Source organism: Rutilus rutilus (assembly GCF_951802725.1).
Source record: "Rutilus rutilus genome assembly, chromosome: 24".
NCBI classification, from domain to species: domain Eukaryota; kingdom Metazoa; phylum Chordata; class Actinopteri; order Cypriniformes; family Leuciscidae; genus Rutilus; species Rutilus rutilus.
In genome coordinates this window covers 26,483,053-26,555,141 of record NC_140228.1, presented here as the reverse complement: position 1 = coordinate 26,555,141, position 72,089 = coordinate 26,483,053, and the positions used below count along the sequence as shown (strand labels likewise).

The following is a 72,089-nucleotide window of genomic DNA, read 5'->3' as shown; positions in this document are numbered from 1 at the left end:
CTTGTTGAATCAATGCCACGTAGAATTAAGGCAGTTCTGAAGGTGAAAGGGGGTCAAACACAGTATTAGTATGGTGTTCCTAATAATCCTTTAGGTGAGTGTATATTTTAAACTTCAATACAAATGTGTAATTGTAAATGTGTACAAATATATTTCAATACACGACATAAAAGTTCCAGTAGAAATGACATTAAAGTATATTTTAGATCAGCATAAATGCTTGTCAGTGCATTTGGAAGTAAACTTTAACCATATTTCAAAGGCAATAGAAGTAATTATGCAACAACAAGATAAAATCTTATTTAAGTGAGTCTTATTTATGCTCATCTTTGCTCACTTGTTACAACTGACCGCACTACCGGGGCCGGATGTAACACATGCTGGGGTACGTTGTAACAAATAGACAAAAGAAGCAAAAACAAAGTCCAGACCATGCAATATGCTTCAAAAACAGGTTTATTGAAACAATCCAAAAGAACAATACGTAACAATGTTTCCCTTTCGTTGTCACTCCGAGTTACGTCAGATGACGACGAATGGGGTTTCGCTTAGAAATCCTATCATCTTCGAGTATTAAAACACGAGCCAATGGCAATGAAATGCCATGGGTCTGCGGAATTTGCATAGCGTAACTCCGCCCCACGCAGGGGGTATATAAGGAAGTGCGCGAGCAACATGCAGACTATGTTTTCGCTTCGGAGCCAAGTTCAGTACTTCACTCCACAAGCCTTTTGAGTGTCATCTCAAATCTCTTCGAGACGAGCGGCTCTTCAGTGTGTTGGTGTGACGGCGCTTCCAGCGAGATCGCATTTCCTGCTGCTGATTTGTGCAGTAATCTGCCGACAGTGAGTGTGTTTCTCCCTGGGTGCTTCAGCACTCTGCTGAGCTTTTCCACTCTCTAAAAAGAGCTGCACGCGGCACGTCTTTTTCAAGACGGTTCGCCCGTGTATTTTCTGGATGTGTGTGCGTCAGTCATCTGCCTAACGGTCGCGAGCGCTGTTTTGCGTGTTGGGCTTTATCACGCTTGGCAGCGCTCGTTGATGAGTCATGTTTTCATTGCGGGAACATGACCATCGCGATGTTTATAGATCGAGACTCAATGATCTCCATGTGAGTAGAGTCCCCTCTGCCACACCCCAATTTATCTCTTCCTCGTGAAGGGATACTTTGGCTGGTGGCCAGGGTGATCTGAGGGTTTGGTGTGGCACAACAACCGACGATTCAATTCCTCGGGCCACACCCCCCTCCACATCGCAGACCATGCACTCACAGCATCACAAGGCGGGCTTGATTCCTCTGGAAATGAAGTTTCGACTGCGTTGCCTCCCACGGGAGTGCCATCGTTGCCGGGACCGATCCAGAGCTGTCAGCCATGCTTTCCCGGGCAGCTGAAAGCATCGGCTGGAGTGGCCCCGCCCTCCCCCCGAGCGCTGTAAGCTTCTCCCGGACGTGCATCAGGACGCCTGCGCTGCGCGAGACTCCACGTGACTTTCGCGGCCCGCGGGTGTCCTCCGCCTTCGCTGCTTTCGATCGCACGGCGATCATGGTCTGTATGCTCCCTGTCACTATAGTGGCACGGTCATGCAGTGCTGTGTGTCGCCTGCGCCTTCGATGCAGTGCTGTCCCGGGAGTTCTGTCGAACCGGCCGCAGTGGAACGCTAGTCCTTCCCTGGCCAACCCTGACAGAACGCGGAAACTCTAACCACGCCCCCATCCTGGGACGCTATGCCTCCCATGCCAGGCCTGGTTGTTCCGCCACGCACACTACTGACCTCGCTCAGGCGACATCGGTACCTGCGTGATCCTGGGTCAGGTGATGCCCACTAATGTGGTCCAGACATGGGTTTAGCCAGGTTGATGTGGGGCGGTCTGAGAATGAATTTTCTCAAATTCCCCATGTCCCGGGCTGGGCTCTTTGGCGGTGTGGCTTCGACCACCTGAAGCAGACTCGGGTCCGGCACCGATGGTCATCCATCCGTGCGGCCTCCTCAGTCTGCTTCCCGCCAAGCCCCCCTCCATGCGGCTGCTCCCCTCGGGCCTGCAAAAAATGGACCTGAGCAGGAGGAAGCCGCAGGAGGGCGGCGCTGCCCGTCTCCGCCCCTTAGACTGCCACGGCAGCCTAAGCAGCACCTTGAGGCGGGCAGCCTGGTCGGTGGGCTGGTTGAAGACTGCGCCCAACAGTCTTCGATCAATCCAGAAGCGGACTGAGGCTTCTGCACTGACGGTCATCCGTCGGTGTGGTCTGCTTAGTCTGCTTTCCGCCGACGCCGCCTCCTTGCGACTCCTCCCCTCGAGCCTTCACTGGCCTGAGCACAAGGAGGTCGCTGGAGGCTGGCACCGCCTGTCTCTGCCCCTTAGCCGGCTAACACCTGGCTGAGCAGCACAAACCTGAGACAGGCAGCTTGGAGTTAGGGCTCAGTTCTTCAGGAGCTGGTAGCAGGACCACTCCTTCCCCCGCTGGAGGGTCGGGGCAGAATCTCTACAAAAGAACTGATGCTCTTTCTCTGAGCCCCAAGAGGCTATGGATGACAGCACGCGCCGCCCACGGGCCACGCTCTTCTCGTCCCCCTCTGTCGCCAGACCCCTGCCAGAGCACGCCCCCGTGGGACGCTGGTCCTCCCCCGGCCTCCTCTGGCAGGACGCGGTTATGACCGTGCCCCCGCACAGGGCCGCTATGCCACCCTCGCCTGGGCTGGTCATTCCGCCTCGCTGCACCCCCGACGGTACGTCTGTGGTTCGAATAACCCCGCTGGCGCAGTTTCTGGAGGCCTGGCTAGAGCTTTCCGGACTGTCCCGCCGGGTCGCGAGAACCATCAGGCTCGGCTCCGTGATTCAGTTCGCGCGGTCTCCTCCCCGCCTCAGGGGAATCCGCTCACTATGGCCGGTGGCAATGCCCCTGTCATGAGAGCGGAGGTCGCTACCCTACTGGCGAAGGGTGCGATCGAGACTGTCCCTCCAGCCGAAATGAAGTCTGGGTTTTACAGCCTCTACTTTATTGTACCAAAGAAATCCGGTGGGTTTCGACCAATCCTGGACCTGCGCGTCCTGAACCGCTCCCTTCAAAAAAGAGGATGCCGTTCAAGATGCTCACAGCCAAACGCATTTTCGAATGCGTGCGGCCGCAGGATTGGTTTGCAGCGATCGACCTGAAGGACGCCTACTCCCATGTCTCCATTTTTCCTCGACACAGACCGTTTCTACGGTTTGCTTTCGAGGGACAGGCATACAGTATGCGGTTTTCCCTTTCGGGCTAGCCCTGTCTCCTCACGTCTTCACGAAGGTCGTCGAGGCAGCCCTTGTTCCCCTACGTGAACACGGGGTTCGCATCCTGATTTATATCGACGACTGGCTGATCCTAGCTCACTCTCGAGACCAGGTTTGCGAACACAGGGACCTTGTGCTCCGGCACCTAGCTCGTCTGGGCCTTCGGGTCAACTGGGAGAAGAGCAAACTCTGCCCCGTGCAGAGGATCTCTTTTCTCGGTATGGAGATCGACTCGGTCGCCATGTGCGCGCAGCTTGCGAGCGCGCGTAGTCACTGCTGACTTGTCTTCGCCAATTCAAGGGCAAGAATGCGGTTCCACTGAAAATATTTCAGAGGCTCCTGGGGCATATGGCATCCGCAGCCGCAGTAACGCCGCTCGGATTGCTTCATATGAGACCGCTTCAGCTTTGGCTTCACGATCGAGTCCCGAGGTGGGCATGGCAACACGGCACGCTCCGAGTCCCAGTGACTCCGACCTGCCGTCAGACCTTCACCCCGTGGTCGAACCTCAATTTTCTACGGGCTAGAGTGCCCTTAGAACGAGCTTCCAGGCATGTTGTTGTCTCCACAGATGCCTCCACCACGGGCTGGGGTGCCATGTGCAATGGACATGCTGCTGCAGGTTCCTGGACAGGTCCTCAGCGCCTTTTGCATGTCAATTGCCTCGAGTTGCTGGCCGTACGCCTTGCCCTGCACCGCTTCCGAGCGTTGCTCAAGGGTCAACACGTACTAGTCCGATCAGACAATACCGCCACAGTAGCGTACATCAACCATCAAGGTGGTCTACGCTCCCGCCGTATGTCGCAACTCGCCCGCCACCTCCTCATATGGAGTCAGAAGCATTTGAGGTCGCTTCGAGCCATTTATATCCCGGGACACCTGAACCAGGCGGCCGACGAGCTGTCTCGAGTTCGGCCTCTCGCTGGAGAATGGCGACTCCATCCCCAGTCGGTCCAGCTGATTTGGGATCAGTTCGGAGACGCACAGGTAGATCTGTTTGCCTCCCACGACTCGTCCCACTGCGACCTGTTTTATTCCCTGTCCGAGGGCGCTCGGCACGGATGCACTGGCGCACAGCTGGCCGCGGGGCCTACGCAAGTATGCGTTTCCCCCAGTGAGCCTCCTTGCGCAGACTTTGCGCAAGATCAGGGAGGACGAGGAGCAGGTAATATTGGTTGCCCCGTATTGGCACAACCGCACCTGGTTCCCAGAACTAGTTCTCCTCGCGACAGCTCCTCCCTGGCCAATTCCTCTGAGGAAGGACCTGCTTTCTCAGGGACGGGGCACCCTTTGGCACGCTCGTCCCGATCTTTGGAACCTCCACGTGTGGCTCCTGGATGGGAGGAGGTAGGTTTGAGTACCCTACCACCAGCGGTGGTGGCTACCATCACTTCCGCTAGAGCATCGTCCACGAGACATGCCTATGCGTTGAAGTGGAACCTCTTCGTCAACTGGTGTTCTTCTAAACAGCAAGAACCCACGAAATTCCCGGTCAGTGTCGTGCTTTCCTTCCTGCAAGAAGGGTTGGAGCGAAGGCTGTCTCCCTCCACCCTGAAAGTGTATGTTGCCGCTATTGCCACACATCACGATGCAGTTGAAGGTAAGTCTCTGGGGAAGCACGACCTGATCATCAGGTTCCTGAGAGGAGCGAGGTGACTAAATCCTCCTCGCTCTCCTCTCGTTCCCTCTTGGGACCTCTCAGTGGTTCTAACTGCCCTGCAGAGTGCTCCCTTTGAGCCTCTGCAATCAGTGGAGCTTAAGTTCCTGTCTATGAAGACAGCGCTCCTGGTTGCATTGGCCTCCATCAAGAGGGTAGGGGACCTGCAGGCATTCTCGGTTGACGAAGCGTGCCTGGAATTCGGGCCGGCTATCTCTCACGTGATCCTGAGACCCCAGCCTGGATATGTGCCCAAGGTTCCCACCACACCCTTTCGCCAGGTGGTGAACCTGCAAGCGCTGCCCTTGGAGGAGGCAGACCCAGCCTTGGCACTGCTCTGTCCAGTACGCGCCCTCCGTGCTTACGTAGACAGAACGCAGTGTTTCAGGACCTCAGACCAGCTCTTGTCTGTCATGGTGGGAAGCTGAAGGGAAAGGCTCTCTCGAAGCAAAGGTTGTCTCACTGGATAGTGGACGCCATTGCTTTGGCTTACCAGCAGCAAGGTCGACCGTGCCCCCTTGTTGTGACGGCCCACTCCACCCGGAGTGTGGCATCCTCTTGGGTTCTAGTGCATGGCGCCTCGCTAACAGACATCTGCAGAGCTGCAGGCTGGGCGACACCTAATACTTCGTGAGATTCTACAATCTCCGAGTTGAGCCAGTTTCTTCTCATGTACTCGCTTCAACTAGCCGGTGCTAGATTCTGCTCAGGTGTCTTCGCTTGCTCGCCATTCCTCTCCACGGACGGGATACGTGCGATATTTCCTCAGGTGAGCCTCATAAGCCCTGAGTCTCCTCCAGCACTGTTGACGTCAACGCCAGAGTTATGCCACCGGCAGCTTCGCGCTTGGCTAGGTGCCTCCATGTGCATGGTTCCCCCTCCGGGCGACCCCCACATGTGTATTCCACTGTAAGCCTCTTTGAGCATGTGTCTTTCCCTTGGCAAGCCACCTTGCCACCCCTGGGGTTTAAATATTCCACCTGCGGCTGGACACCCCAGTGACTCCGTATGCAGCCCTTCGGCGTCATATGTGTTTTCCAAGTCCCCCCCTTCGGGTTGGGCATGATTGCATATTTCCACTGAGATATGCTTCCCAGTGTACCTTGGTATTCCTGTGTTAAGTAGGAGTCCTTCGTCCGTGCCAGTCTCACGACAGGGAGCTCAGACTTACGCAGGGCACTGGAAGACAGTCGAGAGGTGGCGTGATTACACTGGGAACCCCATTCGTCGTCATCCGACGTAACTCGGAGTGACAACGAAAGGGAACGTCTCGGTTACGTATGTAACCCTCGTTCCCTGAGTAGGGAACGGAGACGTTACGTCTCCCTGCCACTTCCGCTGTACCGCTGGAACGCCTGAGTTCAGTCTCGGCTCCTCAGCGAAGACATAGTCTGCATGTTGCTCGCGCACTTCCTTATATACCCCCTGCGTGGGGCGGAGTTACGCTATGCAAATTCCGCAGACCCATGGCATTTCATTGCCATTGGCTCGTGTTTTAATACTCGAAGATGATAGGATTTCTAAGCGAAACCCCATTCGTCGTCATCCGACGTAACGTCTCCGTTCCCTACTCAGGGAACGAGGGTTACATACGTAACCGAGACGCTCTCTTTCTGTGATTGACCACAGCTCAAATCCACTTACCGTTTGACTCAAGAATGTGTGCATGTGTGTGTAAATTAGTCTACAAGAACAAACGTCCTTATTTACGCTTAATAGATGACTAAATAGATGATAAAACTTGACTCCAGTGTACCTGCATATATGTAAAGAACATGTAGGTCTAACAAAAAAAAAAAAAACTGCTGTAAACGAATCTGTAATAATATAATATCTACAACATCAAAAAGCCTATCAAAATATGGGGACACTTTTGATGGGCAGCTTGAGCCCCAGTACTGATGAAAAGCTCGAAATGGTCCTGGGCAGATCTATTATGTCTATTATTACTCACATTTAAAAACAATCCACAGAATTATGCTCCTTTTTGGCAACAATCTGCACAGATGAAGGTGCATATAGTGTGGGCCTAATTATCATTCATCTGAGAATCCTAAGCATGAGTTAACCTTTGTATATCTTACTTCCTTTATTTCTATCAGTTTAGAAAAAGGAGTTATGCACAGAAACTAATGTGACAATGTCATTTTTGAAAAACTGTTTTACTGCCCCAACGGGTTTCAGGATTTACATTAATAGTTGCTCTTTCCTGAAACACTGACGGCACTGTTGTGCTTGGAAGATTGTTTAGCATTCCTATCCACTGCTGGGACCTTTAACTGAAACCACAGACGGTACATGTAAAAAAAAAACATGCAGGATACTATATTGCTAATTAAGGCCATTTAAACGGTATATATAAGTGTATTATATATATATATAAAAATAATAAAATAAACTTTCACTTTGCATGCATACAGTAAAGCATGAGGACTTGGGCCTGAATCAATGGTTCGCTATCATTATTGTTCGTATCACTGTGTGTGTGAATAAGTGCTGAGGAAGATCCAGAGCTGAAATATAATGGGCATTTGGTTTCCGATGCGCTGTAAGTGGTCAACCAATCACAACAGACTGGACCATCTGACCAATCAGGAGGAGGCTCTCGGAGAGGGGTTTAAAAAGACTGACTCCTTTATTGCACCATTTCAAACACTGAGAAAAGAGCTGATGTTGCAATATATTATGAGAAAATGACAGTGTTGCTTGGCTTTGGATGCATCTAAACCTGTTGTAGGAGACTCCAAAACAAAAGTAGGGGCATAATATAGGGGCACTTAAAATAAGATAATACAACTAAAAATCAAGATATATATATGTTTTATTTGAATTCAGTTCAAAATTTCTGGAATTCTAAAACTTATTTATTTGTTTTATTTTATTATTTTAATATGCACTATAAAAAGGTTGACTTAAGATAACCTATCACATTCAACTTAAGTTAATATGCTCCAATTATAGTCAACTTGAATACTTTTGTTCATCTAATGTGTAAAATGTAGTCTTGTGAACTTAAAAATTCTATGTCAAGGCAACTAAATATTGTTTCGCATTTAGCAATGCAAGGGGAATTCTGGTTCAAATCTAACTGACATTATTTGCCTTTTAAAACTAGAGTCAAAAATTTTACCCTGATAGGCAAATATTCCATACAAAAGTTGTAATGATGCACATATACCTCAAACATGTTGATGATCAACAAATGTAAATTCAGTAAAAATATGAACTCTGAACTACAGTATATGATAATAATAACAATGACAACAGCAGCAGCAGCATAAATTAAGCCATTAAATGCAAAGCAATGATAATGTTTTAATGTTTAATGTTTAGTTACCACATATTCTTTTACGCTGCAATGCATGCTGGGAACTGGAAACATAACATAATTTCAGATAACTCAATTTGGAAACATTTGGACAAGTTTTGGACAAATACTCGAAAATCGAATTAAGGTCAACCAAATGTTTAGAGGATTCTTGTTTAGTTCACTCGAGATAATAAATGGACTCCTACTTAATCATCTTTGTTCAGCTACTTTTTATATTTGTTAGAAGAACATTTTGCAAGTTCTATTTGTTTTTTTACAATGTGGACACTCCTTATTTTTATAAATGCCTTCTAATATGTTTGTGGTCATGGGGAGTCAACTTATATGAATGGTGAAAAACAGATCTGAAGGAAAGATTCCTTTATTTCTTATCTTCGATGCCTCTTCTAAATAATTGACTACTGATAACACGAGGGATAAAAGTCATCCTGACCAAGCACTCGTCTCGGCAGCTGAGGATCACTACAGTCAAGGTGTTAGTCAGATAACTATTTCAGGTCAGATCTGTCGAGAGTTGGAGCTTTCACCGATTAGTTTGTGCAAAAAGGCAGTTGCAAAGTTTTTCTGGGCGTTGCTAGGGTGTTGCTATGAAGGTGGTTGCTGATGTAAGTATGCTTGCAGTAATATCACACCCTCTCCTCAACAACCCCCAATGACATGTACTTTCCACATTCTAAATAAGGGAATAACTTACATTTTGCTGCCAAAATTGCATCACTGGTGTACCTGTAGATGAATGAATAGATATAATTTCAAGGAAAGGTGCTGTGCAGTGCATGTCGGGACAGGCTTTATTCTATATTCGTCCTCTGTGAAGAAGAGCCTGTTTTTCTCCACTGGATTTCAGTTTTCTTTTCCAATAATGCAGCTTCAGATCAGTGCATCGTCACAAAACATTTCCAGGCAAATAGTTACATACGTTTCAAGTAAATAATGGCGGTTCAATTAGGGTTTCCACGCTGTTTGACTGCTAAATTTCCTTGACTTTCCAGTCATTCATCAATAGTGGATTTAAAAATATACTGTATATTTTACTTATTTATTAACATGTTGCTCTTTTTTATTTCTATTTAATATAAAAAATTCCATTACTTTTCGGAGATCTGCTTGAATGGAGTTTTATGATTAGGCCTGGAAATAACACTTTTCACATTCCCTGTTTATATGGACCTAAAACAATTTGTGCAAGAGTTGATTGTGCAAAACAATGTTCATTGATAATTTTCGTGAAAAATGAATGCTTTTCACATCGCTTTGCATATGTTTCGCCACATGGTGCATGTTATATAAGAGGCCATTCAGTGCAATAGGAAAATGCGCTGTATCTGCATCTCCACCAACTGCTGTTCAGTTCCACTAAAGTGATTCTCTTGTGTCAGCATGAACTGTGAGAGCACTTTCACTTTCATTTCCCATGCACAACCTGCATGCCTTCCAACTTTCACCATAACACGTCACACGGTTGACATGATCGGGGAACCTTCGGTGCCGCGGGGAAATGAAATGACGTCTATCACAATAGAACAATGCATCTTATCCTTCAGTTAAAATAATGCTTTACAGTTACACCTGAGCGACTTTTCTCGTAATACGTCTCAGCTTCTCGTACTCGCTCTCCATTCTGTTTATTCAATCGTCGAATTGTGATCATTTGTATTAATTATGTGATTACTATCATAATAAGTGAATTAAGTTCAACTACACTTGATGGACCAAAACAATACATTTCATAAATGTGCATGCAACAGCCTAATTAATTTATGTGCATAGCTTTTCCACAAGAAGTTTGGATAATGTTTCTTGAGCTTTGGTAAAAATGTTGGTTACACTTTATTTTGATGTTCCCCTTTAGACATTCTGTTAATGCTTCACCTACATGTCAACTAACTCTCATTAGAGTATTAGTTAGGTATTAGTAGGCCGTTAGGTTCGGGTTAGTGGAATAAGTCGACATGTACATGCAAAGTTACTTATAGTCAGTAGAACGACTGTTGGTGAACAATGAAAATAAAGTGTTAGCAGATATTAAGTCTACTAATACTTCAATGAGAGTTAGTTTACTTGACATGTAGTTGCAACGTTACTTATTGTTAGCAGATAGTGGACCATCGAAATAAAGAGTTACCAAAATGTTAATAAAATAAATAAATACATATTTCATTTTTTTTTAAATAAATTAAATAATTAATAAATGAATAAAATAGTCAATTAAAATATTGTTTGGAAAATAAACAAATAGCAGATATCATATTTAAATGGTGAGAAAAGCAGTTGCAGCGATGCTGTAAAGCGCCGCCCACAGTATCAGTTAAACACCCCCACACTTTCCACTGACAGGAACTTCCTTGAGGAATCCCAGAATTTGGGCATCCAAAAAAAAAAAAGATGTCCTGTTTCATTTTTACCCTACCTGACAGGTGTGGTCAGTGTTTCTGGCCTGTTTCATTTTGACCTGGATTGACAGGTGTGGTACAGCAGGTGACATTGCTCACGGTATAAAAGGCACAGCAGAACAGTGTCACATCAGCATCTCACAGCATCTCAGCTCCTGATCAGCAGAACAACAACAGAAGGTGAGCATTTCCTGCAAACTTTTCATGTCAAGTACAAATTTTACATTCATTTTGCATGAGTGTCTAAATGATGAAGATTCTCGCTCTTTCAGAAAATATGGTCTGGATTCGAATCATCATCATTTGCACGTTCATATCTCTTCTGCAAGCCCATAAGGAGTGCGCACAACACATACATTGGCACCATCTCATTCAGTCTTTAAATTCAATGGTAAGTGTCCATAACTCTGATTTAAAGATGCATTTTCAATTAAACTTGCAACATGAACTGAACGCATATGCTTTGTGTTTTCAAAGGGCACTGCGATATCTCACGATTGTGCATTTGATTATGAAGAAGACAGCCTGTGTGATCCACGTCACCTGGTCAATATGGTTTGTGCATCTGCAGTCCTTCTGTATATGTCTGATTAAAGGTGTTTTATAGAAGTAAATTATAATAATACAACTCATATTTGCTATTCACAGGTGGATCATAATGCAGTCCTTCTGGTCGACATTGTCAAGAAAGCAGAAACAATGTACAGGGAGAATCCGAACCCAGGGGCGTTTATTGACACTCTCCGTCACACCCGTCATACCCTGAGCAATTGCGTAAGAAACACAGAATGTGGTGTTAGAAGTTATGATACAGTCGCATAGCTTATTGTCAACATGATAATCATGTTGTCTGCATTTCTTCTGTAGGTTCATCACTCTGGCAATGTTGAAAAGGAGCCTGTGACCACATGCTTCAACAAATTAGATGCTTTTCTTAAGAAAAAGGTAAGAGTATCTATCTATCTATCTATCTATCTATCTATCTATCTATCTATCTATCTATCTATCTATCTATCTATCTATCTATCTATCTATCTATCTATCTATCTATCTATCTATCTATCTATCTATCTATCTATCTATACCCGTCTAAATGTCTATATATTTCAATTTTTTTTCAGTCCCACTCACATTGTGCATGGGAAATCATTCATTCAAAACTGAGAGAGATTCTTCAGAGGCTGGAGAAACGCTCCGTCAGAAGGCGCCGTTAGAGACTTTATGCATGTCTTTTGATTGTATGCATACATTTTTTTTTAAAGTTATGAAAATGTACATAATATGCAAAACGTTTCAAACGTTTTTTTGGTGTGTGTGTGATAAGCTTGATTGATATAGGCCTATGTATTTTTTTACTATATTTTTAAAAATAAAATTATGTTATGAAATGCACATATTGTAATACACAAAATGTTTCAAATTCATGACATTTTGAGCCATGAACAGTTGCTGTGTGAAATTGTGTACTTTGTGTATTCTAGATTATTTATATATTTTACTGTTAAAATGTGTCTTCATAGCTAATGTACTGTATGTCTATGATATGATCTGTACTTGAACAAAAATAAAAAAGAATATGAATAAAATCTCTGTTTCATCCTTCTGTCATATATGGTGTTGGGATTGAATATATATATATATATATATATATATATATATATATATATATAGGCTATAAACAAACAAACAGAATGTATGTAAACTGTTTTAAACATAAATGGTCTCACAGACAAGGCTTAGATTGAGCCAGGATTAGGCCTTAGTTCAATTAAAACATTTAAGTAGCTTTTTTAATACATGTGCCTTAGAAAAAACATCCTGGTGTGCATTTTGAGACAAAACAATGGCAGTGCAAGTTATTTTCAGTTAAAACAGCTCAAACATTTTAGTTTGGGACTAACTTAAGCCTCGTCTGTGAAACCCGGTGGATAATGTGTTAGTAGGCCTATAATGGTACTATAATAAGTGCAACAAAAGGGGGGAAAAATGAATAAAACAATATATATATATATATATATATATTTTGCATATTAACAATATTTTTTATAAAACAAATCGAGTCTAATCTAACCTAATATGATCAGTTGGAAGAATAGCCTACATTAGAAAATAATCTTCATTCTTAGAAACAACATCAATACTGACCTAGGATTGTGACTGAATTCCCTTGCAGTTCTTATACTAACCAACAGACGACAGCATACACTACAAATAACGGTTTAAAAGCTACACAAATGGCTAGCAAGATTGTAATCACGCCTATGTTCATTTTAATAGTTTAATTGTACGGTAAAAAAAATTAATAAAATATATATATATATATATATATATATATATATATATATATATTATTATAGGTGTAACATACTGTAAATTAAATTTGAACTATTTTGCTCTTTGACAGGCGTCTGACAAGTTACCGGAAATAGTTGCCGGACCATATTTGTCCAATTCAAAAGGATCGTCCCGCCTACATCATCTTCCTACACGGAAACGTCGCCGAGAGCGTCTACTATTGGTCAACATCCTGACAAGAATTCGTGATCTATTCAGCCATTGGCTGAGAAAGCTGTCAGTCACAGAAACTGTTGATGCAGGTTGAGGAGAGGGCGTACATTAGGAGAGGAGACCGCTGGTGAGAGAAGAGGAGAGGAGAGGGGAGGATAGAGTCCCTCAACCGGCACACTTACAGAATTTAATTTATTAATTATTGTTTTAACATATTGTAAGTATTAAAAAAAGGGAAAATGGCTCAGCCAGACAATAAGAAGTTCTTCGAGAACCTGACGGGCGCTGGGAAAGCCATAGCAGTGCTGACGAGCGGAGGAGATGCTCAAGGTACAGTTAGAAGAGCTCACTGACATCTCAATTCCTATATTGTATCACTTTAACTCATGGTTATCAGTGTTATTTTCTATTAAAATGTTCGGAATGTTCTCTACACCGTATCATGATGACATCTGACGTTCATTCTGGTACTTATTCTACAGTGCGATCAGTGTTATTCACTGTTATCAGTGTTAAATGGACTGCTCCGTCATTATATCAGTTGCACTGTATAAATGCAACTTTGTTAGAACCTCATACTTCGATTTGCTTCTCGTTAGGATGGATGAAATGGCCCTTGAGGGCCTGAGGAGATTGACATGTTACCATCAGATAATCACAAGGTCATACATCTTGCATTGTGATGCGTTTGACTGACACGTGGTTGATGTTTAGGTCATCGGGTTTAGGGCATGGGAATGTCTGTCATTTATTATTTAGATCCACCACAGCTGGATGTTCAGGCTGGCTAATATCAGTTACAACGTAGGTTGAGATGATGGTGAGGATGCAAATCATACACTAAATGCATTTGAGCTCATCCTGCTGCATTACAGATGACAGTGAAGATTTCATTTCTGTCATAACGTTGTCAGATAACGGACATCTTTTCCTAACGTCTCTATTATGTAACGTTAGGTGTGTATGTGATTGAATAGCATTTATTGCAAATGCATGTCACTGCATTGCGGAATCACGTGACCTTCACGAAGAGCACGTAGCATGTCATCTTCACTGCCACAATCGAGCCTAAAATATTCTGATACCTGTTTATGTTTGCTTAATATGAATAACCGTCATGTCTTTTACCTCATATCGGCGCTTTTCTGCCTGTCAATCATCGATATGAAGTTTTTTCCGCCTTCAACCAGGAAGTGGCTGCGCGTTTCAGTCACTTTCCTGTGTTTATCGCGTGCAGGTGTTTTTTTAAAAGTCATGTTTTTTTCCTTCATTAAGTGGCTTATTTTGTAAAGAAGAGGTGAATTATGTGACTTTAAGGGTTTAACGCGTAGACAGGATGCGTACGTGAGGAGTCGCGTTTGAGCCGGTGATACGTCACAGGTGGAATCTGAGTCATGTGACCAACGCGCGCCGCTTCATAAACCAAAGTCACGTTCACGCAGTCATAATTATAAACATTATAACTTTGCTGTAAGAATTGAATACGTGCATGGGATTGACTACCCAAAGACGCTGTTTTTACCTGATATGACCTTTATAATGACTTGTGTAACCCAGTCTAGTCATATTAGACTACAATAATAATTAAAAGCGGTTAGTTCAGACATGAAGTGCACTTTTACAACCACATTGCAAAGACTAGTAGACTAGTAAGATTGACAATCTAGTTTATGAGACCATTTCAGGCACTCCTTTATAAAAGTATATTATTTTTAAGCCTTTTATTATTTCTTTTTTTAGAAGTATGCAGTGTACTCTTTTTCACGAGATTTCTCTGCAGCTCATATGAGAAATGCAAATGTTCTTGGTTTGTAAGTTACTGTGCGGTAAACATTTACATACAATTTCATAGTAGTTAATGAGTCACCAAATGCAGTGTCACTTCAGTAGTGACTCTGATCTGATGTAACACTAATGCAGTCAGTTCGGTGGCTTAATGTATACGTGCACATTTCTCAGTCACTCGAATACATGTTATAGATGCATTCATTCATTGATACTTTAGAGCAGCTGCAGGACATACATAGCAGGACTGCATTTGTTGTCTGTTTAGATAAACTGATAGACAGTGACACTCAAAAGATTGATATCATGGTGAAATTGACACCTTCAGTCATTGATTTGACTCTTTCAGCACCTGTTGGGCTGCTAGATCTCTCATCTGACATCAGACTTGGTGAACAATGAAACTTACAGCGTAGAAGGAACCTATTTCTACAGACCAGCATATCAGCTGTTGACCACCTAGACACCACCAAGCATTGTTGTTCCCATATGAATACCGTTCTCCCAAAGAACACAAAAAAGAAAAGAAAAGACAAATATGAAATGAAGATAGGTTTCCATGTAAAACCCAATGTATACTTCGTTTTTTACTTTTTACGAGGGCTATTCAGTCTTGTATGCCACAGACCCACTAAGGCCACATTTACACATAGCCGGGTATTTAGAGAAACGAATATTTCTCCCCCTCCGTTTTCAAAAATAACATCGTGCACACAACCCGCATAAATACACCGTCGAGCAACATCATAACTATGCCAAACCTATGGGCGGCAGTGTAGGGAGAAGGATAAAGCCATGCAAGCCAATCAGAATCCTCAAAATTGACAACAACGAGCGACTTCCAGTTCCTTTCAAAACAACAGACATGGCGCGAGGTTCGTTTGTGTGGACAGACAGTGAAGCAAATGCAAACAGGCCAAAAGCGTTTGCACAGAAGTAAAAATGAGTACCACCTTGACAGCATCCATGATCAAATGGTAGCCAAACAAACTCTAAACATAGGGCGCTCACATGACGTAAGCATTTTCTGGCGCATAATGTGACGTTTGAGAACCTAAAACCCCGTTTCTCCCAGTTGACACGGCAACACATAACCGGCGTTTTCAGAAATCTGCACTTTGGCCGGAGTTTTTAGAAATAATCGTTTTCTGGGATAAAAACTGCATTTTCGTGTAAATGACAGGCCAAAACGCAGGGAAATATCTGCGTTTTCCCATCGTGTAAACGGGGCCTAATATGATCATCCACATGCAAGGGACCCCCATCCTAAAATTTAAAAGTATAAAGACCCAATTAATACTCTGAAATAATGTGAAAAATTTATGTTATTTAGTTATTTTTTTTCCACTGTAGAACTAATGTTAAAAGTTAACTGTAATTAATTAATTGTGTAATCAAATGTATAACATTTTATTTATTTTAATATTTTTTATGTTAATTGTATCTTTTTACACTTATTTTTTATTTATTTAAATTTAGTTTAATTTAAATGTTTTTTCTTTCTTTCTTTAGTTTAATTTCTTTATTTTAATCAAAAGTATTAATTTAATGTTTTAAATAAGAAAAAAGTATTTATTTTAATCATTTTTATTTAATATTTTAATATAATGTTTATTTATTTATGTTTATGTAAATACAAATATTTATATATTATTTTTTTATTTTAATCGGATATATTTATTTATTTTAATCCTATTTTTATTTATTTATTTTCCTTTTTTTACACAGTTTTTCTCTAAAGTTCTCTAAGCTCTTCCACGTACCACCTAGCACTCCTTAGTTTGAAAACTCATTTATACTCATTCAAACTAGTGTACAGTACATGCGTATAAAGACATTCTTATTGCTAATAAACTCTGGGTAGAAATAGTGTAGACACTGGACTATGATATGAAACCTGCATGTGTTCACGCTATCAGATTGACTATACAAGGCTACACATTTTCCTGTAAGCAAATACTAAGCTCTCATATCCAAACTGAAGGTGAAGATTATCAGTGAATAATGACTTGAATGTCAGTTTGTCACATAAAGCTATTAAATGACTTCAGAGAACTAGGAATATAGTGTGTGTGGACTACACGAATCTGCTGAAATGTAATCACCTTTTTTTCTTTAAGAAATCGAGCTGTTCTGCTTTTCACACTGGTTCTTTCTTAGTCATTTCTTCCCAGTCACTTGTAATGTGTTGCCTAATAGCAGCAGTGTAGCTTTCAGTGAGCAAATTTAGCAAATTATATTAAAGCAGATTTAACCATTTTTTATGTTATAGACATCATAGCACACAGAAGCATTGACATTGCTATATTTCCTACCCATTGCTTGCACAGAGAGGCACATTAAGTTTGAAGTCTGAGTGAGTTATTATAGGAGGAGGCTAGCAACAGTTGACCAAACATGGAAGAAAATGACTTCCAGTGCAAACCTAAACAAATAGCCATTTATAACCTGTTTTCTTAGTATGAAACTATAGATATCCCTCTATAAAGTGATTTGTGTGGTGTTTCTCTACATCCAGGGATGAATGCTGCTGTCCGGGCTGTTGTCCGTATGGGAATCTATGTAGGAGCCAAAGTCTACTTCGTTCATGAGGTCAGTCTCTAGTTCATCCATACGGAATTCAGATGATACTGTAAGACTGGGATGTCTTTACATGCTGTATATACTTATATTGATGTGTAAACAAACTAGTGTCTTTGTCAGTGCTGTGTAACATATGGGTCTAATGGCTCTCGATGTTGCTGTTCACCCTTTCCAAATGGCCAATCATTTATTTCCAATATAAAAATGTTAATACTCAAGACGCATTATGAGTACACACAGCCTTTTTAGTTAAATAAGTCATGCATTATACATTATATTAATCTACTACAGAGTTGTTGGAATAGCAGAACTGTTTTGAGTAAAAGGCCTGGCCTCATATAAACATGAATTTCCATTAGCATCACATGGCATGTAAGCCCTGAGATGTCTGGCTGTGATAGGCCAAATACCTTCGCCCACTGTGCTCTTATGCAATGGCTTCAGTGAAGAAACCCACACATCCATTTTCTCCTGATTCCACCCTCATTCTTTAAGGTGAAACGTGTCATTTGTTAAATCGTTTGCTAAGGCAAAGTGTTTGCAAGTGTTGCTAATGATGCAGAAATGACACACTTCATCTTTAATATCAAGACTGTGGTTGTAAACACAAAGCCATGCCTTTGCCAAGCCAGGACATTGCGTGCCAATCTCAGTAAGCTGCTTCATACGATTACCTAGAGAATTGAATTCATTTCTGGTGACTAAGAGGTCATTGAAGGATAGGAGGAGGGATTGTATTTATGTGTTTGTGTGTGTGACTTACAGGGTTATCAGGGTATGGTGGATGGAGGCGACAACATCAAGGAGGCGAAATGGGAGAGTGTGTCCAGCATGCTGCAAGTGGTGAGTGTGATGAGAATCATACGACCCCTCAAAGCACTTATACACACCTCTGCTCGTACTGTCACAAGGTCATCGGTTACTATTCATAGTCCCCACGAATTTAAGGCCATATAAAAGTCTCAAATATCTGATTTCAAGAGGTATTTGGGGATAGAAAACAGGAATCACAATACAGCCAAATGCGATTATTAAACTTTAAAAGGCTATGATTTAATTAAATGTGAGCTACGCATGATTCAAAGTAAAAATGCTGCGCTGTTGCGCATTATACAGGCTTGCGGTTTCAGAGCAGTTCGCCATAAATGAATACCATGCGTTTATGCCAAGCGATTGCTTATGACCAACTCTTGATCATTTATGAAAATGTTTACCTTATGGTGTTTATATCATAGATGCAAACGTGTTGCCTCGTTCTAACAAGCACTGCTGCTTTGTTAACGGGTTACCAGCGCAACCTTCTGTCAGAGAGTGTTAGTTCAGACCAAAGTGAAAATCAACCCATATTTGATCAGGACAACTCTCTGAATAGTTTTAGCATGTTTTTTTAATATGGCAATGTTAATGTATTTGGTCTTGGTGGACTAGATCTGTTACGCTGCTACTGTTGCTGATTTTGATTATTGCTGCTGTATGATTGGCCTTGCAACTGCTAATAGATACTAGGGCTGTAATCTCCCAGTCGATTAGTCGATTATTGGTCGATACGTTCTGGCTCGACCACAATTCTGATTGGTCGATTTTTTGCCGCGTTCATTTCATCAGTTTTGCCACGTTCATTTCATCAGGTGGAAAGCACTAATTGCTAATGGGGGTGTTTTCAGAGCACCCCTGTTTCACAGGTAACAGTCTGTCTTCAGAAAACCCCCCTTGTTTTCACTTCTTTTGGATTAGCCCAACCCACTTGAGAAGAGAGACAGATTGAAGAAAGTAGGCTACTAGAAGGTTTGCTGAATATTATTATTTTATTAAAGTGGACGTGCCTTTTGTGTTTAAGAGTAAAAGCTTTAAGTTAATAGTCTTTTCGTGTCTCAGCCGCGAAGCTGAGCTCCTATGTTCAGCTCGCACAGAGTGGCTGAAATGATAGTGTCTGTCAGTTATTATAGTACATATGACAAAAACAATTGTCTAAATTATGTTGCATATTCTTCAACAGTTCTTGTGATGATATCACTAGTTGACAACATAGTACTATTTTCGGAAATCATAGGCTATCATAATCATATGATATTGCGCAGGTGCACGTTTTGCAATGCTGTCAGAGCCGACAGACTCGTGTGTCAGACTCATTTCAGTGCAAAATAATTTGGTCAAAAACGATTTAATACACTGTAAATAGCCGACTAGTTTTTTATGTTTATTTATAATTCATTTAGGCGGACAACAAGGCTACCAAGTACTACGCACAGTGCGCAGCTAATTAATTTTGATTTTTAGTCGAACATTTCAGGACTTCAGTCGACCCAGATTTTCTTTGGTTGATTACAGCCCTAATAGATACACTGACATGCTAAGCATGTAAGATATGCTGCTGCTGCAAAAACAGACATGCATAAATCTCGTAGCAGATCTAGGCAGGTGGAGCTGGGGGAGGTGGAGGGTTTCAGAGGAACTCTAATAGCGCTCTGCAGGACTAGCTTACAGCTAACAATGAACCAGACTATTTAAATGTTGAGCAAGCAATCACGTTGGCTGCAGGATCAGCAAAGGCTAGTCAGCTTGTGTCATGCTGTAATGATGTGATTGCTTGTAGATTGCATGTAAAGGATCTTTATTACTGGGGTTTCATTACTGAACTAGATATTTATAATTTTGACTCATCCCTTTTCTTAAAAAAAATAGTTTAAAGTCTGAAATGTGAGGTTTATCATTTTATACAAGGTTTTGGCTTTGTCAAAACCTGTATTATTTGATTTTTTTATTGTTACAATCATCATATTTACAGTCATTTTACAGTTTAGGATGTTACCCTGGACATTGCCCTATACCTTACCCATAATGGTACTAATTTTATTTGCGCAATTTGTCTTAAAAAGCCTTACATTTGATTTTAAAACCCTGCAGATACCCTACTGTGGTTACCATTTTTAAGGAGAAACTGATATCTTTAAACGTCACAGGGTGCTCTGACCATTCAGCAGACACCAAGTAATGGGCCAATACCTATTCAATCTCATGTTTACAATGGTTACGATTTTGTGTGATTGTGTTTCAGGGCGGCACTGTTATCGGCAGCGCACGATGCAAAGATTTCCGCACGCATGAGGGTCGTCTGAAGGCGGCTCATAACCTGGTGAAAAGGGGCATCACCAACCTGTGCGTGATTGGAGGAGACGGCAGTTTGACCGGGGCCAATCTTTTCAGAGAGGAGTGGAGCGGCCTGCTTGCAGAGCTGGTCCAGCAAAGTATGAGCTGCAGACGACACAATAGAAATACAATTAGTATATTGAGGGTGTTGTTTATTTCACATACAAAGCGTTCTAGCTATCTTTAGCTTGAATTTATCAAAATATTGGTTAAGAACTAGGGATGGGGCCGATCCGATCCAGTATCGGTATCGGACCCGATACCAGCGTAATTCACGTATCGGATTTTCCCGATCCAACCTGCGGAGATATCCTATATCCATGAGTCATGTCTGCGCTTGCTTTAACGTCTGCTGAAATGAAAAAAGTGATTCCCGCCGTCTAGTCTGTTAGCTGTCTGCAAACTGCGGAATGGATTTCCTGAACGGAGGCGCCCGGCTCAATGAGACACAGAGTTATGAGACACGCCCCCGCTCAGGAAATCCATTCCGCAGTTTGCGGCTAGCCAACAACGTCCGCTGTGTGGAAATACTTCACACTGGAAACACCACAGAGCAAGACAACAAAATGCAATGTTTGCAATGATGCAATGAGTCCTTTGAAGCTCCCTCGCGTCGTACAACACAACGAACACAATCAAACATTTAAAAAAGCACCACGTTACTGTGCGTTCACACCAAACGCGAATAGCGCGTCAAATTCGCGTCTAGTTTGACGCTTGAATATTTTGAATCCATTCGCGCGTCCAGAGAAAAATTGACGTGCGTAAAAAGCAAAAGTTTGAAGCGAAATCGACGCGCGTCTGAGGCGAAATCCGCTTGTTTGTTTGCACGATGCTGATGATCGAGCATTTACTGCATCAGATCACCCTTCAGATAGTGTGTGTGTAAGATGTTTACACTTGCACTTTTCTTATTTTTCAAGACGCAAGTATTTGACATTTTGGGAATGTAATAAATATTGACATGACAATCAATTTGAAACCCCAGTTGCATATTTTTTTCAGAATGGGATTTTTTCTGTTAACAGGATTTCCTGTTTTTCTGACTTCCTTTTCTGACCTTATAACTTCCTTACCTCAAGTTGCCTTTTGGAACATACATGCATACATAGGCTACGTACATAACATATTATTACTTGCCTGTTGAGAGAAGTTTATTTCAGCATCATATAAAATAAACAAAAATGATAATAATAATATTAAAGCAAACACAGCTCTGGTATCGGAATAGTATCGGTATCGGCCGATATCCAAATTCAGGTATCGGGATCGGATCGGAAGAGAAAAAATGTGGATCGGTGCATCCCTATTAAGAACTATTTAATTAGGCTTAAATTAGCCAAAAAAATTAAATAAGATCAAACAGATTGATATGCAAATAATAATAAAATATATTGTCTAGAATTTGACCTTATGAGCTTTCATGTTGCATTTTTTGTTGTTGTTATTTTTTATTATAGATCTGATTGATGAGGAGGCGGCTCAGAAATACTCTGCTCTTCACATTGTGGGCATGGTGGGCTCTATTGACAATGACTTCTGTGGCACCGACATGACAATAGGAACAGACTCAGCCCTCCACAGAATCATTGAGGTGGTGGATGCAATCATGACTACAGCTCAGAGGTACTTCAACAGTCCATAACAAAGCAGAAAAAGTTTCCAGTTGTGCAAGTTGTTTCTTGTGAACAAATATGCCAATTCACATTTATTGGCTAATCATTTTTTGTGGTTTACAGTCACCAGAGGACATTTGTGCTGGAGGTGATGGGCAGGCATTGTGGGTAAGATTATTACATATTTGCATAATCCATTTTGCCTTGGATTTGTTCAAAACATATTATTGGCATGGTTTTTGCGTTTAACGGTGAAATGATGCTATCTACTGTCAAATCAGACACTGTTTTCTATATCTGTATGCGCTTGTGTATGAAGCTATCTGGCATTGGTGAGTGCCCTGGCATGTGGAGCTGACTGGGTGTTGATTCCTGAAATGCCCCCTGAGGATGGCTGGGAAGAGAAAATGTGTCAAAAACTCTCTGCGGTAAAACAAAAATACATAATTCCTCACTAAATCTACATGCAGCACACGTGAATATACTTCTTATGTTATTAGTGCTCACACTTTCTTTCAGATTTATTCTTACTAGTTTTTCACATGAAAAATCGTCAAAACCATTAAAGTATGCTTGTGGTTGTACACAGTTTTGGGGAAGTGAATCTAAAACTGTTGCTTATTAAATAAATTAACTACAGTGAAGCTTCACTCATGATAAAGTAGAATGTTCACTGAAATGTATAGCTTTCCATCACTACTTGCTAGAGACGTAGCTTATGTAAATAGTCATACTACTTGAAAAAAGACACACTACTAAAAAATTGGTTATACATACACATTTACAGTTTAAATAAGGTATTTATTCCAGAGTCATCTGTGTACAATGAATTAATTTTCCACTTCCTGAATTTTTCTTCTGTTTGTAACATGCATATGTTTTTGTGGAACAAATGTGTTCACTGCCCCAGACTCGATCCAGAGGTTCAAGGTTGAACATAATCATAGTCGCTGAAGGAGCCATTGACAGACATGGAAAAGCTATTACTTCTAGTATAGTCAAGGATGTGAGTACTGGATGTTTTCAAAGGGAGAGAGCAAAAATCTGGAATCCTCTAGATCTGCAGTTGCCCATCTCCAATAAAACTCTAAAACGACCTAAAGACTTGTTGCAAAAACATGCTGCAAATTCTACCACATGCCACACGATGTGCAAGGGCTTTCACACTGACAGCGATTTACAGCGATAAATGGTGCACAAATCATTCTTTTTCAATGAGATCTGGCAATTTGAGTCATCATAATCGACAAAGATCTTTGGCAAAGTGTTTAGATTAACTGCCTAAAGCATTTGAAAACAGCAGTCCACTAGTCTTGCTGGCCTTGACCAAAAGTACTTGACCAACTTGGAAACTTTGACCAATGGCACAGCGACTTCAGTCAAAAGTACACCAACATTATACGAACAGTGACTTGGTGTCCTCAACTGACAGTGATCAACAGTATATTAACTTTAAGACTTCGCCCAACAGCATAACCAAGTGAAGTTTGCGAACAACAAACACCTTGACCAACAAAAAGTCCTCGAACAACAAAAACCTTGACCAACAAAAAGTAAGGATCCAAAAAAATTGTGACTTTAAGGCATTGACTAACAACACAGACACTTGGAGACATCGGACAACAAAATAATGACTTGTAGACATTGACCAACTGTACTGCAACTTGGTGACCTCGACCAACATTATATAGACGGCCACTTGGAGATCTCGACCAACAGTACAGCAACTTAGTGACTATAACCAAATGTGTAGCGACTTGGTGACTATGATCAACAGTACAACACCTTCTCAATCAACAGTATAGCTACTTTAAAACCTTGTCCAACAGCACAGCTACTTTAGGACATCGAACAACAATATGGTGATTTGTAGACATTGACCAACAGTACAGCAACTTGCCAACCAACCGTATAGTGACTTAAAGACCTTGAACAACAGTACAGCCACCTGTAGTCCTTGACCATCAATACAGAGCATTGGTGACCTCAACCAAAAGTACTGCAACTTGGTGAACAATTCCAGACCTTGACCAACAACACAGCCATGTGGTGACCTCGGCCAAAAGTATAGCAACTTGGAAACCTCAACCAACAGAATATGACCAATGACTTGGTTACCTCAATGTACAGTACAGCAACTTGCTGACCAATAGTATATTGACTTTAAGACCTTGACCAACTGCACAGCCATTTGAGGACCCTCGAACAACAGTATAGCGACTTGGTGACCATGTTCAACAGTACAGAAACTGCTTGACCAACAGCACGTCGACTTTGGGACATTGAACAACAATATAGCAACTTGTGGACATTGACCAACTGTACAGCAACTTGCCGACCAACCATGAACTTAAAGACCTTGAACAGCAGTACAGCCAATTGGAGTCCTGGACCAAAAGTACAGCGACTTGGCGAACAATTTAATTCAATTGCTGTTAGAAAGAATGCATCTTGTGGTGTAGTGGTCGTGTGGTGTAGTGGTTAAAGATCTGGGTAGGTAATCTTGCAAGGAGCAAGCCACTCTCATAACTTTGAGCAACTTGAGCAAAAGTTGCTTCATTAGAAATGGTGTTTCAGTAAGTGGTGATTTACTTCATGGGCCACTTCTGCAGCCTCAATTCCAGCTTTTTGAATCTCTCCCGTTGTTTTTGTCATCAGTTTGTGACCTGTCTCTTACCCTCATAGAAACGAGCAGGAATGAAAAGGCTGAATATCATAATAGTAGCTGAAGGTGCGATTGATCGTAACAACCAGCCCATTACCTCAGAACATGTAAAGAATGTAAGTACATGGTGTATAGAGATCCAGCTCCTGCATTGATCCCTGACCTCTCTGAGCTCTGTGTGTGCTCCCTCTCTGGCTTTGTCCTGTGTGGTTTGCTTAAACACACACACACTCTTTTCTGGTAAGGCACATGTGGTCACCTCGAACATAACCAGCTATGGCTATCCTCTACTTAACTACTGCACGGCATCAGTGCATAAGTGTCTTGAATGCCACCCAAAGCAGGAGCATGCACATTTTCCAGTGCTTTACAGTTCAGTCTTATCTGTTCTTTTCTTTAGAATAATTTGTGTCACAAGAAACATTAGGTAAGCGTCACTATTAGCATTGCTCATACTTTATTTTTTTAAAACCTCTAACCCTAAATTTTAAACTTCATTGCATATATTGTCCCACTTTATTTTTGCAACTGACATGAATGATACACTTGCAACAAAAAATAAATAACTTCAACTTTCCAGAATACCATAAACTACTGTACATGTGTGGGAGCCTCTATCATGGGACAAAATATCATAGAAATATGGGAATTTTCTTCAGTCAGACAATGTAAGAATCTAGTTTTAGTCATGCTTGTGGAAACATTTATGTTTTCTTTGTTCAGGTTATTCATAGTGAAAGGAAGTACGTTTCCTCACCCTGAAAAAGGTCCTGCAGGAGTTGAATTATTTAGCACCGTCTCTAACGCTAACCGCTAAAAGATGGGTTCTAATGTACTGACTAGCATGGGACGCTGTTCTGATTTCACCAATTAATGCTAAATCTCTTAATCTGCATGTGTGTTGCAGCTTTCTTGTGAATCTTTCTGCTAAACGCATGTACTACTATGACTGGTTTGTGTATTCTGTGCTTGTACTTAGGTTTATCATTTAATGACTTTATACTGTTATAAAGGAGATGTTATAGGTTAATGCAGCTCTTTTAAATACAATGAAAGTGGACGGTGACCAAGAGACACTAACTTTTAAAAAGACAGAAGCATTATAAAAGTGGTTAAACTATATTAAACTGTGATCTGTTCTTCACACAAAGCTAAGTTAAAATCTTAAGCTGGAAAAGAGCAGCTTGAACATTGATGCTATGAATAACTCAGTTTTGGGTTAATATATAGGCTATATATTTTACTGTAAGATTTATAAACATTATGAAGACATGTTGTACTGAAAATTCAAAATGCTCATAGACATTTGCTTTATTTGGAATTAAATGTTATCTTGCGTGATGGACAAGAAGTTTTGTTGACAAAATATGACCTAAAACCTCTAAATTCCCTTGATTCCTATAATATAAAGTTTAAATCTTCTTTATTTCCTTTTTCCAGCTGGTGGTTCAGTGTCTGGGCTTCGACACGCGTGTGACCATCCTGGGCCACGTCCAGAGAGGAGGGACCCCCTCAGCATTTGACAGGATTCTGGTGAGAAACTCTCGGGGATAAAATCAGGAGGCTTACATTCATTACATAAACAGATTTCATGTCCACACACTGCAATTGCTCTGCTGTTCTAAAGTGCACTCTGGGGAACTGAGAAGAAAATAATGCCGGAAAAGATAGACAGCTTCTTTCCTAAGTGGTCCATTTATTTTCAACATTATGTTTGTGTACATATTATGTGGCATGCTGTCGATTAACACAAACAACACTTAAAGTAGGGAAAGTATAATAACCCTTGGATTCAACATGCGTAGTTTGGTTCTTGAATAAGCAACAGCAATAGACAAACACAGTCTGCTTAAACAAATAACACACACAAAAAAAAAAAAAAAATCTATCTTTATTGAACATATTAAGTAAGCATTCTCAGTGCTGGGTGGAAAACATATGTACATCCCTAGGGTGATTTAAAATGGCGTTTTCTGTCATATGAAACTATTTCTATGCATAAAGTGAAGATTGCATTAGAGCACGCTAAAGCACTACAGATTGCATTGCTGTTTTGTGTTTGTTGTCAGGCCAGTCGCATGGGTGTGGAGGCGGTTCTGGCGCTGCTTGAGACCACTGCAAACACGCCAGCATGCGTGGTGTCTCTGTGTGGGAACCAGTCTGTGCGGCTGCCCCTCATGGAGTGTGTGCAGATGGTAAGGCTTGGACAGATGCCACGTCGGGTTTAGTGCTGTGATAATAAAGATCCACGCTCATGCAGTTCAGCAGAGGAATGAGAGCATTGCATTACTGCCGCTCTCATGAATCATTCTGGCATTTGCATCCCTATGAGTTGAATTTAATTATATTTATTTGCATTTAAATATTTAATAACATGTCATTGTATAATTAAATGAAAATGATAATTAAATAAAAATAAAATTATATATTTAATGTGTATGGACTGTTTGATTTACATGAATGAAAAATGTGCTTAATTGAAATTTACATAATTTTCACATTCTTTGTGGAAAATATATAATTTTTCTTTTGATGTTGAAATGAAATATGACCCAGAGTGTTTCCAACAAATCAATTCAACCCAACATAATACATGTCATAATATCATAATGGAAGTGCTTTTTCTGTCTTGTAGACTCAGCAAGTGCAGAAGGCCATGGATGAGAAAAAATTTGAGGAGGCGGTACGGCTACGTGGCAGGTGCGTTTGCTACATTTAGTTTGAAACGTTGCTACTTTTAGTATCTTGACTCTACAGGTGAAACTCGAAAAATTTGAATATCGTGCAAAAGTTCATGTATTTCAGTGATTCAACTTAATAGGTGAAACTAATAGATTATATAGACTCATTACATGCAAAGTGAGATATTTCAAGCCTTTATTTGTTACAATTTTGATGATTATGGCTTACAGCTTCTGAAAACCCCAAATTCAAAATCTCAGAAATTTTGAAAATGTTCATAAGCTGTAAGCCATAATCATCAAAATGATAACAAATAAAGGCTTGCAATATCTCACTTTGCATGTAATTTTCTATATAATATATTAGTTTCACCTTTTAAGTTGAATTACTGAAATACATGAACTTTTGCATGATATTCGAATTTTTCGAGTTCCCATATACACTACTTTTAAAAAGTTTCGGGTTGGTACGATTTTTTAAAAAGATTTTATGAAAGCATAGTCTTGTGCTCACCAAAACTGCATTTATTTGATCAAAAATACAGTAATATTGTGAAATATTATCACAGTGTAAAATAACTGTTTTCTATGTGAATATACAGTAAAGTGTAATGTATTCCTGTGATCAAAGCTGAATTTTCTCATTACTCCAGTCTTCAGTGTCACATGATCTTCAGAAATCATTCTAATATGCTGATTTGATGCTCAAGAAACATTTATTATCAATGTTGAATCTGTGATCAAAATTGTTTCAGGATTATTTGATGAATAGACAACATTTATTCAAAATATAATTTTTTATGTAACAAAGTAAAAGTAACTTTTGATCAATTTAATGTATCCTCTAAAAATGTTTTTACTGACCCCAAACTTTTGAACGGTAGTGTGTATGTTGTATTTATTTTAAGCATAACTACAAATATAACTCTTAAATCTTATTAAATATAAGAATAACACTTATATGTTTGTGTGTAAATGCAGGAGCTTTGAGAACAACCTGAGGACTTACAAACTGCTGGCTCACCGCAAACCAGAGTCTGAACTTCCACACGTGAGTGTCGCATCCTGAGAGGGACGCCGTGTTTGTTTTGCCCTGGTGATCTTTGACTCCATCTCAACACAACACCACCTCTGTTGACTGACACTAGCATGCTGTTGGGTCAGACTTAGCTATTCACAACCCTCAGTACATGACAGAATTCCTCCCCTAGCAGATGTTTCCAGTGGAAACCAAGATTAATTATTCCTGTCACACATCCTGTGTGAATATTTCTGCTTGTGGATAGTTATTTTTAGCTCTATTCTCTAGCTAATTTTATCTCAATGCCACAATATCCTTAAAGGGCACTTTTTTTGTAGCATTTCTTTTTAGTGATCTAAGTGATCGGAATCATAATTTTCAGTGGATGATAAGAAAAAACAACAACATGGATTCATATTAAAGGAAGCAAGCTATATTTAGAGACCAGAATACCATATAAGTTTTGTAATGGACTCTTTTGAATCAGGCAATCTCTCAGAACACCCGAGGAACTACATAGCAATGCCCTGACAACCATCCATGATACACTAGCATCAGGGTGGCAACAATAAAATAAAATAATTATAAATAATTGAAATAATTAAATCCCATAATTCCAGACGTTTCAATAACTGATTATTCTTCAAGGTTTACACTTGTTATTACCAATGGATTTGACTTTTTCTCAACAATTTATTTCAAGGAAAATATGTTTGAGCTTGACATAACTAGAAAAAATATATATTTTAATTTGTTCCATGAAGACATTTACATGACTTTTCCAGGTCTAGATATCACACTTTTAAAATTTCCTGCAGGTTTTCCAAGACCATGAAAACCTGGCATCGATGGTTTCATGAAAAACTCATTCCCATTTGGAAAGAGTGTACAAGCAAAACTATTGGATTTTGAACATGGCTTCATCCAATTTTCAGATTTCCGTTTTAGAAATGCATGCAAACTAGTGCATATTTAAATAGATCATGCCTAATTTGCATATTTAATCATGACATAAAAAAAAAAACGTTAATACCTGTGGTGTCTTGCCTTTAAATAAGAATCTTAAGAAGCCGTTTTAACTTTCTTTAAAGATTGTCTTTTCTTATTTTAAATAATTGTAAGCTACTTTGGGGAAGTGTTTATAAGCGCTGATGCTTAGTAAATTTTCTGTTGCTTTTCTAAAAGCCTTGCGTAGAGAACAGGAGTCTTGAATGGAAAAGCTGCCACAACACAGTCAGAAAAGTCAAAAGGGCCGCTTGTCCAGAAGTGTTTAGTCAATAATCATTCTCTGATGCTCCGGGCTGTGTGTCGAGTAAACCAAAGACCAAATTACCCTGCGCCTACTGGAATGGAAAACAGATTGATGAATGCCAACGGCTGGTTGTAAACATTGTTAAATTCCTAATAGGCATTGAGTGGTAAAAACAAAAACATGAGGATGATCAAGAAGCACAAAGCCACAAATATATAGACATACCTGCTAGTTATATAAATGAATATGGCCATTTTAGTTTGCCATTAACATCAGCCCACATATATCCAACAGGACGCTTGCTGTATTTATTATAGACAACTGAACATAAGTCAATAATTTAGCTGAAGCCTCGTACTAGCAAATGCTCGAGAAATGACCTAAATGTAATTTATTGACATATTTGTCAGCGTAATAAGCGATGTTATGTCTTCTTCCCCCATTCAGAGCAATTATAACGTGGCTGTGTTGAACGTGGGCGCCCCCGCGGCGGGCATGAACGCAGCCGTGCGCTCGGCTGTCAGAGTGGGCATCTCCGAGGGACACAAAATGTTTGCTGTCAGTGACGGTTTTGAGGGATTCTATAAGGGACAGGTAAATACATATTTACCTTTACATTCCAGTGTTTAAGAATCATCCAGTAGGATTTAAACGCAATGGTTTATGGGAGCCATTCTGTAGAAACACAAACAATCTTTACATATGAACAAAATCTTGTCCCACTTGGACCCCAAGGCTGTTTATAATGCCAAAGGCCAAATGTGTTTTTTAAATGTATATAATAAAATGTAGTAGAGGTTAAAGGATTAGTTCACCCCAAAATGAAAATTTCCTAACAATTTACTCACCCCAATGCCATCCAAGATATCCATGTCTTTCTTTCCTCAGTGGGAGAGAAATTATGTTTTTTGAGGGAAAACATTTCTGGATTTTTCTTCTAACAATGGACTTCATTGGTTACCATCGTTTTTAAGTCCAAATCAATGCAGTAAACGGGCTGTACGCGATCACAGCTGAAGAAGAGGTTGTTATCTAGCGAAACGATAGGTCATTTTCAATTTTTTTTAAATAATTTATAGAGATCCAATTTTCAGATCCAATTTGATGTCAAATTTTAAACATAAATGGATGATTGGGATTATGGCTAAGCCAAAATTAAAGATGTATATGAAACAGAGTTGTATGTAAAGGCAAATTTGACAAGGAACCAACGATCTTTGGTGGCTCAGCTGCGAACTGGCATCCTTCCCCTGGCCTTAGAAACTGCCAGGTTCACTCAAACTCCTGAAGAGGACAGACTCTGTAGACTGTGAGAGTTAGGAGAGGTTGAAAATGAAACTCATTTTGTGTTATATTGCCCACGGTACAATGATTTTAGAAATTTATTATTTGGTGAATTGTTCATTAAAAAGCCTGAAATGTTCTGGATTAGTGATGACGACAAGATGAAATGGTTGTTTAATTTTAATGTGTTCATTTAAATTGGCTACTTTTGTTTGCAAAGCCTGGACGAGGCGGCAGACTTGTTTATTCAAATAAGTTCATGTATGTTGTGCCTACTGTCTGACAACTGGTCTTTTGTTGGTGGTATTGGTGTCTTATAAGCCCATTAGGGCTGGGCATACAGTAGTATGCAAGACACAATAATAAAAACCATTCATTCATTCATTCATATAGACTTTTTACCTTCAATAGTTCGGACTGAGCTGATCAACAAACGGACAGGGAACTACGTCATCACGTTGAAAGGTCACGCCGGCGCCGGCAGAAGTACCGCCCCACTGTTTACAATGCGACCGTACATAGGAGGATAGTTCAAATAGTATTGTTTGCTATTATATATATAGTAATAGTATTCAGTGAATATGAATATGAATAGTATATGAATAACATTCTGATGAATATGAATAGTAGTTCAAATAGTATTGCCGGCGCCGGCGTGACCTTTCAACGTGATGACGTAGTTCCCTGTCCGTTTGTTGATCAGCTCAATCCGAACTATTGAAGGTAAAAAGTCTATAAATATATATATATTTTTTTTAAATGACCTATCGTTTCGCTAGATAACAACCTCTTCTTCAGCTGTGATCGCGTACAGCCCGTTTAAACACTTCAAAGACTTTTGAAACTGCATTGATTTGGACTTAAGAACGATGGTAACCAATGAAGTCCATTGTTAGAAGAAAAATCCAGAAATGTTTTCCTCAAAAAACATAATTTCTCTCCCACTGAGGAAAAAAAGACATATCTTGGATTGCATTGGGGTGAGTAAATTATTAGGAAATTTTCATTTTGAGGTGAACTAATCCTTTAAATAGTAGGATGGAGGATAAAAACCTAGATCCTTTAGCATTTTTTTAAAGAAGAATATGGTATTATATAGTGTGTATTATAAAATATAAAATAAAATATTTGATATAATTACTAAGTTGTATAGAGTATACTAGTTTACAGAGGTGTGGACTCGAGTCATGTGACTTGGACTCGAGTCAGACTCGAGTCATGAATTTGATGACTTCAGACTCGACTCGACAAAATGTACAAAGACTTGCAACTCGACTTGGACTTTAACATCAATGACTCGTGACTTCACTTGGACTTGCGCCTTTTGACTCGAGAAGACTTGCTACTTCCCATGAAAACTGGGGGGAAAAATGTCCACATGGCCGCGCCGCTCTCAGTTTATCTGCATCTGTGAAAAAAATGTGCACCACCTGTGTGCATGCAGCGAGCGCGCGCGCGCGCTGCCTGCACGACATCCAATCACTGTAGTCCCACGTTGTTTTGATTCGACAGCATCTAACGCCCGTTTCACACATACTCCGTTTGCAGTGCGTATGCTCCAGTGGGTGCGTATTTTTTTCGTACCCATGTTAACAGGTTACGCCGCCTTCACACTGGCAGTTGAAATCAGCTCCGATACGGCAGCGAAACGACCGGAAGTCATTAATTTCCTATGGAGATTCGCAGACCGCATGCGAATGGGTCCGAACCGGGTGCGAACGAGTGCGGTGCGAAAAAAATCGTGTCCGTTGGCCATCCGGATGCGTTCAAAAAAATTGAACTCTTGCGAAAGGCTACGGACGGTTTCTATCCGAAAATCCCAACGGAAGTTAGCGTTGCTATGGTACTGATAAACAAACCTGGATTCTTAACTTTTAATAAAATAAATAATGATTTTATAACGATTAGTTGTCATGTCATTTTATTATTTTAATGATTTTATAACGTAATTAGTGCAGTTAATACAATTAAATAATTCAATATTTAAATATTGTACAATTCAATATTGTGGCCATTCCGAGGCTTCCGACGCTTTTCACAGTTGTGTACGACGTCCGCTGGGCGCGTATTGCGTATTACGGAGCTGATTTCAACTGCCAGTGTGAAGGCGGCGTTAGAGCTTTCACACTGCACGCGGTTGCAGTCCGTCGATCCGTTCCAGGTGCCGCGATCGTTTCCGCACCGAGTCTATTTCTGCTGTGCTGCACATGTGCTGCACGCGCTGAATTAAAGAGACAGCGCATGTTTCGTGGTCAAAATGAACACAGATTGACCAAAAAATTTAGTAATTTCACCATAAATGTGATTAATTAAATAAAATGTAGTAATCTCACCATAAATGTATTTAATTAACCTGTTAAGCTGCAACCCCACTTTTGAAAAATCCCCAGAAATGACATACCCAAACTGAAACACATACAGTTCATGAACCCTTTGTACTAAAAGCACAAGTATGATCTCATTTGAAAGCTGACACCTGGCAGTTTATTGTAAATGTAGAATTAATTATTGTCATAATGAAAAATTTTTTTATAAATAGCTTCAAAGTTTTGTAAAGTTATTAGAAATTATTTTTTATGAAACATCCTCATGAAAATAAAATTGAAGTTGGCACTGGAGCAATCTAGAAATGCATTATAGCTAAAGCCACATGTCTAAACATTTTATGTTTAAAATCTGAAGATAATAAGTCCAAAACTCTGGATTTAGTTCAATGTTTTTCAAGACCATGTCAAATGACTTTATTTTTAACGTCCTGGAATGTCACATGATCATGGCTCTTCTTCATGTTCCATATATGGACTATTATTGTGCATGTAGCGCCCTCAGGCTGTTGGTATGAATTAAAGACACAGTAAATCAGAGTCCCAAACGCTCATAAAGATTACATCGACGCATTTGGGTATAAATTCAATAAATATTATTCCTGTCTATAGAAATATGATGTAAATCTATGAGAATCTATCAATATTTCTCCAAATCTGCACATTTTTTAGCTAAAGCCCTGAGGCACGTTGTTTTGTGTATCGCTGTCATGACGACAGCACGGAGTTTTTTATGAATGAAAGCGGCTGACGCGCATAATTCATATTAAAGGTATCGACTCATTTTTTCATTTCATAACTCCTGACACAAATTAAGACATAACTGTCACTATGAGTTTCTCAGAATACAATAGTGGTTAAATACTGAAACTTGAGTATTATATATTTTTAATTATGTATAGTTTGTCAAGGTATAACATTAAATCTGATAGTAATTTTGAATTAAATAAATAAATAACGCTTCAGTGCGCGGGCGCACTGGCAACGCTTAACAGGTTAAATACTATTTTCACTTTAAGACCAGGGTAAAGCAAGGAAAACTACAATTTACCTCAACAAGGCGACATAATGAGCAAATCTCGTCTCATTCGTGGAGGTGAAAAACATGTTCCTTGTTACATGCAAGATTTATTGTATTAATTTAAATATAAAATAAAAGGCATGAGAGTCGGCTGTTTTTTTATATAAGTAGCCTACATGGTTAAATATTTGACCACTTGCTTTAGGAACTTAATATAAGTAGAAGTAATGCATTGAATAATAGGCCTACGTTGTTTAAATTGTGTTTAAACGTGCATACGTCTATTAAAGAGTGTATATGTGTACAAAGAGAATCGCAATGCTGAGACGTAAGACCGGGGTAGCCTAATCAAGGGAAAATACATATTTCAACAAGGCAACACTCGTCTCATTCGTGGAGGTGGAAAAACAAGTTCTTTGTGACATGCGAGATTTATTGTATAAAGATTTAAATTATGCAAAAGAAAGAGTATGAGTCTGCTGTTTTTGTCAATTTTAAGTTTTAATTTAAAATGTAGGCTATGCGATTTTAATATAAGTACATGGTTAAATATTTTACCACTTGTTTGAGCAACTTAATATATAATTATATAAGAGTAATGCATTAAATAATACGTTGTTTAAATTGTATTTAAACGTGAATACGTCTATTAAAGAGTGTATATGTGTGTACAAAGAGAATCGCAATGCTGACAATTATTATTTTTTTAATAAAAGATGCTAATAACTTCTGGATTTGAAATACAAATAGTGAGTATGTATTTGTGGTACAGCTGCGGATCACGCACTGCAAACGCAGCATATGTGAAAGCACTATTGCGCGTGCTGGTCTTGCACCGCATACGCACTGCAACACGCATTCCAATTATATTATCAGGTTGGTCCAGTTTTTCAGAAGTGATAATTTTGAGGAGTGAGGATTTTATTGATGACATGTTTAAAAAGGTTTAGGCTAAAACGACCCATGTCTATTTGAAAGTTAAACTGTTTTGCAATATGAGGTTAATACAATACAGGACTGAAGCTGCATGCTGTGCATTGTTCTAGTGCAATATGCTGTTGAAATACAAGCATTTTTTGTGAAAATAAAATTTTCTGTTTTTTACTGTATTTGATTATAAATCAAAGTATAAAAAGAGGTTTAAATAAATACAAATCTTACAGACGTACATGATTTGTATACATTTTATTTCTGTGGTAAGAGGACTTGAAATGACTCGAAACTAAAATGGTAGGACTTTGGACTCGACTTGAGACTTGTTGGCTTTGACTTTTGACTCGACTCGGGACTTGCCTCATCTTTGACTCGACTTGACTCGGGACTCGAGGGCAAAGACTTGAGACTTACTTGTGACTTGCATAACAATGACTTTGTCCCACCTCTGCTAGTTTAATAGGCTACATGTCTTTAAACATTTGTTGCTTTAGATACACTACCATTTAAAAGTTTGTGGTCAATGTGTGTTTTTTTTTTGTATTTTATTATTATTATTATTATTATTATTATCAAGGATGCATTAAATGTATCAAAAATGACAGTACATACATTTATAATGTCACAAAATATTTCTACAACAATATTAAGCAGAATGACTTTTCAACATTGATAAAAAAAAAAATGAGCAGGAAATCAGGATCATGTGACGCTGAAGAAGTAACGATGCTGGAAATTCAGCTTTGATATCACTGGATTAAATTACATTTTACAATATATAAATATTTAAAATCAATGTTTTTACTGTATTTTTGCAGCCAAATAAATGCAGCCTTGATGAGCATATGAGACTTCTTTCAAAACATTAAACAAATGTTACCGACCACAAACTTTTTAATGGTAGTATTCATGTTTTCATACGCCATTCAAGTTTTGTTGTGTGCACATTTTCCACATATTAACATCAAGTTTAAATGAAAAGCTTCCTTTTATATAGGCCACATATACAAACATGAACACAAACACTGTATTGACACTCACATCCAGTTTCTGGTCATTGTATTGCTTCAGTAATAGCATTAAGAGCAGAAGATACATTAACACGTTTAACACAAGTAGGCGTTGAAAACAGCACAGACAGCAGTGTCCACACCTCCAGCCCTGCACTGCTGCTCTTTGCTCTGACGAAGAACACGACTGGATTAACATAAACCAATTTACCACTGTAGTACCACTGTGCACTGATAGGGGGCGATGCGTAATCCCATTAGCCTTATGCCGAGAGCTGTTGGAGGAATGGAGATAAACACAGAGCAACTAATTTCATTACATGGGCTGGGCCCTGGTGTAGATAAAGACATGATCCACTAATCGTCTTATTGAACAAACGCAAGGAGGATTACAAACTTGGGTAGAGTAAGCAGTGCCTCGTCAAATGTGTTATTATCAATGGCTTCAAAATGAATATTTTTTAACATCTACTAACATTTTCGAGTTGTTATTTTCTGCACTGCCCTGCAACATCGAGTTATTTTTTTGCTAAGAGAAGTCTCATTCATGGCTGATCTCCATTATGATCTCTTCAGCCAGTCTAATCCAATAAACCAGTGAATTTCGAAAGCACACGAGTGGTGATCACATTTATCCCATTTGCATTTCCATTTGAAAACCTACATAAAAAAAACAAAAACAAAAAAATACCCTAAGGCAGGGATGGCCAATGGATCCTGGATTGACACTGTCTTGGTGAGTTTAGCTCCAATCCCTAATAAAATACTCTCCAGTATTCATCTTTTCTTGCTGCATTAATTCATCTTTAATGCAGCAAGAAAGAAGCTGAAAAGAGGTAGATCTTTAAAGGTGCATTGCGCAAGTCTCTGAGTTTTTGCAGAACTATGCCCCCTTCTGGCGACACGCGAAACTGCAACCAGAGTTGTGCACGCGGTTACGTGGAGTTTGCGTTGGGGTTTGGGATGAACTAGAAGCCGGTCTCTTTGAATTCATCTTCTACTTTTGCAAAAGTCGCTTGAGTTGTCTTCGCTGATGCGGATAATGGCGGCGAATACACAAACCTGCCAGACATAGCCAGGTGAGCGTGAACGCGCATGACGTCACGCCCAGTCGATTCCGACCCGAATCCCTCTTATTTATTTTACTGTACAGGATTATAGAGGCAATCGCAGTGATCATAGAAGGGCTCATTCAGCCCATCAGGCAATTGTTTAAGCATGTATGGGTTAGAAAAACGGGTATTTTTAACATGAAATGTTGCGCAATGCACCTTTAAGTTCTGTTGCTATCAAACTAGCTGCAATTTAGCAAAATGTTGCTTACCTCCAGTTCGTGTTGCAAAATGGATAAACCATATTACCCACGTCTTCCAAGCCATACCTGCGTGCACATATACACACGACACCTCTTTAAAATTTACTAGTTTCACTTTTAACTTCCACTTTGTTTACTCATTTATTTAATATTAACTTAATATTATTATCACGGGAAAAGTGAACCGCTGTCCATCATTTGGCACTTGGTGATTGTTAGAAAAATGTTACAACAATATTGGAAGTTTTTCCGTTTTAAACCATGAAGACGAGTCGTTGAATATCACACAAGCAATGTGCAAACTTTGCGCGAGAGTTATGCTGGTGAAGAAGTCTCAAACCCCAGTCAATTATTCACCTCAGAAAATAAAAGCAAAAACTGACGAGCTTTTGGCACATATTCTCTCAGAGACAACGAGAGATAAATCCTACTTCAACATGCTGAGAACGATATATAACTGACTTAATTTGTTTTTTCCCTTCATTTATATACATAGTGAAAAAATCAGAAGAAAAATATTTTGTGTTAAACAAGTTGTTTTTGAAATAAAACTGCTCTTAATTTTCATTAATGACTGATTATTGCGATTTATAGACTGTTAAAACTTTATTATACTGTAGGCCTATAACTCATTGTATAATCGACCTCATTAAACTCATTGCAAGCTAATCTATCTAATCTTTTATTATCCTCGCAGTGCATCGGTTTTGCAGTGATGCGCTATGAAATTATTGCGGGGCAAATTAATTGTAGTATCAATTTAATAATAAAAGTAGGCCTACCCTAATAATAATAATTTAATGCATAAATTGGAAATGCTAAATCCTCTTGATATCGATTGGCTAGCTGATGCTTTTGATGATATCTCTGGTCTGGATACACAATATCATGGTCTATCGTGCATATTTCACGTATAGTGTGAGCAGTCAAGTCAAAGCTCGATGAAACAGACCTTATAGTGTGAGCACATAAATGGTTTTCAAACGTTTGCATTTTCAGGCCCACAAAACACCATTGTCGAGGAAATAAACAGCCAAAACACAAAAAGTTTTCCGTTTTTAGTTGAAAATGGTGTTGTGTAAACGACCCCTCAGAGGATAGCTACCATGTACATAACTAAGCTGCTCATTCGCATTTTGAAGTTTTAATGTACCCTTATTTGGAAATGTTGGTCCAACTCATATTTGATCCACTCTGCTCTCTTTTCTCAGATAAAAGAGGTCAAATGGGCAGATGTAGGTGGATGGACGGGCCAGGGTGGATCCCTCCTGGGAACTAAACGGTATTTATCCCATATACAACGTTTATATTGCCTGCAGATTTCAGTAATACAATCGATTTTTAATGTAATGTGCTGTGTTGTGCTTAGTGCTTCTCTACAATGTTTTCAAATTTGCAGAACGCTTCCTGCAAAGTACATTGAAAAAATTGCAGAACAGATGCGGAAGTATAACATCAATGCGTTGTTAGTGATCGGAGGATTTGAGGTATGTTTTCCAGCCTGGACTTTAGTCATTTTAGTGTGTTGACAGGGTGGTCATTTTAATGAATGATTAAAAAAGTTATGTGCTTTGCTGTTAATATTTTATATTGTATAATATATAATTATTATAATGTAGATTTTTTACATTTATTTTTGTATATATATATATATATATATATATATTAATTATTTAAATTATACTCTATTTTTAGCAATAAAACTATTTTTTTAACTATTTTTTGTACATTAAATGTAATAATTATTTATATATACATTTTACACCTTGATGACTGTACATTTAATTTGATAAAACAATTTAATTCTTAATTAAAAAAGTCCATGACTAAGTTTAGTTAAGTTGCCTGCCCTCTCCATCATGTTTTCCTACGCAGCATCACCTAAAGCTTACTCAACTTCCTGTGCTCCTCTTCTTTTCATAATGAACATCCAAAATCATTCAAGAATGAGGTGATAATCACATTCTTAGCAGGCACTGGTTATCTTTCAGCTGTTGGAAATGTAACATTCACACAGCTGAGATGACAAATGACGCCATTAAAGACTGAACAATAACCTTCAATTGCAGAATAGCTCACCTGCTTCACCAAAGTCATTTCATGCTGCTGAGTTCAGGCTCATCTTCTCTCTTTCTATACAGAAATCATCAGGATGTGTGTATGTATTTTAAACAAGTGTTTCTATCTGAAGTGTGTGTATGGAGTGGATCCTCTGTCTCATGCTCTCCGTCGTGATGGCCATGGCTTTCCACTCGGTTCCTCCCCAATCTTGCCTCGTCTTTCTCTCTCATTCTTTGTCTGTCTCCTCATTCCATCCCCATTCCCAGCACCGGTAGCGGTTCACTAAATCCCCGGCTCTGCCCTGCAGGCCTACCTGGGGATCATGGAGTTGTTAGCAGCCCGCGGGATTTATGAGGAGTTGTGTGTGCCAATGGTCATGGTGCCGGCCACCGTCTCCAACAATGTGCCCGGCTCAGACCTCAGCATTGGCGCAGACACGGCTCTGAACGCTATCACTGATGTAAGTGAGGCTGGGGGACGCCACCCACCAGCCAATCACATCAGAGGCTCTGTCTTCTCTTTACAAGCCAATCACAGAGGCTCCGCCTTATGTTTATCAGCCAATTACATCAGTCTAGGTTAGCAGCAGCAGTGCTTTCCTTAACCTAAAGGTGCGGTCACATTTCCCGCTAATCGGCAAATATTCACTGACAAAATCTAGTCAGTTCAATAGGAATTTTACGCAATCTCTAATGTTGTGTGAGGTTGAACAACAGAAAGCTTCATGGTTTGAAAGTGACTTCTGTGTGAGCTTAGCTTCATACATGACTACACCACTTTTGCCAGTATTTTGCTATTGTGACCGCAACTTTAGGCAGCTCCCATTTCAAGACAGGATTGTGTATGAAGGCACCTCCTAAGGGAACTGGTTTCATACAGGCCGTAATGCCATGTCTAATGATCTAAAATAATATATTCATGTGATCTTTAGACAGTTTAGCGACTGCAGTGCTCATTTGTGAGTATAAATTAGTCATACATTTAGAACATTAAATATAAACCAAGGGAAACATCTATGATGCCTTCAAAGCAACCACATGAAGGCATCTTAGTAGACAGGATGTTACAAAATTAATGATTTCATTCATTACTTTAACAAGCAGGCGAGCCAAAATTAAACCATGCTAGTTACTGATCAGCTAGCTAATGACAGGCAATTAAGAACAGAAGGAATGTCATATTTTAGCTTAAATTTCATTACACCAAATATTAATATATGGATGATCTGGACATTTTTTGTGAGATTTATCCTGAAACAGATCTACACTAACCCTCAATGTTTTGGCTGATAAACGCAAAGGCGAGTCGTTAGCTAACAGGTAAGTGGCGATGACATGATGGCGGCATGTTTTGAGCTCTGCTTTTTTGTGGTTGTCATGTGACTGAGCCTGTGCTGTGCTATGATCACACTGCATTAAGCCGTCATAACAGATCGCTGACCCTAGCTAACGCAGACTGAACTGGAGTCTGTCTGCATAGTTTCATAGTTAAAGGTTTAAATGAACACAAGCCTTAGAAAAGCACAGGCCGCTGCAAACTAACTTTTTTTCATTTAAGAAATAGTTCAGCTAAAAATGAGTTGTCATTTATTCACCCTCTTGTCCTTACAAACTCATCTTTCTCTTGTCTGTGTAACTCAAATGCAAAGGTATTTTAAAGATATATTGGATTTTACCTTGTTCTTTTTCATACAATTATTATTTTTTTAAATAATTGAATGCTCTTAGGGAAATCAAGTTTGCAAAATGACACCAAAAAAGCACCATACAAGTAATCCTTGTGACTTACGGCTCTGCACAATAATTGTATAGTGCGTATGATACTTTTGAACTAAGAATCCCCGCACATGACAGGTAAAAAATATCATGGCCACGAATTAATAATTTGTTCCCTTGACCAGTGTTGGGGAAATTTACTTTTAAAAGTAATGCATTACTATGCTTTAAAGGGGTCATGAACTGCATTTTTGTTATTGTTTTATAATGTTTCCTATGATGTACTTATAATGTTAGTATGATTTTTTCATAAATAATTGTCATAATTTAGAAATAAAAGGCATTTTTTCTGCCCTGATTTTAGCCCGATTTGAACGCTCTGTTTGAAGGGGCGTGTCTACTGTGGGACTTCAGTCTAAACGCCCACTGCTGTGATTGGCTAACATATGAAATAAGTATTACATGTGGAACTCCCTCGAAAACTTTTAACACGTTTTAACTATTACAGCTCTCATGATTAACTAATCGAGGAGAGTGTTGGTTATAGCATTATATTTAGTTGGTGGCATGATACGTTGCAGTGATGAGCATGTAGCCAATTGTTGAGCGCATGAATGCAGTGATCTCGTCTTTGTAACTCGACTTCTGCACACTGACGAATGAGAAACAATTTGAAGTTGACCATTTAGTCATTGGTTTGATTTACTGACACATAGACAAAGAACATCTGACTGTACATGAATCATTACATATCAGAAATCACTGGTCACAGATCAGGCATTATAGTTAAGGCTATGTTTACACGTGGCCGGCTATTTTCAAAAATAACATTGTGCACACCTATCAGTTTTCAGAAAAGTGTTCGTTTACACAAACCCGTGTATATATGCCGTCAAGAGCATGCCAAACCTGTAGGTGGCAGTGTAACGAGAAGCTCAAGCCCACGTTAGCCAATCAGAATCCCGAAAATAGCAACGAATAACTTCCTCTTTCTCTTTTGAACAAGGTCGCACTTTTGACGCAGGTGCAAGTTCTGTCGCATACTGTGACGTCGCCCTGCCTAAAACTCAGTTTTTCTCAGTTTACATGCAAACGAAGTTTTCCAAAATCTCCACTCTGGCCGGAGTTTTTTAGAAAGAATCATTTTCAGAGGCGAATTCTCCGTTTGCGTGTAAACGAAGGGCACAAATGAAGGGAAATGTCTCCGTTTTTCAAAATAACCATGTACATGTAAACGGGGCCTAAAACTGTTACTTGCATGTCGTGGCAAGACTGTCTAGTCGATATCATAAAAAAGTCTGTTTCCAAGCCTGCGCCGAAATTGCGACTGATTTACCAAAGAATCTACTGTGAAATGTGCTGAATGCAAATAAATAATGCTCAACTGAGACATTCTCATGAGACATACATTTAACCATGTGTTATCAGCGTCAAACCTTGTGTTATACGTTTTGGCATACCATGTTTGAAGATTTTCAGCAAGTTTTGGCTTAAATTTGTTAGTTCCTCCTCACACAAAGTTATTGCATGACTTCAGAAGATTTTAAATATAGTGCACAATTCATATATCAACCTGGAAAACATTGTGGTTTTTGTTTTATGGAAAAAATAGCAATAATGGCATGAGGGTGAGTAAATGATGACAAAATTTTCAGTTTTGAGTGAACTGTCCCTTCAATATACTGATACTTAAGTATGCAAATAGATGTAAGAAAGAAGACCAGTCACAATTCAGTATGCAGATGTAGCGAAGGCGTCATTACTGTACATTTTGAATGTTGATGTGTGGACTGGATCATATTGCTGCTTCTACAGTATGTTCAGAATACCTGCCGTCCCGCTTCAGTGTCTTGCCACATGACCTACCCCGTGTGCATGTGAGTGCAAAAGTCGATCCCATCCCATCTGTACCCCCTTCCTCTTCCCTTCAACTCCCAATCGGAAGCCATGGCGGCCATCACACGGTGGGTGTCCGATCAACAGGGTCCGCTCCTGCACCAGTACTCCCTCTGCTGGTCTAACGTGTGCATTGTCCTGTCCCCTGTGGTCCCCTGCTGTGTTGTGCTGACCTGCCAAAGGCATTAGAGTGTCTGCTGCAGCTGAATGAGGCTCGGTCCCACTATGAGGAGTTTTGCATCCCGCTCTGTATGCTGCCTGCAACCATTAGTAACAATGTTCCCGGCACTGACCTTAGTATCGGGGCAGATACGGCCCTCAATGCCATTGTGGAGGTAAGAAAAAGAAATAAAACTCATTCCTGTCTGCAAAGGGGTCGTTCTTAGGAAACATTACGGCAACCCTGTCACACTTTTGGAAGTTATATAATTATAATTTCAAAAGAAAACTGGACCAAACCTGTTCGCATTCACATTTTGGGGTTGAATGTTATGGGGTTGAAATTGCTAAATTTCTAATAATGGTGTTAGCTTGCAAATATCACAATACTTACAGTCAGTACTCTAGTGTTTAATATTATTATATATTCCCATAACAGAGTTGAACTAGAGTTGTACTGTCCTGAAAAGGCCAAAAAGATAAAGATGTGACTCATGCTTTATTTGAGTCATGTGGTACAAAAAAATAAAAAAATAAATTATTATGTTACTCAGGTAATTATAATGTCAGCAAATAAATTCTACTGTTTTATAGAATTATTATTATTATTATTATTATTAATTAAATTTGCATGCAAATTGACTGATATTCCAATGAAAAAGAAACATTTACAGTAAGAATGAAAGTTATTTTACATTACACAATAAACCAGGCTAAAGTATATTGTGACTGATTTAATTATAGCACTAGTAAATGTGAACACACACAATGCACACAAATGGAGTTTCCTAAGAATGACTCAAAGATATTCAGTAATAAAATAATTCATTTTTTGGAATAACACATTTTATGTTATATACAGTTAAGTGTGAGGAGTGTTATTGTGTATCATAAATAGTTTTTTTTATCAGGAATGTGCTTCATAAGGTCATGTACAGTAAGTGCTCTTAAGCTCCTAAAAGCCCATTTAGTGTAGTTTGTCTTCCCAAAAGTTCTCTGTAAATGCAAAAGAATTATTCTTGGCTTAGATTTACATGAAAAGTAAATATTATGTCTCCAAGCTGATTTTTGATCATGATAGTTACTAAGGAAAGACATTTTAAGGTATGTTTTAGACAAGTTGGTGCATGGCATGCCATGTGTCTGGAATGACAGAGATTCAGCTGGCTGGAGCAATATCTGATGCATTGCTCTACAAGATGCAACACGACTAAATGTGTGTGTGTGTTTGTCAGACATGTGACCGTATCAAGCAGTCCGCCAGCGGTACAAAGCACCGTGTGTTCATCATCGAGACGATGGGGGGGTACTGTGGTTATCTGGCCAGTGTTGGTGGTCTAGCGGCTGGAGCAGATGCTGCATACATCTATGAGGAACCGTTTGACATCAGAGACCTACAGGTTACCAGCACACACACGCTGTTAAACCGCTAGTGTCCTAGAAATAAAATAAATTACGCAATAGGATTCATAGATAATTACATGGTTATATAAACTTTGACTTGGTGCCAAGTTTAGTGCACTTCTTAAACAATTAACATGAGTGCCATCTGTTGGTTAAATGAAGGAACTGCTTTTCTCTTTCCTTCAGTCGAATGTAGAGCACTTGACAGAGAAAATGAAGACCAGCATTCAGAGAGGACTAATCCTGAGGTATCTATCTGTCTGTCTATCTATCTATCTGTCTGTCTATCTATCTATCTATCTTTCTATCTATCTAGTGAAACAACCTATACCAAAATGTATTTAAAATACATTTATTTCATACTAAGTATACTACAATCCATTAAAATATTTACTGACATATCTCTTGATACTTACTGATATAAAAATTTGAATTAAACTTGATTTGGAGATCTTCTTTATTGCACAATGCACATTTCATAATATTAAAGGGGTGGTTGATTATGAATTCACTTTTTTAACTTTAGTTAGTGTGTAATGTTGCTGTTTGAGCATAAACAACATCTGCAAAGTTACAATGCTCAAAGTTCAAAGCAAAGGGAGATATTTTCTTTTAAAGAAATTGCTTTTTAAGGACTACAACAAACGGCTGGTAGAGACTACACGACATAGTCAATGACTAGAAGATAACTACACATCAGCTACATAAATTCATCAACTAACCATTCAGAAATGTTGTCTACATGTTGTCACTTCTTCTTGAGTCTCTCCATCATTGTCTGTGTTTGCTCACCCTCAAAAAATGACAACTTTAACATGCTATATAAAACTATCTGTGGGGTATTTTGAGCTAAAACTTCACATACACACTCTGGGGACAAAAGAGACTTATTTTACATCTTGTGAAAAGGGCATTATACCACCCCTTTAAGCCTAACATGTGTTTTAATATCACTATGAGTAAGGATAGTATGATCTTTGTATAATATCAGTCTTTAAATGCAAGATATTTAAAGTGTACCTAAAGTATACTTGCAATAATTCCACTTTAGCATAATCAAATATTCTTAAGTATATCTTAAGTTGGACCTCAGCACTATTTCTGGATAACTCAAGTACATTAAGTACAAAATTAGTTGTTCTAATATAGCAGACTTTAAAGTAAACTAATTTAGTTTACTGAAAGTACAATTGCAGGGTATTTAGTATACTTTGCATAAAATAAATGTACTTCAATTATATATTTTAGTATATTTATTTTTCACTAGGTTATCTATCTGTCTGTCTGTCTGTCTGTCTGTCTGTCTGTCTGTATATCTGTCTAGCTATCTATCTGTCTGTCTATCTATCTATCTATCTATCTATCTATCTGTCTGTCTGTCTGTCTGTCTGTCTGTCTGTCTGTCTGTCTGTCTGTCTGTCTGTCTGTCTGTCTGTCTGTCTGTCTGTCTGTCTGTCTGTCTGTCTGTCTGTCTGTCTGTCTGTCTGTCTGTCTGTCTGTCTGTCTGTCTGTCTGTCTGTCTGTCTGTCTGTCTGTCTGTCTGTCTGTCTATCTATCTATCTATCTATCTATCTATCTATCTATCTATCTATCTATCTATCTATCTATCTATCTATCTATCTATCTATCTATCTATCTATCTATCTATCTATCTATCTATCTATCTATCTATCTATCTATCTATCTATCTATCTATCTATCTATCTATCTATCTATATCCACCAGTCTGTCTGTCGATGTATCTATCTGGATGTCTGTGTGTCTTTCTGTATATCATGCAGCACAGAATCTGTGTGTCTTCATTCCCTCGTGTTTCATCTCCTCTCAGCTCAGATGAGAGTATTTTGGGTCAGTGTGATTGAGATGTGTGAGCAGAGCCTCAGGCGTCACAACACACACTCCTCACTCAGCCGGTTTGTGTGTGTGTGCTTGTGTTCATGCAGGAATGAGAACAGTAATGAAAACTACACCACAGACTTCATCTATCAGCTCTACTCTGAGGAAGGCCGGGGAGTGTTTGACTGCAGGAAGAATGTTCTGGGTCACATGCAGCAGGTACTGCACACAAATCAGAAATCAAAGAACACAGTGGCCAACAGGAACCAGTTACAGGGGTAGTTCACCCAAAAATGAAAATTCTGTCAGTAATTACTCTCCCTCATGTTGTTCCAACCCCGTAAGACTTTCATTCATCTTCGGGAACACGAATTAAGATATTTTTGATGAAATGTGAGAGGCTTCTAAGGGATCGAAACTTGCCGGCCCAGAAAAGTTATTAAAGACAATGTTTAAAATATTGTCTTTAATATTTAATGTTTATCAAGCGACTAGAATAGTTTTTGTGCGCAAAAAACAACAAAAATAACGACTTTATTCAACTATTAATTTTCGTCTGTGTGGGTCTGAATGAATTCACGTAGTGTAACAGCGCAGCGCTTCTGGGTTGTACGTCATACGCATCACACACATGACCAGCGTCGGCCAATAGTGAGCCTCCGTTCTGACATACAACCCGGAAGCGCTGCGCTGTTACACTACGTGAACTCACTCAGAGACCCACACAGACGAAAATGAATAGTTGAATAAAAGTCGTTATTTTTGTTGTTTTTTTGCGCACAAAAACTATTCTCGTCGCTTGATAAACATTAAATATTAAAGACAATATTTTAAACATGGTCTTTAATAACTTTTCTGGGCCGGCAAGTTTCGATCCCATAGAAGCCTATGGAGGAGTGAGACAGCTCTCAGATTTAATCAAAAATATCTTAATTTGTGTTCTGAAGATGAACGAAAGTCTTACGGGGTTGGAACAACATGAGGGAGAGTAATTACTGACAGAATTTTCATTTTTGGGTGAACTAACCCTTTAACTCCAGTCTCATGAATCAGTATTCTGGAGCAGACATACCTGTACGGTTTTCTTTTGCCTGCTAATTCAAGTGAGCGAGCAAGAGTATTATCATTGCTTAATACAAGGACAGCTTTAACACTTTTGACACAAACAGTTTAGATCACACTTGTGCTGGATAACTGCATTTATACAGCAAGTATGCTTCTGTGTGCATAGAATACCTGGCCTATAGGATAAATACGTTTATATTTAATATACAATACTATTTATATACAATATAAATGAATTAAAATGCATATATTTATTTTTCACTAGGGTGGTGCTCCTTCTCCATTTGACCGTAACTTTGGGACCAAAATCGCTGCCAAGGCCATGCAGTGGATCACCAAGAAACTGAATGAAAGCTACAGACAAGGTAGAAATGACAACAGTTATGAGTCATGTGGATAATGAAGCAAACTTCAAAAATCAGTAGAATTCAATCACCACTTGTCCTTCTTGTTGACCTGTGCTGTTGTACACAAGGCACTCAGTAACCGTCATATTGTTAGTGTAATCCACAAACACCACAGATGTGGCATAGTACTCAACAGAGTCCTTGACCTTCATTTACTTGATTTTGAAATGATACTGTAGAGTCGCTGCATTTTTTCAGCTAGTTATGTGTGTGTGTGTGTGTGTGTGTGTGTGTGTCTGTGTGTGTGTGTGTGTGTGTTTACTTCTTTTGCTGTGCCTGTGGATGAATAAAGATGAAGGTAAACATTTGAATTTTGTTCAGTCTGATTTGGTGACCTCAGTGAAAGACTGTCCTGCAGGGTATTAGTGCATTATCGTGATGAAGCTTTAGTGTAATTGTAAAATATTAACTCTAAAGTTATATTCAAGTCTGTATGGAAGCTTGTTTCGCCACCGAATACACAAAATAAAAAGATAATTGTGACTTTTTATTTCACAATTCAAATTCGAATTTGAGGGAAAAAAAATCTGACATTTTATCTCACATTTCTGATTTTTTCTTTTCTTTTAACTGCAAGTTAATATCTCACAATTCTAACCTTTTTTCCCCCCAGAATTTTTACATATAAACTCGCAATTGCGAGAAAGTCAAATATGTGACAGAATCGACTTTTCTCTCTCGCAATTACGAGTTTATATGTAAAAATTCTGAGAAAATGTCAGAAAAAAAGTCAGAAATGTGAGGAAAAAAAAGTCAGCATTCTGAGATTAAAAACTCACAATAACTTTTTTATTACGTGGTAGAAACAAGCTTCCATAAGTTTATGTGTTTTTTTTTTTTTTTTGTGGATTTGTAATATATTTCCATTTATAGATTTCTTTAAAAAAAAATGTTTTATTGCAAATAGACCAGGCCAGGTTATTGTGAATGTTTGATTATAAATCATGCATGTATTTGTTATTTATTGATAAAATGCAGTTATTGTCATATGCAAACTGACACACCATATCAGAATCTTTTTAACTCTTTCCCTGCCAGCGGTTTTGTATTCTTTTTTTTTCTTTTTTTTTTAAGTTGCCAGTCAGCGCCAACATTTTTGATCACTTAATCTCATCTGGCCCCCAGAATATTTAGAAAATCTGAAGATCTGGAGATTCTGTACTATTTCAGAAGGTGTGTAATAGCGCCCCCTACCGTATAACAGTGAAAACAAGGATTTGCGGAAAATTCCGTCAACGGCAGGGATCGAGTTAACGCTTCCTGCAGAAATGCTTCACAGTCTAATGACGAGACAGTGATGTTGTAAGCGCGTGCTAAACCTGTGTGCGTTTTCCGTAGGGAGAGTGTTTGCTAACACAGAGGACTCGGCCTGTTTGCTGGGCATGCGGCGTCGCGCTATGGTTTTCCAGCCTGTGGTTCAGCTGAAAGATGAGACTGACTTTGTGTATGTTCACACCACAGTTCTTCCATAAACCAGCTCATTTATGTTTCAAAATGAATAAGATCTGACCTTCTGTTCTGTGTGTTCAGTCACAGAATCCCTAAGGAACAGTGGTGGCTGAAGTTACGTCCACTCATGAAGATCCTAGCCAAGTACAAGACCAGCTACGACGTGTCAGACTCGGGCCAGCTGGAACACGTGGCCCTGAACCGGCCCAGAGAGTCTGAGGTCTCGGCTGCCATTTAAACTCATCCAAATAACGGTGGCGTTCAAAGGTCACGCTTTAGACGGGCCCGTCTGTCCTGCGAGCGCTGTCGTCGACACTTTTGTTCTCCGGCCCGCTTTTTTTTTTTTTCTGTGTGTGTCATCGCTGTGTTGGAAAAATGTCACCCTTTGTTATTTTACAGAAATCAGTGTTAATCGTAGGAGAGTGTAAGACGCTGTGCAGTTTGGTTTGACTGTTTTATTCCCTCTCACTCCTGTCGCTGCGCTTCGAGCGACGGCCTCGCTGTCACCCCGCCATGTCTGCAATAGTGTTACGCTTCAAAGCACATTTCTCTCTCTGAAGTTCCCAGAAAGAAGGAAGATTTCCACTTTCCGGTGTCAAGCGCTGTATGCGGTGAAGGCCACATTGCTAGAGCACCGTTTGATGTTTGAATGTATTGCATCATCAAGTGTTAACATTTGCCTGACCAATAAAGACCACAATCACTATGTGTGAAAATCAATGTCTGCTGTTTGATTTTACACATTAACACACTTGCCATGAACACACGCAACCCTGTTTTTTTTTTACTTTTACTTGCGTCATGTGCCATTGAGTCCCATGGAATGAATACTGTGTAGAGCTGCACGATTAATTGTTACAAGACTGCGATCTCGATTCAAACACCCACTCGATCTCATTGCTAAATGACAACGATTCGCCTGTGTCTACGCTTTAAATAACAATTGTATTAATTACATCGTTATGCCAACAGGGGGGGCGACAAGTGACTGTTAAAAAATGGATTTGACATTGAATCATTCGTTCAAGAGATTTGTTCAAAAACGTCCTGTAATGAAACAAGTGAAGTATTTATGAGTCATTGAATCATTCATTCATTAAAAAAAAAAATATATATATATATATTAAGATTAATTAAACATTTCAGATAAACTTCAACACATAACATATTTTACCTCTAGTAAATGTATTTATTTTGTTCAGTTGGGAGAATCGTGGGAGAATCATGATCTCTGTTTCAAATTAGAAAATCGTAATTCTAAAATTTAACCAGAATTGTGCATCTCTAATATTGTGGTATAAAAACACCATGGTATAGTAATGGGGGGTTTCAACCTTTGCTTCATGAAACTTGCGTATCACACTGTCAGAGTCATGGGATTTCAGTAAACGAGGATTCGTTACGTTACTGAATGTCAGTGGTTCTCCACTAGGGGGCGATGATCTCTGAGAGCCCGTGAACCAGCGTCTATATGGTGTTTACTTGATCGCGGCTTAGGTTTATACATTTGTTAACATTATAATGACATATTTTCCAAATAAAAAGGAATAGTTGTTGTTAGTCTCTTACTAGCCTGATTAACCAATTTAATAAAGTAACACATTATACAGACACTTTGATATTTAATGGTATAAGATGATTTGTTAATTGCACATTGATTGCACATTCAATATAACATTTGCACTTGGTTTGTAAAAGTTTTTTTATGCCTGTTTGGGTTTTCATTGCGTTTTAACACCATTTTGACCAGCATGTGGCGGTTCAAGTGCTTCGAAACAGCGGATCATTTTGCGACGCAATTGATTTAATTGATTCAAAGTTTTGAAAAGCTTCGTTTCTCCCATCACCACCATGGCATTTGAAAATGGCAATATTTCTGTACAGTGGTGCGATGCTGACAGAAAATTCACAGGGGCTTGGGGCAAAATTGACTTAACATTAAAATGTCGAGGCTGCTCTCACCGGGGCTCTGTTTCCTTTTTTCTTCGCACTCGGAAAGAAAGTGACCTTCAATGGCCAGTTTCCGACAATATAGCCAATCATTACTGATATGGCTATAATGGCATCATCAAACGAGGAATACGAGACAACCCTATGAGTCTGTTCTTCAACATCCCAACACAGCTCCTCACTGCACAAGTATGGCAGGTTTTACACATAAAGTCTGTAGTATTTCTTTACTCGTTCCTCTAATGGCTTCCTATAGCTTCTTAATTGCCAACTCAGCAGCCTTGAGTGTGGAATAATGGACCAAACCATAGCCTTTAGCTTCTCCATTAATGTCACAGACCATTCTGCTCAACAGAACTTCCCCACAGCTTGAGAAAGTGTCGTAAAAAGCCAAGTCGTCAATGTCTCTTGCTGAGCCCTTAATAATTATGTTCCCAATTCCACTTTTTCTCACATGTTGGGCCCAAATGATGCGCATCGGCTTACGCACGAGCTCTGAGGGCGTTTTCCACAATAACGAAGAGCTAATATTAAGCGATTTACATTAGATCAAATATTGTCTGTTTTTGCTGTATTTCCAAACAAAACCACAGCAGAACCGTTGTGTCTCTGAGCAACACAGACTGGTGTCTCATAATGAATGAATCCGCGTTTTTCTAATCTCATTATATTATTCATGCAATTCTATATGCAGTGTTAATACATTCATGTCACCTCTCAGCTGCATTAAACATTGTGTGTGAAAACATCAAAATGCCACTTCAGATTGAGCGTCTGTGCTTCTGTTGACTGAGTTCATTTCATTAGTAACAGCATTTCAATTTCTTCAATAAATCATTCAAATTGAATAAAGCTCTATGCTCTGTCTTATTATTTTGATTGAAATTTAGCCTATTTATTCAATTTAGGATTTTTTTTTTCTTTTTCTTATAATAGTGATAATTGCCTTAGGAAAACTAAATGAAGGGGCAAATATCACCTGTTAATAGAAAAAGGAATTTCTCACTGGCTGAAAGCAAAAAAAAAGAAAGAAAAAAATGTTTCCTCTATTCTTACCGAACATGGCGAATCAAAATTGGGTGTGTTCACGTTTGGCATGTTTGATTGGATTAACGACCCTGCTCTGTTATTGGTTCATATGAATAAGTGTGAATGCATAAATGCTAAGAGCTCATGGCGCCTAATGAAGTCATGATTAAAAGACTTCAAACGTTTTGAAAACGGTTAACAATTTTGATGTTTTGTAAGAAATGTTGAGATTAAAATAGAGCACACATGCCTCAGTGCTTCAGATCTTATCAGTGAGGGAAAGTGACATCATTTCCTGTATCTTATAGTTATGGGAGATAATTCCACCAATTTAAAGGCACAGTATGGTACGGTAACAGTATTGAAGCAAGATTTATGGACACACATTTTTGTTAGATAAAAGTTATTTTTAAACAATTTAATGTGGTATTAGCAAAATGACTATTAGGGGATTTTATAAATCAAATAAATGAAATATTACCGAAAGAAAAGTAAAATAAAATATTTTGATTACACGATAGATGATGGAGAAAATACACTGACTAATTTGAACAACAAGAAATCATGATTTTCAGCTATTTAAGACACTTTTTACAAAACAATATTATATTGTTATGGCCTGTAACATCTTGTGATCCATGACAATGAGTAACAAATTATTAGAGTAATTAATAAATATTTTAAAAAAGCCTCCATAAACAATCATTGTTAGAAGTAACCATTCAAACCAATCCACATTCAGTAACTGTCACGTTAACTAAAGAAAACTAAGGGAGGACTCAAATGCAAAGGAAAAATGATATTTATTACAAAAGAAACACAAAACAAAACCCACGAGGGGGAAAACATAACTCAATACACAACAACAACAACAACAACTCAATACACAACAACAACAACAACTCAATACACAACAACAACAACAACAACTCCTCAATACACAACAACAACAACTCAATACACAACTCAATACACAACAACAACAACTCAATACACAACAACAACTCAATACACAACAACAACAACTCAATACACAACAACAACAACTCAATACACAACAACAACAACTCAATACACAACAACAACAACAACTCAATACACAACAACAACAACTACAACAACTCAATACACAACAACAACTCAATACACAACAACAACTCAATACACAACAACAACTCAATACACAACAACAACAACAACTCAATACACAACAACAACTCAATACACAACAACAACTCAATACACAACAACAACTCAATACACAACAACAACTCAATACACAACAACAACTCAATACACAACAACAACTCAATACACAACAACAACTCAATACACAACTCAATACACAACAACTCAATACACAACAACAACAACAACAACAACTCAATACTCAATACACAACAACAACTCAATACACAACAACAACAACTCAATACTCAATACACAACAACAACTCAATACACCACCACCACCACCACCACCACCACCACCACAACAACAACAACAACAACAACAACAACAACAACAACAACAACAACAACAACAACATACCACAAAGGGTCACGGGAGAACAGGAGACGTGTACAAGACAACGATCCAACACAAACTGCAAACACAAAGGAACTTATAAAAGGGACAAATAAGGCAGGTGATGAGGGAACAACAGGTGGGGCAAATGAAACCAATAATGAGATAACAAGGAGGGTGGGGTCAAAACAGAGACATGAACACAAACACCACAATGTGCTACACGAGACAGGACAGGCATGTGACAGTAACTTAAAAGCGTCATCAAATTTACTTGTGGACAAAACGTAAGACAAACTCAATTTTAGCTAAAATGTTGATTCAATCCAAATGATTCAAGTTTTAAAACATGTAGACTAATACTAAACGACAAGGCCATACATTGATCTTAAAAGAGTGTTGGATGGAGTTAAGGACGGGTCAGTAAGCCTACTTGTTAGATGAAAAAGGACTCATCCATCTGTAATAATGTGTGCATGGTGATGCGGTTAAGTTATATAGTAAATGGAGACATTATACGTCAATAATTACCAAGACTATTTTATATGGGGATGATCTGAACAATTACCGGCAAATACAGCCTTCTGGAATTCTTTATTTTATCAATCATGGCAATAGTAGCTACTATTTGTTGTTGTTTCCTCAACACTATCTGTTCCCAGATGACTGTGGCAACTTCTAATATACACTTTATTTTTACTGAAACATTCTAAATGCTGTTGTAACATGTACTCTTAAAAATGTTATGTTTATTAATGAGTCCTCCATTCTGTTCTCAAATCCATTGTGAAACGTACGATCGTATTATAAAGTCTATAAAACTATTATAAAATTAGCGTTTGCAATGCTATAGTGATGCGATTCTCTGTCCATCCGATAGGGGGCAGCAGTGCATCATCACACTAACTGAGCCGTGAGCACGTGTTCTGCAGCATGGTCACTCATGCTTCTGTCAGACACACACACACACACACACCACAACTGCTTCTGATCTTCATCATGGAGCATGTGCACTCATGACATGTGTGCATGATTTATTTGTAAAGACAGATCACATAATAAATGATTCCCAACTCAGAATCATAATACTGTTTGCTAAAACCAAGTGCAATGCAATGACCGAAGTACCAAACTTCACCAATAAATCCAGTGCATGTTCAAAACACAAACTAAAGGTTAGGTAATTCATCACAAGAGTCTTCAGTGTTTTTTTTTTAGTAAGCATGGACGCATTTCATAGTCCTAGCCATACACACCCTCCCTTACACGTACAAAAATTAGCAAATCCAATTATTTAAGTTGATTTAAGTATGCAAAGCCAGGCCTGTGGGGTCATACGCACATAGGTAATCAATAGTAATTACCATTTCATTTCTCCCTTGTTATTTCCTTCCGTCTTAAATCAGAATCTGATCTCATCTGACTGATTAAGCCTCGGCCCGTTTCAGGGTCCGTATCAAGCTCAGAAGTGTGGAGTTGCCTGACTTTAACTTCATTTCATACATCACTCCTCTTAAACACAGCGCTCCAATTAAACTCAGGCCTGGATCATTCTAATGCCCTGGAAAATAGACCATTTCCATTACAGAGACGCTTAATTCAGTCGATGTGGGGTCCCAGAATGCTTTGTGCTGCAGATTTCTGCCTTTGATTCCACACTTATATGGATTTCTGGAGAAAGATGTATGATCCCGAATGATATTCCTGTGCAGTAAATAGTGAACGCCCATAGTGGTAAAAATAGATTACTTGAAAGCTACTGCGATAACAATGGTAATGAGAGACAATAAATCTCGGTGTGTAATATTAGAAAAGCAATATTTCTCTTTCAGATAAATCATGTGTGTGTGTGACATATGTGGAGGATGAATATTTATGAATGAATAAATCCTTGAAGAAATAAACTGCTGTAATGTTCCAGCTTTTGCAGCTCGATAAAACGCGAATGATGAATGTGGGAGTTTTTGAAGCTTTTTTTGCAGGCAGATTGAACAAATTTCTGCTGTACTGTACTGTACAGTATCTGACGCTGGATGTTTCATTGATTACGGGCTGTGCGCTTCACTGCTTTCTCGTATGTTATTGGAGATGGTATCAAGAGCCTTATTACTGATCTGCTTTCACTTGCTTAAACAGAGAAGAAAAGGAACAATGCTTTTCATATTCATCAACTGGGATCAAATTTAAAGATTCTTTTTTCTTTCTTTTTTTTTTCTGCTGGCCCAGGCGAGCCAGTAGCTCAGGTTTTAAATATTTAGCTATTTTATTAAGCAAGAGTAAGTAGGATTAGATAGTAGCACAATTTCTTTAAAAGGCAACAAATATAAAATCTTAAAGAGATAGTTTACCCGAAAATGTAATTTCTGTCATCATTTACTCACCCTCAAGTTGTACCAAACCTGTATGAACCATCTGCTGAACACAAAAGGAGATATTTTGAAGAATATGAGTAACCAGACAGTTGATGGACGCCATTGACTTCCATTGTATGGAGGAAGAAAACATACTATGGAAGTCAATGGCGACCATCAACTGTTTGGTTACTCTTATTCTTCAAAATATCTTCTTTTGTGTTCAGGTTTATACAGGTTTGGAACAACTTTAGAGTGAGTAAATGATGACAGAAATTTCATTTTTGGGTGAACTATGATTATTTGCAATAATAACTTTTAATTATTTTTAAACTCCAAACAGGACACTTAAAGGATTAGTTCACTTTAAAAAAAAAAAATGCTGATAATTTACTCACCCCGATGTCATCCAAGATATCCATGTCTTTCTTTCTTCAGTCGAAAAGAAATTAAGGTTTTTGAGGAAAACATTCCAGGATTTTTCTTCATATAATGGACTTCAATGGCAACCAACGGTTTGAAGGTTCAAATGTCCGTCTCAATGCAGCTTCAAAGTCTCCACACGATCCCCAGTCAAGAAATAAGGGTCTTATCTAGCGAGACGATCGGTCATTAAAAAACAAATATATATAATATATATATATATATATATATACTTTTTAACCACAAATGCCCGTCTTGTACCATCTCTGAGATACGCCACGTATTACGTCATCATGTTGGAAAGGTCACGAAAAAAAATAAAAAAATAAAAAAAAAAAAAAATAAAAAAAAAAAAAATAAATAAATAAATAAATAAATAAATAAATAAATAAATAAATAAAAACAAAGAAGTCGGTCGACTTTTAAGTTGGAGGAGAAAATGAGATGGAATTTTTCGCCCTTCCCAACCTTTTTGAACCGGAGTACACAGACAAATAACTTAGATAGATGACGTGATGCGTGACCTTTCCAACGTGATGACGCAATGCATCGCACATCTCAGAGATGGTACACGACAGGCATTTGTGGTTAAAAAGTATATATATATATATATATATATATATATATTTTTTTTTTTTGAAAATGACTGATCGTTTCGCTAGATAAGACCCTTATTTCTCGACTGGGATCAAGTGGAGACTTTGAAGCTGCATTGAGATGGACATTTGAACCTTCAAACCGTTGGTTGCCATTGAAGTCCATTATATGAAGAAAAATCCTGGAATGTTTTCCTCAAAAACCTTTATTTCTTTTCGACTGAAGAAAGAAAGACATGGATATCTTGGATGACATTGGGGTGAGTAAATTATCAGCAAAACATTTTTTGAAAGTGAACTAATCCTTTAACAGTCATAAATCATGGGACATTAACTCCAGGCCCTTATCCTTTATAGATATGTCTTTAATTACAGGCACTTTCAAAGGTTGATTTTTATTAAAACTAAAAAACTACCAGTAAAGATTAACTGGACTGAGCAAACCAGACAAACGTTGATCTCTTGGGTCCGGTTGGGTAAGTGGTGGCTTTAACTCTCTCGCACATTGTTTATCAATTTTGCTTTAAAATTCAGCAAGAACTGCGAGTTAGCGCAGAATGCAGGTGGGCAGCATTCATCAAAACTAGCGTTGTCTTCTGAACAATCACAGCTGCTGTTCGCCACATTGCTTTTCTCAAACGAAACATCGATCACGACCACGGAGACGCAGAGTTAGGAAAGAGCTCATCCCTCATGTGGCAGATAGCGAACTGATGGTTTGCTCAGATTCTCAAATTTGATTGTGGGACAAATGATAGCTCGCGAAACCAGACATCAATCACGACACCTTTAGCGACACTTTGCTGCTTCGCCGTTTCCCGCATGCTGACCGTTCCCCGTAGATTATAAAGCCGATCATACGCCGCGGTGTTTACGCACAGCATGAGGCGGCGAACTGGTGTTGGCTCAGCACTGTTGGGAAGACTCATGATTTGATATATTAAACCTAATATCTCAGTGACATTTCTCAGGACACATTTTCATCGGCAGAGTTTCATCTGCTCTTTTGGGTCCCGTTCTTGATAAATGACACTGGACGTTAATTCTCTCCTCTCTGTCTTTCATCTCTGCAGAGTTTCGGTGGCACACTGCGACCACACCGGTGAAAGGGAGAGGGCGAGAAAATGGACAGCGCCATTAATGGAATTGACATTAATTTGACAGAGTGCTGGCTAACATGTGAAGTCACTGGCAGTTCATAAGAATAATATTAAGCATGCATTAGCATGCAAGGGCGAAGCTCGACAGGAACGCCTGGCATTCAGTGTAGCGGGTGAAAAGAAAGCGCATGCACCAATGCAGTTTAACCTGTCTTGTTTGTGCCACCCAGGTGCATGCGAGTGCAAGACTTTAAAGCATTACTTGAAAAACTTGGCTGCAAAACACTGTGAATGGATTTATGACTTTCTCCGCACACACACAATATAGGAGAGCGACGCATGGCTTATGTGCCCTTGAGAAAAGCAATTATGCGTGCGCATTCGCAACAACAAACAACTCCCACAGTGCACCCTGACTTGAAGCATGACCGTCCATGTAACAGCCAAAGGCCATTACCAATCCCCATTAACGCTAATCACTAACCACTTTACTTGATAAGAACCGAGGGGTCGCCTACTAGAGACCCGCCACATCTAACCCCAACTGTTTCTGACGCACCCCAATCTAGGTACCAGTTAGGCTCATACTCTCGCCATCGATAAAAAAATGATAAACTGGATTTCCAATTATTACTCTGAGGGGGAAAGAGTAAAAAACGCCTTTCTGGAATCAGCTGTGGTTAGCCTTTGGGTTATCTGTCTGAGAGGGGATTTGACTGGTCTCCAAACAATATGGCTCCAGAGAGACTTCCCTGCTGCAGAATGTAATTATGCAGATGTAGTTAGAGTGAATGTGTGTGTGGAACCAATCACACACTTTGCTTTTATGCTGGAACTCAACTCCAGTGAGTGTGGGACTTACGGGAAGCTTCACAGCTAGAGCCTACGGCAACAATGACAGGGTTATGTCCGATTGTGGGGATGATCTAAGGCTTAGTTTGCCCAGAATTGAAAGTTCTGTCATCACTGACTCACCCTCATGTTTTTTTCCGAGCCTGTATGACTTTTTCTCTGTGGAACACAATAGGAGATATTTTGACGAATGTTCAAGCTGCTCTTTTCCATACAGTGGAAGTGAAAAGCCATGATTGTGGCAATAAGAGCTCTAAAAATACAAAAGTACTGAAGTATCATATGACCCTTATATCCCAGTTTTCTGAAGACATACACTTGTTTTGTGTGTGGAAAAGATGGAAATTTTAGTTGATGCAAAAAATCTGCTCATATTTTACTTTCAAATTCTTTCAAATATGGCAGTGCTATTTAAGCATTATTTATATACCATAATAGTATTTATAAATAGTTTGAATTAGCTTTATATATATATATATATATATATATATATATATATATATATATCAGAAAGATGCACTTTCACACATTGCTTTTCTGATGACAGAAAGATGCACTTTCAACTAAAAATGAAATAATATACATATATATATATATATATATATATATATATATATATATATATGTATATATATATATATATATATATATATATATATATATATATATATAGTCAGCGAAAATCAGTGAAGATGCACTTTCAACTAAAAATGTTGAAAGTGCATCTTCGCTGATTTTCAACCCGTTTTGTATTGTCGCACAATAACCCACAATGTCATTAGTATGTAAATAAACAATGTTTACTCTTTCTCCATGTTACCCATTTATTTGTCAGCAAAAGTCTGAGTTTTGACAGCTCCAGCAGGGCTTTGTGAAAACTACAAATTATACTTTAGTATTTTTGCATCCCCGCCCAAAGACAGTCTGATCAACAAAGGGTTATTAACAGAACAGTTATTTTAAGGGTAGGTTTATCACTGAAAATGTGATAAAGCATTATGGTAAAACTATGGCGACAGCTTTCTTACCTGGAAGCATTTTGCTTCGGGGGGGGGGGGGGGGGTCGGGCGGAACTGATGGAATGGGAGATTTTTTCAGTTTTTCCCCCTCCGGTTGGCCTAAAACACTGTGCTCGTATTCATCCCATTTGAAATGTTTGCTGGGTCCGAAAGCTTAAAAATGCTGTCTTCGGAGGATGCGTTTCAAGGTAGGAAGGCACGTGCAAATCCAAAGTTTAGCTTCCGGTCTCCCGAGAACCTTCATCTAACTGATTTTTGAATGCAGCATAGATGTGATGTATCCTAAACCGTTATGCTGCCTCAGAAGTCGTTTTGTGATGGGTAAACGCTGTCTGAGAAGTCATTGCCAGATAGGGCAGCGGGGCAACAAGTCAGCAGCCTAAGCTCTCGGGATTTCCAAATAAAAATGTAATAAAAATATAGACATATAAAAAACTTGACATGTTTCAACATTTCAACTAAAATGTTAAAAACACACAACAAAATTACTATACCTAAAATAAAATGAAAAAGATAACAGTATCTTAATGGTACTAAAATAATACTGGACAGATCACACCATGTTGGTCACAAGACAGAGCAATTGAATCTTAATGTGCCAACATTTTAATGTATGCAGATTTAAATTAGTTTTGGAATGGCATGAGGGTGATTAAATGTTAACATAATTTAAAAGAAATTGGTGAACATTTACTTTTAATCATTCCAGACATGTATTTACTGAAATATCTTAAGGACTTTAAACTGAATCCCAGTTTTCATCCAAATTACCACCAGATATCAATATTTTTGGGGTGAGTTTCTTTTTTCAGCGTTGCATTGATCATTGGCCAAAATGGTGCTGCTTTAATCTACCGCCTCCATCCTAAATGAAATTACACATTCAAGGTTTGATACAAAAGCAGATGAAGGCATATTTGAACATTCAAAAGTGAGCATTCCCAAAATTAATTTCATCTCTAGGGTTCATGCATATTTAATAGAGAGTGCTAGAATATCACAGGGTAATACAATCTTAGCAAGTTGAGAGAGAGAGAGAGAGAGAGAGAGCAAGAGAAAAGAGAGAACTGCAGTTGTCACGAGCAATAACTCTCAGCGGTGCTGGGAAACAAAATAGGCAGGATGCTTTTGATGAAAGAGCCGAGAGTGTGGAGGCCCAGGTTAAATGCTGAGGAGACTGTGGGCTCCTACTCCACTGAGACCTTCACATACCGGGAGAAACACTGATAACTGACTGACAATAATGGACGAGCCCCATGGACACCATCCCTGGAGACCCACACGAGCCTGCCTTCAGTCTTACTAACTAGTCACTGTATTCACAGTCGTGTGTTGTGATAAATGCCCACATGTGTCCATTATTACAAATCACACCTAGAAAAGATCATCGGATTAGAGGTAAATTTGAGTTTGTAGAAATACGCCACTGTGCTAGGTGATCTAGCAAAAATATGTTTATGCCTTTCAGCGATATTCAGTATAATCTCAATATTTATTTATTTATGTCAAATTAAATTAAAGTTAAAGTCTAGTTTTAATTAGACGAAAACAAGGAGGAATGTTTATTTTTTATTTAAATAGAACAAATACATAGCTACATATTTAACTTAAATGTGTAATATGTAAAAAAAAGTGAAGACAAATATGAATCATGAAATCAAAATTAACCCCTTATTTTCTGTTTTCTTTATTAACACATGGTTCTGGTCTTATTGTGCATGATGTAAAGCGTGGTCGGCAGTCAGCACGCACAAAGATACAAAAAGACAGTCTTTAAAAATACTCAGGGGATTACAGGAACAACATAGGAGAAACGCCAACTATGTAAATAATAAATGAGATCCGACAAGGGACTGAACACAACAGGGAGTATTAGGGTACGTTTACATGACAACGATATGCTTAAAACTGAGAAGTTTTCCCTTTGAGTTTTCTTCTTACAGACGAAACCATTGTCAAAACGATCCCCATTCACACGGATTTGCAAAGCAGGGAAACAGGAACTAAAGGAAGCGAAACAGAATATCTATAGTCCATAACCGTGACACACGATTCATCGATGCACATTATTCCAAAGAAAAATAAGTTTGTCAAAATATAACGTTCAATTAGAAAAACCTCAGTTTATGGAAAGCAACAGTGTTGCATATAATATTTTGTGACAACTTTAACTCTTAAAATCGCAATTTGCAAGGAAGGACCATTAAACTAATCTAATGACAGACTCTTCAGGAATCTTAACGATTGAGTAAAAATTGCATTAAAGCCATTACAATAATGTTGATATTTTTTTATCACCAGCAAATCATCAAACTTATCATGAATATTCCATATATCACCATGTCAGCTTGTTATGTCAGGCACACCAAACTGCATACATGTGTAAACTGCACAGTTACATATGTAAAACTGTACGTTTATGTAAACCGTAAACATGGCACGTTGTGATTTCATTGCCTTCTGCTCATTTGCATGTCTCTTATGACAGTAAGTGTTCGTCTGTTATTTACTTATTGTGTTCATGGTGTGGATTGTGTATTCCTCCTGTGTGTGAAAAATGAGGCATGAAACAGCGTTGTCATGCTGAACAGAATTTTAATTACTGACTGTCGCTCTCCTCCAGTGTTAGTACGCCCCAGCAGCTCCCAAACAACTGCAAAATAAACCGATGCGAGCAAGTCACCGTCATTACAGACGCCACCGGCTCTCTTCTAAAAGCTGCAACACAATTAAAAACCCGGCAGCCAAGCTACCATTATACCACCTTGGTATAAAAAAAAAATTAATAAAAAAAAAAATTCTGAGGTATTAAAAAAAATTAAAAAAATTAAAAATCAATTCCTGACCATGGCATCCATCTGGAATATGAAGTCTGGGTAGTAAAAAAAAAAGCCTTATTTTGATAAAAGCTCATTCATTTGCATTTAAAATGTGAGTTTTAATTGAGACTGGGTAATTAGGAAGGGGAAAATGGCATTTTTTGCGCTCATGTGAGACGCAGAAGCTTCTGCCAGACAACCGCGTGTTCCATGACAGCGTACCTGATCCCCGGTGGAACCTGTGCATCCAGGCCTCTTAACCAAGGTTAAAGAGACTCATCAAAATAAGCCCTATTCATTAGCAGACTTCCCTCGCTGACACCGACACCAGCCGAGAGATCTATCGCAGTCGCACACACACACACATCCAGGCCCGTTAAATCATCTGCACCCTTGTCTTTGACGTGGGCTTCTTTTATTTCCTCACGGCCTAAATTGAGTCATAAAGACGTGTAAAAATAATGGCACGGCGAACCTTGTTTCAGCCACCCATTTTTATTTCCCCACAGGTCCCCGGTGGGCTGTTTGAGGCCACATTAGAACGTTGACACATTAATAAGTGTGGAGATATTTACACACGTTGACCTCCATCCCGACAGCTCCGTAGTTTGGGCCTGTTGAATTATGTGTAATCACCACGAGGGTTGAGGCCGTGAAGCGTGTTGTGCTCAGTGCATATGTTCACCCATGGGATTTTCAGAAAGGACGGTGAATAGGTTTACAGACCAACACAATGGAGCTCTGGTTAATCTTTACTCCGGTGGGAGATCCGCTGATAAATCTTGAAATATTTTATTCACTTTTCCGCCCTTTGAGTTATCCAATAACAGAATGGGAGGTTTACCAAAAAAAAAAAAAAAAAAAGTTCCTTCACAATTAATGATTTAATCACTTAATAAAAACTGATTCAAAGACAGATTCGTTCCTCACAATAAGCACACAGGAGACGTGACGTGCATGTTTCTAAGCTAACGTGAACATAAAAATACAGTTATCTTAGCAACATGCCAACGTGTTTCAAGTGTAACTTGAAAGTAAGATTTTTCACCAAGCTTGTCGTGATGCATGCATCTTGAAGGATCGTGTTTTTTTCTGTGTAAACATGCATTCGATGGATAACTTTGACTGTTGAGCTTGTGTCTTGATTCTTTTTACACCATCTCGACATGGCATTACACATGGTGCTCATGTTAAAATAACTTAAAAAGACCTTGTGTTTCATTCCATTGCCCTGTGCCTCGTGTTTTTTTTAAGTGCAAAAATGTGTTCTGTGTGAATGGCTCCTTTCAATTTAGCTACTACTAACAATATTTACTTTGTTTTACATTTAAAAATTGTAATCCTGTAGTAATTCCCATTTTTTACAAGACGGGATCAAAGTCTGTTTTTACAGCTGTACCAGGAAACATTTTATATTCTGGTTATGTATTGCTGTTCCAAGTATTCTATAGGGAATAACTGGAAGTAGCTGTAAGTGGACTATTGTAGAAATATAATGACTGGAAATTTCTTGGTAGCAGCTGTTTTCATAATAGTGTAGCTTTTCCGGTTACAAGCTACATTTTACTGGGTGTTGTGTCTCATTGCACTCGTAGCTTTCCAATTGATGTTTCATAAACAAAGTTCGGGAGGATCACGTTCAATAATCAATCCAATCAACTTGTCATCAAACAATTCCCATGTCTACCCTAAGCATATTTACAGTATATATTCACTCTGTCAACTCGCCTAACATTCCTTGACAGTTTTCAGCATCCCTCCACCACCCCGACTCCTCACTCTTGGCCTGTTCTTCCACAGCCAGGAATACGGGGGGAGTCCTCTGGGTTCGGGCCGGAGCCCTCTCCTCGGACAGCACGCCAAATACGCATTTATTCTATCTGACTTATTTGTAAGCGTGAAGTCGTGAAAGCAAAACTAAGGCAGAAACCAAACCTGATCTCCGAAAATGTCTTTAGAAAGTCTGATTCCCTTTGGTTAAGTGGTTCAATTGAACGCTATTTTTTAGCTTAACTGCGTTACATTTCTAAGTTGCCTGTAGTTTAGAAGGCTATCTTTTTTCCGCACTGCCGTTCCCCAAGCCTGTCCATTACCACAACATGCAATTCAGTGTGCTATAATGAAGCAGTGGGACAGAGATTGTTGCCACCCATAAACACTCTAATTCCTTGATTCATTAGGCCTCATTCAGCAGACAAGGTGCACAATAAATTACACTCTATATTGGCTGCTCAGTGGACTCTGATTGAGACAGACTGGGAAACAGTTTATGTGTCTGCTGCTGCCTCCTCGGTTTGGATGCCTGTTATCTTAGTTGCTTGTTCCTTCAGGGAATTGGGATGTTCTGTCCGTGTCCGTCATAGGGAAGACTGGCCAGTCTAATCTCCTTCAGAGAGCAGCCATCTGTAAAGGAGACATTCACACAAACATGCACCCACACACACACACATACACACTCACGGACACACTGACCGGCTTCAAGCATGCGATCGGCTCAACCGTTTTGGGATGTCATCCCGTCATCCGTGTCCTCATCTGTTGAAGCCTGTGGAAATTCAGCAGTCTTTAGAAATGTTTCAAAGTAGTCTGGCGAAGACACACACACGCACACGCAGATGTGACAGATGACTCAACTGGATCTCTTCCATTACTCAGAGTCGTCGCTGAGGAAAATCATATTTCATGTTCTTATTTCACAGTTTCATAAATATGTTACTGAAAGCTTTATCATAAACAGAGGTGAAAAATGCTGCATTCAGCGACTTTGTTAGTACATTGATACACATTGAAGCGTTTGATCAATGTGCCTAAAGCCCATCAAAGGCTGACTGGGTGAAAATGTTTCTATCTACATGAATTTGAGGAATATATTGAAGCCCTGAACCGCAACAAAAAAAAAAAAAAAAAAAAAAAAGTTGCGAGTGTGTCTGTGTAAAGAAATGCGCTTGAAGTCGAACTGCCTCAGACATGGATCTAGACAAAATAGTAGCTTTTTACTTTTATCTGGGCTTTCAACAAAAGGAAATTCTACAGGTGCTAATCTACCAACATGGCATTATCATTTGTTTTAGGACGTTACAAAATATATTCTTTGCCGGAATAGACTTTACAGGCGAAAACACTTTCCAGACTGGATGGAGTTATCCAGCTTTATATCTGAGGAAATTTATGGGACCCGGCCAAATGATTGGATACAGATTGATGCACTTAAAATGTATCCAGAAAGGATTTACGGTCAAGAGTGCCACATAAAATTTGGACCAGGATTGTGGTGCCTAGTGGGAATATTATCCAAAGAGCTTATACTTTTTTTCTTTGTTTTTTGTTTTGCCATGTGTTTTTGAAGGGTGGCTGTACTTCAAATATCTAATTTAATCTACAAGTAACTCTTTTCATCCTCAGGTTTCCATGGCAACAAAGCGACGATGAGGGAGCGGAGATGCATGCATGCACTGGGATTTTTTGGGGGGAGGTGTACTAGGGACTTGCAGGAATTTTTTTGTGGTATGACAGGGCAGGATGAGCTACCTTACAATCACTTCATCCCCCTTTTTTAGCTGTTTTCCAATAACATGGAAACAACATGCTCATTGGAAAAACATGGCTGTATAGCTACCTTTTTGTAAAATTCCAAAAACATACCTATACATACATTTCATTGCAGTTTCCAGCTGAAATGAACACTAGTGGCAGTACAACTCCAACCCTGGTACAGCATTACACTAAGGAGCGCTTGCTATGAGTCCCGTGAAAAATGTGCAGTTAAGATATGATCAAACTCCTGATTACCTACTAGTTTCTACTGACTTTAAGTCAAACAACGACATAAGTGACTATGTACATAACCTGCCTGCAAGCCCACTAGATGTAAGCACAGCCTCTGTTTAGTCTTAAGTCAAGTTCACACCAAGAACAATAACTATAAAGATAACTGTAACAATATTAGTCGGAGCCATAGCTGTGTGGGAAAGTGCTCCAATATAGGGTGCAGTTGCACTTCGGGTGACCCGAGTTCAAGTCCTGGCTTGAGGTCTTTTCCCCTCTCCCATTATCTGTCCTCTTACAAAAAAACCTATATTAGCCCCCACACCAATAGACGATAACATTCTGTTTATTATGAGTGTGGTGCAGTTATGACATCTGCCACTTTAAAGTCTCCATGAAATCAAACTTTTTGGGGGGCTTTTAGTATGAATATGTTCTGTTATCTTTATAGTGTGCTCCAAAACAGTGACAAAATTCGCATTTAGAAGATATAAACGTACAGTCTCTCACTTCTGCCAATATGGATCATGTCATGCCAATATGGACGTCACGTTGCATTTCAGCTTCTCATGAAATTTTCTGTCCAATCAAATGCTCTCTAGAATCTGAAGCTCCGCCCTCAAATAGACGCTGAAGCTGCTGCTAAAGTCGGTCTCTTGTTCACACATTTACTATTTTCTACAATGTGAATGGCACGTGGTGCACTATATAGGGGATAGGGAACGATTCAGACAGTGTAAATATGCTTTGCATTGGGGCGAATGAAGTCTGGTTTCACGTTAGACATTATAGCACAGAACGTGAAATATGAAAGGTGAATATGGATTATTGAATTTTTAATAATGAAAATGTGTTTGAAATGTTTTTAATTGAAATATTCACAGCTTAAATATTCAACCATGTTGAATTTCAGTCCATAAAAATGCAAGCCCTAAAAATACAATGCATTAAAATGCAAGCATGGTTAATGCAATGCCCATTTTTTTCAAGTAGTGCAATTCAACAGGCTTTTTTATTTCAAAAACATTTGCCATTATTTTACTTCCATATTCAGCTTTCAGATGATGTATAAATCTCAATTTAAAAAAATGTACCCATGTTTTGTGGTCCAGTGTCACATATGCGCGAGTCGGCGCAGACCAGAAAACATATTGGACCCATTTGAATTCTGCACAGAATGCTATATTTTAAAGCGATATGGAGGAGATTACAGTTAGACTGCGGCTTTACCGAACTTAACGGCTCTGGGCGAGCTGTGATAAACTAAACACTAATGCCTATTTAAAAAAAGGGGAGGAGCTGTTCTATATGTCCCGCCCTGTCTTCCTGTTTCAGTGGAAATTACATCAACACATTGAATAATACTGTGCACTTCAGCAGGCCTTTAAATGCTGAAAAACTCTTTAAAGTTAAGTGAATTCTGATTGGCTGGAAAAAAATATCATGATGGTTGTTGTGTGGACTTCACTATTCTCATAGAATTAGAATGATTTGGCCTTTAAGCCTTTACTCATAGTTTTGAGAGCTAATTCTTATGTACATATTGCATTCTTTGAAGAGGACATTATCCCCCTCCTTGGCGACTGACGTTAGCAGTTCCATGTTCAAGAGACCAGTGCGTTCAGGAGACCAGTGCCGAGCCATGTTTCCCACTAAAAACTGCCTTGTTGTTAATGGAATTGCAAGAGGGGTGTCTGACTCTCATCGGTGGATAAAAGCTGCCTCACTAAGGTATTTATCAGCTCCGTGCCCCTAATTAGCATCCAATTAAGAATTCCTTTTGTGTGGCCAATGTAATTCCGCACAATGTCGACTCCCTGGGGAGGGTGCGGGCCGTGAGTTTGACACCTAAACACTTTTAGGCCAAATCTCTCCGCCGTTGCCAGATCACCCAATCCAAGTCTTTCTAGCGAACCCCTGCACAGTAGAAATTCACATTGGAACTCATTTGTGAATGTGAAGCTTATTTTTTGGAAGATTTGACACTGAATTGGCTTTGAAAACTCAAGCAGCTTAGCGCATTGGATTCTTGATGCGTAGCAGCTTTTGGAAGCCCTTCATGTCAGCGATAAGGTTTCAAAACACACGCCTTCGTCGTTTCAGTCCATACAGAAGTCTCGTACAATACCACCCAGCAATCCACAGGCATCCTTTACAGACTTTTCTTCCAGCCTGACAGATGCTGAGTCGCTGGCTAATTGGTTTGCTTTGGAGATGGCCAATGAACTGCCGCCGAGGCATGTAAGTGGCTTCTTTGGCTTGTTTGCATGAAATTATCCCACCGCACGCCACAGCGAGTGAATTCGCCCCAAAAAACCCTCAGAGCTACATAGAATTATGTTAAGTATGTTATTTACAGCGTCCTCCGCCGTAGATCTCGCGGAGCCAAACGTCATTACGGAAGAGTGAAAAATTTCAGCTCTGGTAACAATCTCAAGCGTGCGTTTAGAGCAATTTACATCGCATCAAATTTCTGCCCCACAACAGGATTTCCTTGCTGCCCCTGAAAATTGTCAGTGAGATGACTGACCTCATGTAAATTCATGAACACAGGGGAGAAATGTGTGTGTACAGCGTGTCTCATCGAACAGGGGGAGGTGCTGATGTGTTTTCCAGCCTCTCGTCGCACTCGCTGAACTGGCTGCACCGATGCTGACTCAGGCGTTTCGGCCCTCGCGCTTAGAGCACTGCAAGCTTTTAAGAAGCGAAAGCCTATATCTGACATGGATGCCCCCCTCACAAGTAGGAACGATTACCACCCAGACATTAAAAGAAAGAACCGAGGGGGAAAAAATCGTTGATCATCAGAAGGAAACGCATTACTCAGGCGTCCAAGCTAAATAACTGCTTTTTCATGCACTTTCTTCATAGCTGTGGTTGATGTGTCAACGTCAATTCATTTTCGCTGCGATACTCTGATCTTAGACTCTATTTTAGGGTTCCCACAGTTCCAAAAGACAGATTACTGGCAATTTGTAGACAGCGGTAAGTCTCCTTAGCGTTTCTATAAAATCTGTTATGCTGAGCGTAATTCTTTCCTGCAGCCGAAAGCTATTTAGGTAGCGTCTGCTGACACTGTTTGTAATAGACCTAAAAGCCCTGATTTAATTGAGCTCATTTGAGACGACGTGGAGCAAAACCTTTGCTTTTGATGTACTGATGAGATTTCATTAGAACTAATAGTTTGTTTAGAGGCTGCCGCTCCTAATCTGAGAACACGACCCGTATTAGGGCGACCTGCACTGTTCTGTGCAACACCTTCATTGATTTTCATTAAATGAATTATCACTAAATACACACACAAAGCACCTTGCAGCGACACATCCTAGTTGCCATGGATATTCTGTTTAGTCTGAAAGAGCATGTGCAGTGTTGTCCTTGAAGTAACATGAAAAGTAAGGTCGTTTTGCTCCGCTTTTGGAAAGCCGAGGGAAATGTTCCATGAGAAAGACCGAGGTGCAAACGGGCCACACACACACACACACACACACACACAGCATTAACTAATGACCTTTTGTCTTCTGACATTTTCATTAAGGCACAAAGTAGGTTTCTGTTCCTTATCAACAGCATTTGCAGCCGGAGGAACAGTGCTTTAGTGATAATGGTCATGGCTGCTGTGGTGGTCTAGGTGGAGATTGCTTCAGGTGCAAAAATATGAGATGGAGAAACTGTATCATTTTAGAGTGTAATAACAGGAGATACTGCAGCTGTGATTCCATGAATGACTAACAAAAACAGATAAATCAAGAAGCTTAAAGGAATCATTCACTCAAAATGAAAATACGGTCAAAATGTATTGTTGTTCATAAACCTGTAATTCAACTTACTGTCAAGCTGCAAAAAGTGCATGCTAAAATAAAAGTCTTCTGAAGATATAGCTTTGTGCGAAGTACAAACTGGGATTTAAGACATTATTTGCAAAATTTTCTCATTTTTAATTTTTAGAATTTTTTTAAAAGATGGAATATATATTTCATTAGTCGTGTGAACTACTTTAATGTTATTTTTATGGTTCTTTTTAGTCAGTTGTGGATTAGTTATTTTAGTAATATATACTATTATAGGTTTTAATTCATGTTTTAAATTAGCTTTTTTTTTAGCTTAAGTTTTGGTAATTTTGTTATTTGATTTGGTAATTTTGTATCATTTAGTTTGCTTTTAAGGCAACATTTTTGAACTAATTTGTATTTTATTTCAGTTATCAAAAATGATTTAGCTTTAGTTGACAATGGCAAAACCATCAAATGCATCCATCCTCACTAAAAACGTAGCCCATATGACTCATGTGCTATGTTAAAAGTCTCCTCAAGCCATACAATATACATTATTCAGATTATGTTATTTTAGGATTCAATATGTTATTTTAGTGTATAGAACTTTTAAGCGATTTTAAACCAATTTAAATGGATTTTTTTTCCCTCACAAAAAGATATCATATTATTTCAGAAGACATACGGCCATGTAAACTACTTTATTGTTTGGGGTTAGGGTTATTTTCTGTACACTTTTGTTGCTTTTTTGTCTATAATGGCATCATTCGCATTCACTTTCATTGTAAAAGAGCAGCGTTGACATTCTGCGAAATATCTCCTTTTGGAATGATGTGAGGGTGATCAAAATATGAGAGAATTTAGAATTTCAGGTTAACTAAGCCTTTAAGAAACACAACTTTCCTGTTGTTAGACAAATTATCTTTAAAAAACAAACAAAAAAACAATTCAAGGTCTCCCCGTGCAACTACAGAGGATTGATTGACATAAAATCTAAATAATTGCCCAGAAATAACCCTGCCAATCAAGCAATCACCCTTCTATAATTGTCAGGGTGTCGACTGGCACTATCAGCATGTGCATCCGTATCAACACCTGGGCCA

General features: G+C 39.1%; 1 protein-coding gene across 5 annotated transcripts; it reads left to right on the top strand.

Annotated features, from left to right (window-relative positions):
- The first annotated feature begins 13,219 nt into the window (after positions 1 to 13,219).
- Positions 13,220 to 50,488, top strand: pfkpa (phosphofructokinase, platelet a). 5 transcript variants are annotated; one of them, XM_084398881.1, is made up of 23 exons: positions 13,241 to 13,483; positions 17,457 to 17,530; positions 18,287 to 18,364; positions 20,577 to 20,766; positions 22,129 to 22,294; positions 22,408 to 22,452; positions 22,604 to 22,712; positions 24,970 to 25,065; positions 26,390 to 26,482; positions 27,019 to 27,144; positions 27,585 to 27,649; positions 28,612 to 28,681; positions 30,351 to 30,497; positions 39,002 to 39,072; positions 39,190 to 39,277; positions 40,159 to 40,311; positions 43,645 to 43,797; positions 44,857 to 45,021; positions 45,212 to 45,273; positions 46,969 to 47,080; positions 48,192 to 48,291; positions 49,672 to 49,777; positions 49,864 to 50,488. In XM_084398881.1, the coding sequence occupies exons 1-23, from the start codon at positions 13,393 to 13,395 to the stop codon at positions 50,018 to 50,020; spliced, it is 2,517 nt and encodes an 838-aa protein (XP_084255007.1). In that variant the 5' UTR covers positions 13,241 to 13,392; the 3' UTR covers positions 50,021 to 50,488. The 5 variants fall into 5 exon arrangements, with proteins under 5 accessions (XP_084255003.1, XP_084255007.1, XP_084255005.1 ...); XM_084398877.1 differs by lacking the exon at positions 40,159 to 40,311 and having other exon boundaries at positions 13,220 to 13,483; XM_084398879.1 differs by lacking the exon at positions 43,645 to 43,797.
- Positions 50,489 to 72,089: the final 21,601 nt, after the last annotated feature.

Excerpts from the sequence above, each read along its gene's own strand:
- pfkpa (XM_084398881.1), top strand. The coding sequence starts at position 13,393 with ATGGCTCAGCCAGACAATAAGAAGTTCTTCGAGAACCTGACGGGCGCT. Across the intron at positions 22,453-22,603 it reads GTGATGGGCAGGCATTGTGG|CTATCTGGCATTGGTGAGTG; the intron begins GTAAGATTATTA and ends TTGTGTATGAAG. Across the intron at positions 45,022-45,211 it reads TTGACATCAGAGACCTACAG|TCGAATGTAGAGCACTTGAC; the intron begins GTTACCAGCACA and ends TCTTTCCTTCAG.